Source organism: Phyllobates terribilis, unplaced genomic scaffold, assembly GCF_046119375.1.
Source record: "Phyllobates terribilis strain yellow unplaced genomic scaffold, ASM4611937v1 Scaffold_7__3_contigs__length_470593459, whole genome shotgun sequence".
Taxonomy (NCBI): Eukaryota; Metazoa; Chordata; class Amphibia; order Anura; family Dendrobatidae; genus Phyllobates; species Phyllobates terribilis.
In genome coordinates, this window is record NW_027362767.1 from 20,358,018 (window position 1) to 20,430,106 (window position 72,089).

Here is a 72,089-nt window from a genome sequence, read left to right on the forward strand (position 1 = left end):
TTTCAATATTGCTCCTGGCAAGCGCTATTATTATGGGGCGCATGCGCATTTCTACATGTCTGGCCACTGGTTCCACGCCTGCGCAGTGAGGCTGTGCCGCTGCTCATGGGCCATTGCTGTATGCTTGCCCCCTAGGCCAAAATTTGCCAGCCAGCCCCTGTATATATGTAAATGAGATCCCCTCTGAGGCGTCATTTTGTAAGCTAAACAAACTCAACTTTTTCAACCTCTCATAATATGAGAGGCCTTCCATCCCTTGTAATAATCTAGTTGCCGCCTTTGAACTGACTCTAACTTCTGAATATCCTTTCTAAAATGTGGAGCCCAAAACTGGATCCCATATTGTAGATGTGGCCTCACCAGTGATTTATAAAAGGGGTAACAGTATGTTGGGATCGCGGGATTTTATTTCTCTTTTTATACATCCTAAAATCTTGTTTGCTTCTACGGCTGCTGCCTGACATTGAGTGCTGCTGCTCAGCTTACTTGTAACCAGAATCCCCTGTCCTTCTCCTGTTCTGTAGTCCTGAGTATACTCCCATTTAATGTATATGCAGCAATAGGATTACTCCATCCTAGGTGCATTACTCTGCATTTATCTACATTAAACCTCATCTGACAAGTGTTTACCCATTCAGTCTCTTATCCAGATCGTTCTGCAATATTGTAACGTCAAAATCAGATTTTAATATCCTACATAGTTTAGTGTCGTCAGCAAAAACTGACACTTTACTCTCAATCCCATCCCCAAGGTCTTTAATAAAGAGTTTAAAAATAATCGGTCCTTGCACAGATCCCTACAGTCCCCACTGCTCCCAGTACAGATCCCTGTGGTCCCCACCACTCCCAGTACAGATCCCTGCGGTCCCCACTGCTGACTGTATCCCATTTAGAGAACATATCATTTATGACGACTCTTTGTTTCCTGCCATTTAGCCAATTCCTTAACCCAACTGCATATAGTTTGTAGTATCGGCGTCTCTGCCCCCCTGCCAGGCAGAGACGCCGTCCCACTCACAGCCACGCTCCCCGCCCGGCGTCCTCCGGCGCGCCTGCCTCTCTTGCTGCCGGTGCGCGCAGCTCCCCGGGCACTGTGCTTAGGGCGCGCTCTCCCTCCCTCTTAAAGGGGCCGCGCGCGCCGTCCTAAGGAGTCCCCGGCCAATAGTCGGAGGACCTCTCATTTAAAAGGCATCTCCTCCAAAATGGAGGTGCCCGTGCAAGGTTGTAGCTTTTTGTTTGATACTCTGCTTCAGCCCTCCTTCAATCCTCCGAACGGATGAAGAAGCATGCTGATAAGAGACTTCTGGATCCACCTCAATTCCGTCCGGGAGACAAGGTTTGGCTCTCCTCCAAGCATGTTCGTCTCAAAATACCCTCCTATAAGTTGGGTCCACGGTTCATCGGTCCGTTTGAAGTTCTCCAGCAAATCAACCCAGTAGCCTACAAGTTAAAACTCCCGGCCACCTTACGGATTCCCAACTCCTTCCACGTATCTCTCCTCAAACCAGTTGTGCTTAATTATTTTTCCGACAATCCAGGTACCTCCCCAGCTCCGGTTTCTGCTGAGGACGTCTTTGAGGTAGAGAACATTTTGGCCACCAAGATGGTAAGAGGAAAAAACTTTTTTCTGGTGGATTGGAAGGGGTTCGGCCCAGAGGAGAGAACTTGGGAACCCAGGGAGAACATCCACGCCCCGCTTCTCCTTAAAAAATTTCTTGCTGACCTGAAAAAGAGGGGGCGTAAAGGGGGGGGTACTGTAGTATCGGCGTCTCTGCCCCCTGCCAGGCAGAGACGCCGTCCCACTCACCGCCACGCTCCTTGCCCGGCATCCTCCGGCGTGCCTGCCTCTCTTGCTGCCGGCGCGTGCAGCTCCCCGGGCACTGTGCTTAGGGGAGTCCCCAGTCAATAGCCCGAGGACCTCTCATTTAAAAGGCACCTCCTCCAAAATGGAGGTGCCCGTGCAAGGTTGTAGCTTTGTGTTTGATACTCTGCTTCAGCCCTCAGGTCCCGCTGCTAGCCTGACTACTAGTCCAGCCCGCCAGCCTGACTACAAGTCCAGCCCGTCTGCTTGTCTACTCTCCAGCCTGACAGTCTGTCTACAGTCCAGTCTGCCAGTCTGTCTATGGGCTCTGTCCGCCTGCTTACCTGGAGGCTCCCATCTGTCACTTGCCGTGACCACCTGACAGCCTACCTAGGGGCTCCCACCTGTCACTTGCTGTGACCACCTGACAGCCTACCTAGAGGCTCCTGCCTGTCACTTGCCGTGACCACCTGACAGCCTACCTAGAGGCTCCTGCCTGTCACTTGCCGTGACCACCTGACTGCCTACCTAGAGGCTCCTGCTCGTTACTTGCCTTGCCTGCCTGACAGCCTACCTAGAGGCTCCCGCCTGTTACCGGCCGTGCCTACCTGGAGGCTCCTGCTTGTTCCAGCCGTGTCTGCCAGTCCGTCTGTCCGGACCACCCGTCAGCCTGCTTGCCGTGCTCATCTGCTGAACCGGTCAGTCCTTGCCATCTGACCCGTGGGAGTCACCTGCTCTCTTACAAGGTCGTCCCCAGAGTAGCACCTGGTCCCTCTGCTCGGTCCCTCCCTGGTCACGGAGTCGATTGATCCGCCGTACGACCCTGGTCAGTCTGAGTGGATACCTAGTTACGCCCCTCTGGGTCCCTCCTTGCACCGCAGCACAGAGGTTCCACCACCCTGATCCGTAACAGCTTGCACGGGCCATGGAACCCGGTGGCCCCCAGAACCCCGCGGTCTCCGAGCTGCACCAGGAGGTCTTACGTCAGAGAGTTCAACAGGAGACTGTCCTGTCCTTTCTGCGGTCTGTTAACTCTCGCCTAGGTGCATTGTCCGCCCCGTCTGTGTCCGCCTCTGGCCAAGCAGCGCCTGCTCCCGCGGCACCGCAACCCAGTCCTATTATGGCATCCGGCTATGGACCCCGGCTCTCGGCACCCCCACGTTTTGCTGGTGACCCCGCTTTAGCTCGGGGTTTCATAAACCAGTGCTCCCTGCACTTTGAACTCCTGGCACACCAGTTCATCTCCGACCGGGCCAAGGTTCATTATGTCTCATCTCACTGGAGAAGCACTGGCATGGCTAAACCCCCTGTGGGAGAGAGGGGATCCCCTGGTGTCCGATCTATTGTCTTTCCTCGCTGCTTTCCGGAAAGTCTTCGATGAACCTGGACGAAAATCCTCTACTGCCTCCTCTCTGCTACGTCTCCGCCAAGGGAGTCTCACCGTGGGCCAATATGCCATACAGTTCCATACTCTCGCTTCTGAGCTTGCCTGGAACAACGAGGCCCAGGTATCCATCTTCTGGGAGGGTCTTTCCAGTCGGATCAAGGACGAGGTAGCCGGTCGTGACATTCCTACCACCCTGGACGACCTGGTGTCACTTGCTACCCAGATTGACATCCGATTCCTGGAACGAGCTAAGGAGACTACCCGGGAGAGAGGACTCCCTCGCCTCGCTCCTGTTTTCCCGAGACCTGCCTCCCAACCAGCAATTCCCCGGGCACGCTCGCCTGAACCTTTGCAGATTGATCAAACCAAGATGGTCAAGTCTCGTCAGGAGACACGCCGAGCCGAAGGGAGCTGCTTCTACTGTGGCAGTAAGGAGCATCTGATCCATTCCTGCCCGGAGAGGTCGGGAAACTCCAGTGTCTAGGACCGCTCGGATAGGTCATCCTAGACAAAAGTAAATCCTCTCCTTCCTTGACTCTATCTGTTTCTGTTTGCAGTGGTAGGATCCGCTTCTTTGAGACCGCTCACCTGGATTCCGGAGCCGCTGGGAACCTCATTTCTCAGGCCATTGTGGAACAGTATCAGATTCCCACCAAACGTCTGGCCGAACCTTTGTCAGTCGCTTCCATGGAAGGAAGACTCCTTCCGATGACCATCTTGCTCGCTACAGAGCCTGTAACTTTTCAGGTGGGAATGCTGCACTCGGAGAGAATCTCCTTCCATGTGCTACCCGGACTCTCTCACTCCCTATTACTAGGCCTGCCCTAGCTACAGAAACATGAACCCGTCCTGAATTGGCGATCTGATGAGGTGCTCCGTTGGGGGCAGGATTGCCATGGGACCTGCCTGGCCCCGGTTCGCCAGTCTCGACCTCCGTCTACTCCGGCTAATTTACCTGGTCTTCCAGCACCTTACTGGGCCTATGCAGATGTCTTTGACAAGAAAGAAGCAGAGACACTGCCACCTCACAGGCCATATGATTGCCCTATCGATCTGGTACCCGGTACCACTCCACCCCGTGGGTGTATTTACCCGTTGTCGTCGGCCGAGACCCGGGCCATGTCGGAGTACATCGAAGAAAATCTGGCTAGGGGATTCATCCGGAAATCTACCTCCCCGGCTGGAGCCGGATTTTTCTTTGTCAAAAAGAAAGACGGTTCCCTACGTCCCTGTATCGATTATAGATGTCTCAACCAAATTACCATCAAAAACAAATTCCCCCTGCCGCTCATCTCTGAGTTGTTTGACCGCCTTAAGGGCACCAAGATCTTCACCAAGCTAGATCTACGTGGGGCGTATAACTTGGTCCAGATCCGCCAAGGGGACGAGTGGAAGACGGCATTCAATACCCGGGACGGTCACTATGAATACCGTGTGATGCCCTTCGGTCTCTGCAATGCTCCCGCCGTCTTCCAAGAATTGGTTAACGACATCTTCCGTGACCTCTTATATTCTTGCGTGGTGGTGTACCTGGACGACATCTTGGTCTTCTCTCCGGATCTTTCCTCACATCGGAGGGATGTTCGTCAGGTTCTGCTTAGGCTCAGGCAGAATCACCTGTACGCAAAATTTGAGAAGTGCCTCTTCGAGCAGTCCTCTCTTCCATTCCTGGGCTATATTATCTCTAAGACAGGTCTACGGATGGACCCCGAGAAGGTCTCTGCCATCTTAAAGTGGCCCCGTCCGGAGGTGTTGAAGGCGATTCAGCGATTCCTGAGCTTCGCCAACTATCACCGTCTCTTCATTCCACATTTCCCTTCCCGGACTGCTCCCATCTCTGCGCTCACCCGTAAGGGAGCAAATCCTAAGGAATGGTCGTCCGAAGCGGAGGAGGCCTTCCTCTCCTTAAAACAAGCTTTCTCTTCTGCCCCTGTGCTGCACCGTCCGGATAGCAACAGGCAGTTCTTTCTGGAGGTTGATGCTTCCGCTTCCGGAGCCGGAGCGGTGCTCACCCAGAAATCTCAATCCGGGAGAATGGTAACCTGCGGCTTCTTCTCCAAGCTCTTCTCGTTTGAGCGCAACTACTCCATAGGAGACTGAGAACAGCTAGCCATCAAATTGGCGCTGGAGGAGTGGCGTTACCTGCTCGAGGGGACTCTGCTCCCGGTGGTCATCTATACTGACCACAAAAACTTGGCTTATCTTCTGAACGCCCAAAGACTCAATCCGCGTCAGGCCCGGTGGTCTTTGTTCTTCGCCCGCTTTAACTTTACCCTACATTACCGCCCGGCCGACAAGAACGTTAAAGCTGACACCTTGTCCCAATCCTTTCTGTCTTCCGATCAAGAGGAGGAGCCTATGCATATCATCTATCCCTGCAAAGTGATGAATGTGGCCCCCTTGGATCTGTCTCGTCTCCCACCCGGTATGACGTTTGTAGCTTTCCGGACCGTAAGAAGGTTCATAGAATCATAGAATCATAGAATCATAGAATGGTAGAGTTGGAGGGGACCTCCTGGGTCATCTGGTCCAACCCCCTGCTCAAAGCAGGATTCACTAAATCATCTCAGACAGATGTCTGTCCAGCCTCTGTTTGAAGACGTCCATTGAAGGGGAACTCACCACCTCTCGTGGCAGCCTGTTCCACTCATTAATCACCCTAACTGTCAAAAAGTTTTTTCTAATATCTAATCTGTGTCTCCTCCCATTTAGTTTCATCCCATTGCTTCTAGTCTTTCCTTGTGCAAATGAGAATAAAGATGATCCTTCTACAATGTGACAGCCCTTGAGATATTTGTAGACAGCTATTAAGTCTCCTCTCAGTCTTCTTTTTTGCAAGCTAAACAATCCCAAATCCTGCAACCATTCCTCATAGGACATGGTTTGCAGACCAGTCACCATTCTGGTCGCTCTTCTCTGAACTTGCTCCAGTTTGTCTATGTCTTTTTTAAAATGTGGTGCCCAAAACTGTACACAGTATTCCAGATGAGGTCTGACCAAAGAGGAGTAAAGACCGATAATGACTTCACGTGATCTAGACTGTATGCTTCTGTTAATACATCCCAGAATTGTATTTGCCTTTTTTGCTGCTGCATCACACTGTTGACTCATGTTCAGTCTATGATCTATTAGTATACCTAAGTCTTTTTCACATGTACTGTTGCTTAGCTCTATTCCACCCATTCTGTATATGCTTTTTTCATTTTTATTGCCCAGATGTAGTACTTTGCATTTTTCCCTGTTAAAAACCATTCTGTTGGTTGCTGCCCACTGCTCCAGTTTATTTAGGTCTTTTTGAATCCTCTCTCTCTCTTCTCTAGTATTAGCTATCCCTCCTAGCTTTGTGTCATCAGCAAATTTAATCAGTTTACCCTCAATTCCTTCATCTAAATCATTGATAAAGATGTTGAACAATACAGGTCCCAGGACGGAGCCCTGTGGTACCCCACTTGAGACATTCATCCAGCTGGATGTGAAGCCATTTACAACCACCCTTTGAGTCCGATCACTAAGCCAGTTATGAATCCACCTAACAGTTGCCTGGTCCATTGCATACTTGGTCATTTTTTCAATAAGGATGGTGTGAGATACTTTGTCAAATGCTTTGCTGAAGTCAAGATATACTATATCTACAGCATTTCCCTGATCCACCCAGTCAGTGATTCTGTCATAGAAGGAAATTAAGTTAGTCTGACATGACTTGTTAGTTACAAACCCCAAGGTTCTTCATTGGGGTCATTCATCCAAATTAGCCGGCCATGCTGGCCACAAGAAGCCCTTCCTGCTCATTACCCGGCATTACTGGTGGCCTACTCTGCGCCAGGATGTGGGAGACTTCGTCACGGCCTGTTCGTCCTGTGCCAGCAACAAGGTTCCCAGACATCTTCCTTCCGGCCGTCTCCTGCCTCTTCCCGTACCTGCTGCCCCGTGGCAACACATTGCTATGGACTTTATTACGGATCTCCCTGTTTTTGCTGGTTGTACGGTCATTTGGGTGGTCGCTGACCGCTTTTCTAAAATGGCTCACTTTATCCCTCTGCCTGGTCTCCCGTCTGCATCTGTGCTGGCTAAGGACTTCATGCATCACATCTTTCGTCTCCACGACCTACCCCTCCACATTGTGTCTGATAGAGGGGTCCAGTTCACTTCGCGCTTCTGGAGAGCTACGTGTAAGCTGCTGGATATCACTCTGGATTTCTCCTCTGCTTATCATCCACAGTCCAATGGCCAAGTGGAGGGCATCAACCACATCCTTACCAGCTACCTCCTGCACTTTGTCAACGCTCACCATACCAATTGGGTGGAGCTCCTACCATGGGCCGAGTACTCCTACAACAACCATGAGAGCGAATCTTCTTCCAAGTCCCCGTTCTTTGTGGTCTACGGTCAACATCCCCGGATTCCGTTTCCAGTCTCCGCTTCGGTGGACAACGCCGCCGCGGAGTCTCTGGTCAGCGAATTTTCCACCATTTGGGAGGACACTAGATCCGCACTTCTTCAATCCTCCGAGCGGATGAAGAAGCATTCTGATAAGAGACGTCTGGATCCACCTCAATTCCGTCCGGGAGACAAGGTTTGGCTCTCCTCCAAGCATATTCGTCTCAAAATACCCTCCTATAAGTTGGGTCCACGGTTCATCGGTCCGTTTGAAGTTCTCAAGCAAATCAACCCAGTAGCCTACAAGTTAAAACTCCTGGCCACCTTACGGATTCCCAACTCCTTCCACGTATCTCTCCTCAAACCAGTTGTGCTTAATTCTTTTTCCGACAATCCAGGTACCTCCCCAGCTCCGGTCTCTGCTGAGGACGTCTTTGAGGTAGAGAACATTTTGGCCACCAAGAGGGTAAGAGGAAAAAACTTTTTTCTGGTGGATTGGAAGGGGTTCGGCCCAGAGGAGAGAACTTGGGAACCCAGGGGGAACATCCACGCCCCGCTTCTCCTTAAAAAATTTCTTGCTGACCTGAAAAAGAGGGGGCGTAAAGGGGGGGGTACTGTAGTATCGGCGTCTCTGCCCCCTGCCAGGCAGAGACGCCGTCCCACTCACCGCCACGCTCCTTGCCCGGCGTTCTCCGGCGCGCCTGCCTCTCTTGCTGCCGGCGCGCGCAGCTCCCCGGGCACTGTGCTTAGGGCGCGCGCGCACGCGTTCCCTCCCTCTTAAAGGGGCCCCGCGCGCCGTCCTAAGGAGTCCCCGGCCAATAGCCGGAGGACCTCTCATTTAAAAGGCACCTCCTCCAAAATGGAGGTGCCCGTGCAAGGTTGTAGCTTTGTGTTTGATACTCTGCTTCAGCCCTCAGGTCCCGCTGCTAGCCTGACTACTAGTCCAGCCCGCCAGCCTGACTTCAAGTCCAGCCCGTCTACTTGTCTACTGTCCAGCCCGACAGTCTGTTTACAGTCCAGTCCACCAGTCTGTCTATGGTCTCTGTCCGCCTGCTTACCTGGAGGCTCCCACCTGTCACTTGCCGTGACCACCTGACAGCCTACCTAGAGGCTCCCGCCTGTCACTTGCTGTGACCACCTGACAGCCTACCTAGAGGCTCCTGCTTGTCACTTGCCGTGACCACCTGACAACCTACCTAGAGGCTCCTGCCTGTCACTTGCCGTGACCACCTGACTGCCTACCTAGAGGCTCCTGCTCATTACTTGCCTTGCCTACCTAGAGGCTCCCGCCTGTTACCGGCCGTGCCTACCTGTCAGCCTACCTGGAGGCTCCTGCTTGTTCCAGCCGTGTCTGCCAGTCCGTCTGTCCGGACCACCCGTCAGCCTGCTTGCCGTGCTCATCTGCTGAACCGGTCAGTCCTTGCCATCTGACCCATGGGAGTCACCTGCTCTCTTACAAGGTCGTCCCCAGAGTAGCACCTTGTCCCTCTGCTCGGTCCCTCCCTGTTCACGGAGTCGATTGAACCGCCGTACGACCCTGGTCGGTCCGAGTGGATACCTAGTTACGCCCCTCTGGGTCCCTCCTTGCACCGCAGCACAGAGGTTCCACCACGCGGATCCGTAACATAGTTCCCCCAAGTCCTTGCTTCTGTAGCTTCAGTATAAGGCTGTTATATGGTACAGTATCAAAGTCCAAATAAATCACATCCGCCGCATTACCACCATCCAGATTTGCACTTACCTCATAGAAACCCAACATGTTGGTTAGACATGACCTATTTTTCATGAATCTGTGCTGATTATCATTTATTATATTATTATCTGCGATATAATTCTGCAAGTCATCTCTTATGATCCCCTCAAAAACTTTGCACACTACAGATGTCAGACTTACTGTACTATAGTTATCTGGAGTCACCTTCTTACCTTTCTTAAATATCGGTACCACATCAGCTATCCTCCAATCCTGTGGCACTACCACTGGTACAAGAAAGTCTAAGAATATGAGATACAGCGGTCTGTCAATTACTGAGCTCAATTCCCTCAGTATCTGTGCATGAATGTCATCTGGGCTAGGGGATTTGTCAATGTTTAATTTGCTCAGACGCAGGCGTACTTCTTTTTGTGGTGAACTTTGATTTTTGCCCTGTTGAAAGATCCCTGGAATAGACGATTCGTTGGTGAACATGGATGAAGAGTGCCTGTTTAATATCTCAGCCTTTTCTTTGTCCTCTATAATTATCTTGTTATTATCATCTTCTAAGGGGCCGATACCATCTGTTTTTTTCTTTTTGGCATTGATGTCTTTATAATTTTGGGGGGGATTTATTTTAATGTCGCTGGCAATTTGTTTCTCTGTAGATAACTTTGTTAGCTTGATTTCTTTTTTACATTTCTAATTTAGGTCTTTATACTCCTGAAATGCTATTTCTGTATTCTCGGCCTTCAAGATTTTGAATGCCCTTTGTTTTTGTCTTATTAAACTTTGTACTGTCTTATTTATCCATAATGGTTTCTTTTTATTCCTTGACATTTTATTACCAGAGGGTATAAATTTTGTAAAGGATTCTAGTAGTATTTCCTTAAACATGCCCCATTTATGTTCGGTATCCCCAGTTACCATGACATGATGCCAGTCTACACGATTAAGCTCTTCCCTTAATTTGTTGAAATCAGCTTTCCTAAAGTTCCAGGTTTTTGCATTTCCTTTTTGAAATGTTTTATTGAATATTACATTGAAACTTACCATATTATGGTCACTGCTTCCCAAATGCTCCCGGACCTATAACTCTGAAATTGTATCTGGTCTATTTGACAGAGCCAGATCCAGCAGATTACCTCCCCTGGTTGGTTCATCTACCAGCTGAGAGAGGTAATTGTCCTAGTGTAGCACTGTGGAGAGGATGATAGGGTGGTAGACAGATAAGGAGGAGATGTAGTGTAGTGCAGCACTGTAGGGAGGATAGGTAGATGGTATATAGATGAGGATGAGATGTAGAGTGGTGCAGCACTGTGTAAAGGATAAGTAGGTGGTAGACAGGGATGAGTAGGAGATGTAGGGCGGTGCAGCACTGGAGAGGATGGGTAGGTGATAGACAGATGAGGAGGAGATGTAGGGCGGTGCAGCACTGTGGAGAGGACAGGTAGATGGTAGACAGGGATGATGAGGAGATGTAGGGCGTTGCAGCACTGTGAAGAGGACGGATAGGTGGTAGATGAGGAGGAGATGTAGGATGGTGCAGCACTGCAGAGAGGATGGGTAGGTGGTAGACAGGGATGAGGAGGAAAGGTATGGCGGTGCAACACTGTGGAGAGGACGGGTTGGTGGTAGACAGGGATGAGGAGGAGATGTAGGTCAGTGCAGCACTGTGGAGAGGACAGTAGGGTGGTAGTCAGGGATGAGGAGGAGATATAGGGCAGTGCAGCACTGTGGAGAGGACAGGTAGGTGGTAGATAGAAATGAGGAGGAGATATGTAGAGCAATGCAACACTGGAGAGGACAGGTAGGGTGGTAGACAGATGAGGAGGAGATATAAGGCAGTGCAGCATTGTGGAGAGAACGGATAGGTGGTAGATAGAGAAGAGGAGGAGATATATAGAGCAATGCAACACTGGAGAGGATGGTTAGGGTGGTAGACAGATGAGTAGGAGATGTAGGGCGGTGCAGCACTGTGGAGAGGATGGGTAGGTAGACAGAGATGAGGAGGAGATGTAGGGCGGTGCACCACTGTGGAGAGGATGGGTAGGTGGTAGATATAGATGAGGATATGTATGGCGATGCAGCATTGTGGAGAAGATGGGTAGGTGGTAGACAGGGATGAGGAGGAGATGTAGGGTGTTGCAGCACTGTGGAGAGGATGGATAGGTGGTAGACAGATGAAGAGGGGATGTGGGGTGGGGCAGCACTGTGGAGAGGACAGGTAGGTGGTTGACAGAGATGAGGAGAAGATTTAGGGTGGTGCAGCACTGTAGAGATGATGGGTAGGTAGTAGATAGATGAGGAGGAGATGTAGGGCGGTGCAGCACTGTGGAGAGGATGGGTAGGTAGACAGAGATGAGGAGGAGATGTAGGGCGGTGCACCTGACGCGCCCCTGGGCCTGTGTCGCGCTGCGTTGCGCACGCGGGAGCTTACCCGGAGCCGGATCTCTTGAGGGTTGTAGTCTCGTGGCGGCGACCCGGTCCGTGCCCAGGGAGTCAAACTGAGCGGCGATGTACTAGCAGTAGATGGTTGGTGACTACGCCACCCGTTGAATGCAGCTATGGAGCTGCCGCTGCAGGGCAGACCGCTGAGGCCGGTGGAAGGATGGTGCAGCGTAGATGGTATAACCCCCAATGGGAGGGGTATGGCCTCAGGGCAGCCGACGTGGATGATGGGGGTAGCAGGAACCACTCAGAGACGGTGCGGTGTAGTTCAGGGTCTTTACTGGTGACAAAGATAGACCCTCCCGGAGTACTTGCTAGTGATAGGGGCCTGGTCAGTCCTTGAGCAGATGGGATCTCCCCTGGCCAGGCGGAGTTGTAGGCCTTCCCAACTAACTGTACTCTTCTGGCTACCTTGCTAGAGGCGGGAATAAGTAGCCCACGTCCCTGAGTGTACCGTGTGGTGCTCACCCGTATGGCCGGTGACTCGGGGCCTTCTAATGGCTTCCGCTCCACGATGGCGGTGCTGGTCCCACGCGTGTGACCGTGCCTTCGGGCTTCTGGGCCAGAGGACCTGAAATCCTCTGCCGGACGGTTTCTGCTGCTGGGTAGGAGTTAGTCCCCACAGCCTCGGACTCCGGGTCCGGTAAGAAATCTTCTCAGTCAGGGCGAGCTCTGCAGCTGCCAGCCCCTGACTCGTTGTAACACTGCTCCCCACAGAGCTCCTGATGTTTCTTGCTATGCTGCTTCTCTTCTCTACTCTTGTTCTGTCTTCTTTCTCCCTAACCCTGCCTCAGCCCCGGGTTTATATAGGGGAAGTCCTTCCCCTCCCAAGACTGGGCAGGAGGTGTGGCATGCACAGGATCCCTGACCAAAGGACCTCCCACCTGCTCTCAGACGTAATATCTCTATCACTGTGGCAACCAGACCCCTGGGGTGTCACATTCCCCCCTAGTGAAATTTAGTACTCCGGGACTAAACATATTTTTTTTTTAGAAAAACATAACAAGGTATAACAATAACAATACAATAAGAAAAACACATAAGATGGTTACGGCGTGTCCGCAACCGGGTGCAGTTTTGAAAAGCAAGGTGTCCATTTCACCAAAACAGGGAGACGTAACCAGGTAGGGGCCTGTCCTGCCCCGAGTCCTTAACAGTCTTTAGTCCATCCTGGGTTACGCTCCAACTATGTACAAGGATTCCCGGTAAATCCACCAAGGACTCCTAAAAAGAACTAGAAACACAAAATTATACACAAGCAACTATAAACAAGTAAACATTATAAGATAGCTTAAACATTTAGATCCTCCAACGTGCGGGTAGCTGGCCTCTAGTGGCCCTAGTGGACCTACGGAGCTGACTGTCTGGCCCTGAACTACAGGGTGTAGGAGCTGTCAAGGGTAAACTGGGCAGCTGTCTATGGGCCCTCTGGCTCACTAGGGGTATGGCAGGCTCACTATAAGCAGAGGGTTGATTTTCCGGGTCTGCTTGTGTAGAGTCTTCTGCCTCCTGGACCGGCTGTTCTTCCAGCTCTACCGGTTGCTCCGTAGGTTCTTGGGATGATGGTTGGAGGAAGGTGAGTACGGGTACCACAACTGCACCATTGACTTGAGTCCAAGACCGAGGGAAGTCCCCGAGCACGGTACTAACCATATCTTCCCTTTCCTCTACGGGTCGATGGTCTTCTTGTTCCTCTTCAGGGTTCCTCAGTTGTTTGGGACACTTCTTCAGGTGGTCCCGGGATACAATGGCTGTGGTTTCCCCTCCGTCTTTACTGATGGTACAGACCTTCGGGTTTTCGTGGCTTGAGGGCAGTACGGTGTACGGGTCCTTCTCCCACTGGTCGTCCAACTTGTGGAGCCGTCTCTTCCTCTTCAAGACCTGCTCTCCGGGTACCAGGGGAACAGCGGGAGCATACTGGTTGTAAGTTTTCTCTTGTCTTTCCCTAGCCTGACAGAGACTTCGCTCCACGCTCTCCTGTACTCTCCGGTACTGCTGCTGCCTCTCTGTGTCCCAGTCTGTTTCTGGTGAAGTGTCCTCGGGTGTCAGGACTCCCATTTCCAGGTCAACAGGTAACTTACCAGGTCTTGCCCTCATTAGGTAAGCCGGGGTACAGTTGGTGGAACCTACCGGGATGTGGTTGTATAGGTCCACCAGATCGGGCAACTTTTCAGGCCACAGACTGCGTTCTTCCAGGGGCAACGTTTTTAGAAGATCCATTACCACCTGGTTCATTTTTTCACAAAGTCCATTAGTCTGCGGATGGTAGGGTGTCGTCCTTATCTTCCGGCAGCCATACAGATTGCAGAATTCCTGGAAGACCTCCGCTTCAAAGGCAGGTCCCTGGTCCGTCAGCACTTGGTCCGGGTACCCGTGTGGACGGCAAAAGTGCTGCTGGAAGGCTCTAGCTGCTGTTTGAGCCGTTAAGTCCTTGACGGGGACGACAACCAGAAACCGGGAGTAATGATCCACGATGGTTAACGCGTAGACGTAGCCACTTCTGCTTGGGGTCAGTTTTACATGATCCAAGGCTACCAGTTCCAACGGTTGCCGGGTGACGATGGACTGCAGGGGAGTCTTCTGGCTGGCGCGATCCTTCCTTCTCAGGTTGCACGGGCCACAGTCTCTGCACCACTTCTCAATGGTTCCCCTCATGCCTACCCAGTGGAATCGCTCGCGCAGCAGGAACTCCAGCTTCTTCCACCCGAAGTGTCCAGCTCCGTCGTGGTATGCCTCCATCACCATGGCTGCGTCTCTTCGTGGCACCACTACTTGCCAGAGTAATTCATGCGTCCGGGAGTTAACCATTCTGCGGCACAACTTCCCTTTGTAAAGGAACAGTCGACTCTTCTCTGCCCATAGTTGTTTGGCTTCCTCCGGAGCGTCTGGTTCAAGGCGAGCCTCCGGCCGAGTCAGCATCTCCTTCACCAGTCGGACGGCAGGGTCGCTGTCTTGCGTTTCTGCCCAGTTGTAGTGAGGTAAGAGGTTCAACGTAGCAGCCTGCTTACTCCTTACCCGGTGGGAATACTGGATAGTCCCATGACGGTGGAACGCAGGGAGTTCAATCTCTTCCAGTCCCTCCGGATCTTCTCCTTCGTCCGGCAGGTTGGGCATCCTGGACAGGGCGTCCGCGTTAGTATTGGAGCGCCCTGCCCGGTATTTGATTATGAACTCGTAGTTGGACAGACGGGCCATCCACCTCTGCTCCAGGGCACCGAGTCTTGCCGTGTCCAGGTGTGTCAACGGGTTGTTATCCGTGTACACGGTGAACCGGGAAGAAGCAAGGTAATGCTTAAAGCGCTCAGTGACTGCCCATACCACGGCCAGGAACTCTAGCTTAAATGAGCTATAATTCTCGGGGTTCCTTTCAGTGGGTCGCAGTTTTCGGCTGGCGTAGGCGATTACTCGTTCTTTCCCCTGCTGGATCTGGGACAGTACGGCTCCTAGCCCGATGTTACTGGCGTCGGTGTAGAGGATGAAGGGCTGGCTATAATCCGGGTACGCCAAGATTTCATCCCCCGTGAGGGCCATCTTCAGCTGGCGGAAGGACTCTTCTTCTAGCTCTTCCCATTTGAAGGGCGGCTTCTGGTTCTTGGCCTTCCGGGACTGGCCTATCAGGAGGTCCTGCATAGGCGCTGCCTTTTTGGTGAAACCGGGAATAAACCTTCGGTAGTAGCCTACCAACCCGAGGAACTGCCGCACTTCTTTTACGCTGGAGGGGCTTGGCCATCCCTTAATTGCGGTGATCTTATCGGGGTCGGGAGCCACTCCGTCAGCGCTCACCACGTGTCCCAGGTACTGCACCTTTGGTTTCAGGAGGTGACACTTGAAGGGTTTCACCTTTAGGCCGTAACTCGCCAGAGCTTCGAACACCTCCGCCAGGTGTTTCAGGTGGTCCTCATAAGTTTTGGAGTATACGATGACATCGTCCAGGTACAACAGGACCGTCTCGAAGTTTCTGTGGCCCAGACAGCACTCCATTAATCGTTGGAAGGTTCCTGGGGCGTTGCAGAGTCCGAACGGCATGCAGGTGAACTCGCTAAGTCCCATCGGGGTGGTGAATGCGGTCTTCTCCCGGTCCGCCTCTGCTACAGGAACCTGCCAGTACCCGCTAGTGAGATCCAAGGTAGAGAAGAAGTTAGCAGACCTTAAAGCAGCCAATGACTCCTCTATCCTTGGTAAGGGGTACGCATCCTTGTGTGTGATACGGTTGATTTTCCGGTAATCTACACACATCCTCATGGTGTTGTCTTTCTTTTTGACTAAAACTAGCGGGGCTGCCCAGGGGCTACAGCTATCCCGGATTATCCCAGCCTCCTTCATGTCTCTAAGCATCCCCTTGGCGTGTTGGTAATGTGCAGGGGGTACGGGTCGATACCTCTCTTTTATGGGAGGATGATCTCCCGTGGGGATGCGGTGTTCTACCCCCTTGACTCGCCCGAAGTCTAACGGGTGTTTACTAAACACTCTCTCATACTCTTGAACCACCCGGTAGACTCCCTGTTTCTGGTGGGAGGGAGTGGAGTCAGTTCCCAAGTGTAGTTGCTGACACCAATCCTCCATTACTTTCTTAGAGCCGTTACCTTCCTCCGGGTGAGATGGAGGCAAGGGTTCCACAGACTGTATAGAGTTTTGGTTGATGGTATATAATTTTGCTAGCGTGGCATACCGGGGCAGGTACACTTCCCTCTCCCCGATATTGATTATGCGAACGGGCACCCTCCCATGGCGTACATTGACCACCCCCCGTGCTGTCAAAATGGTGGGCCTACTGTCTGAGTAAACTGGTTCTACCATTGCCTGGTAATCTCTACCTCTCAGACCAATAGCTGCCCGGCACCAAATCATCATTTCACTTTTTGGGGGCATGGCAATAGGGAAAGGGTCACACATTCTTACGCTACCAATCTCACCGCCGGAGAGTTCCACCTGTTGCCGTTGCATCAGTGCCCGGATCTCTTTCTGGAGCACTCGCTGCTCGCCGGAGCTGGCGTTCTTGGCAACCTGCTGTAAAAGGAAAATCACCTCTGCAAGACAATTTTCAATTACATTAGTTCCTAGAGTTATTTTTGGGTGGCTCTCATGTTTGTCAATGTCTACAATGATCAGTCCCTGTGCTGCCAGTTCGACTCTACCGATTTTGATGGTCACCTCTTTAAATCCGATCTGTGGCACGGGCTGGCCATTGCTGGCGATGATACTCAAGTCGTCGTCAGGGTAGCGGGTAATATCCGAGTCATTCCAGTACTGCTTAAAGAGCACGTACGGGATGGTGGTGACCTGTGACCCGGTGTCCAGTAGGGCACTCATGGGAATGCCATCCAGTACCACAGGCAAGACTGGACGTCCTCCCACATATCTGTCGCGCCAGTTCGATGGGCCTGGTGATCTTTTTCCTGGGGGTTGGCCCTCTACCCCAGGTTGTGCCCGTTTAAAGAACAGTACCTTTCCATATGTCCGGGTTGATTGCAGCGGCGGCAGATGGGTCGTCCGTCCTCGCTGTATCGGTCACTGGGTCTTCCTCTGGCCGGTGGGGTCCTCCTTGGTCGACGCCACGGGATGTCCTCCGGTCCGGATGCCAGCTGGATCTTCCCTGGGGTGGAAACCTGTAAAGACTGCACAGTTCGGGTTAGCGCAGCAACGCTCTTAGCTAGCTCTTGGACCTGATGGCGTAGGTCTGGAGCCGGGTCATTGTCCAAAGCCTGCGCATCAGCTCCCACAGGCCCTGCCGACAAGGGCGCCGCCTCCTGGTGGTAAGTGATAGCTGGGCGCCTGTGGGTCACAACGCCACCCGGTGCCGGTTCTCGGAGCACCCGGATGGCTCTGTCCTTGAACTGTGCAAAGTCCAGATGGGGATCCTGTAAGGCCATTGCCCGCAACTGGGTTCGGTGGGCATTGCAATATAAACCCTCTATAAATTGTTCAGTCAACAGCCTGTCCTCGTTTCCCACCCCATCAGGGTCGGTCTGCTTTATGGCCCTCAGGGCCTCTTGTAGGTTTAGTGCATAGTCCCTTATACTCTCATGCGCTCGCTGCTTGCACCCGTAGAATCTAAGCTTAACCTCGGCTGAGGTGCGGGTATCAAAGGTGTCCTTCAGCCGGGTTAGTATCCCTGCGACAGTCTTCCTCCCAGGTGGCCAGGATTTTACTTCCCTTTTGGCTGCCCCAGTTAGTTGGGCCACCAGGATGCTCACTTTTTGCTCTTCTGTGAGGGGGTACACCTGGAAGAGGCTATCCAGCTTTTCTCTAAAGTCATGCAGGGTATGTGACTCCCCTGAGTACTGGGGTAGCCAAGCTGCTCCCGGGATATAGGGCATGGTGAAGGGCATAACTGCAGCAGCGGTGGCGCTGGCGGGGGTTGAGGCAGTGAAGCTCTCCTCCGTATCCGACATCTTCCTCCCCCCTAGTGGACCGTGGCCTACCTTGCGATGATCCTGTTCCGTAGGCCGCGGCTCCGCAGTGGATCGTCAGGGTTGAGGACCTTCCGTCGCGCTCCGGTGACGTCGGCGTCTGCTGGGCTCCTTCCAGGACCTTACGCAACGTCCGGACGTGAGGCGGGGCTTCAGTTCTCGCGCGCTTTCGGAGTCCACGCCCCTCTTCTTCCCGCGCGGCGTCCTCAAGATGGCGTCCAATGGCGGGAAAACTCCACGGATGGCGGGAAGAAGGTCGAAGATGGCGCCGGATGGCGGGAAAACTTCGCGGATGGCGGGAAGAAGGTAGAAGATGGCGCCGGATGGCGGGAAACCTCCACGGATAGCGGGAATCTTCACCACTGGTAAGTTTGAACAGTCTTTGCTTTTCAGGCACGCAGTACCCGGTGGTTGCGGGCATGAAATCCTGCCGACTACGCCAAAGTTGACGCGCCCCTGGGCCTGTGTCGCGCTGCGTTGCGCACGCGGGAGCTTACCCGGAGCCGGATCTCTTGAGGGTTGTAGTCTCGTGGCGGCGACCCGGTCCGTGCCCAGGGAGTCAAACTGAGCGGCGATGTACTAGCAGTAGATGGTTGGTGACTACGCCACCCGTTGAATGCAGCTATGGAGCTGCCGCTGCAGGGCAGACCGCTGAGGCCGGTGGAAGGATGGTGCAGCGTAGATGGTATAACCCCCAACGGGAGGGGTATGGCCTCAGGGCAGCCGACGTGGATGATGGGGGTAGCAGGAACCACTCAGAGACGGTGCGGTGTAGTTCAGGGTCTTTACTGGTGACAAAGATAGACCCTCCCGGAGTACTTGCTAGTGATAGGGGCCTGGTCAGTCCTTGAGCAGATGGGATCTACCCTGGCCAGGCGGAGTTGTAGGCCTTCCCAACTAACTGTACTCTTCTGGCTACCTTGCTAGAGGCGGGAATAAGTAGCCCACGTCCCTGAGTGTACCGTGTGGTGCTCACCCGTATGGCCGGTGACTCGGGGCCTTCTAATGGCTTCCGCTCCACGATGGCGGTGCTGGTCCCACGCGTGTGACCGTGCCTTCGGGCTTCTGGGCCAGAGGACCTGAAATCCTCTGCCGGACGGTTTCTGCTGCTGGGTAGGAGTTAGTCCCCACAGCCTCGGACTCCGGGTCCGGTAAGAAATCTTCTCAGTCAGGGCGAGCTCTGCAGCTGCCAGCCCCTGACTCGTTGTAACACTGCTCCCCACAGAGCTCCTGATGTTTCTTGCTATGCTGCTTCTCTTCTCTACTCTTGTTCTGTCTTCTTTCTCCCTAACCCTGCCTCAGCCCCGGGTTTATATAGGGGAAGTCCTTCCCCTCCCAAGACTGGGCAGGAGGTGTGGCATGCACAGGATCCCTGACCAAAGGACCTCCCACCTGCTCTCAGACGTAATATCTCTATCACTGTGGCAACCAGACCCCTGGGGTGTCACACACCACTGTGCAGATGACGAGTAGGGTGGTAGACAGAGATGAGGGTATGAAGGGAAGTGCAACACTGTGGAGAGGACGGGTACGGTGGTAGACAGAGATGAGGAGGGGATGTAGATGTCACGGGTGTGTCAGGGTTGACAGACAGTCATACGGTGTCCGGCTGTAGAAGGTCGCTCCGTTTGGCCTTACGAACATCTCCCTGATCCTTTTATGATTCCTCTCTCTTTAGGACCCAGCGGTGATCCTCACCTTGCTTGGGGATTATACCTTTCCCTTTGGGACCCTGAGCTATTCTCACCTTTCTGCTGTTAATCAGCACTTCCTTGCTGTGTCCTTAAATACACTCAGATCTTCAGAGAGTTGTGTTATACCTATACAGTCCTGGGATTCTAGTAGTTGACTAGAATTTTTTTGGAGTTCCTTCGTGGATTGTTGCCGTGCTTTCTCCGGTGTCATCTTGGAGCTAAGTGTATTCCCCTGTTTGTTTCTCTTGTGTGTACTTTAGTTTGTAGTGGGGCTGACTTAGTGCTGACCCCTCCCCCTCCCTACCTAGGGCCTAGGGCTCGGCGATAAGTGCAGAACCTATTTAGGGTTTATAGGGGAGCCAGGGTCCCTGGTTGTAGGGCTCCCTCCCCTTTTCCCATCATTATACTCTGGGTGCTCCCCATACCTACCGTGACAGTAGGGCAGTGCAGCACTGTGAAGAGGATGGGTAGGGTGGTTGACAGAGATGAAGAGGGGATGTAGGGCAGTGCAGCACTGTGGAGAGGACGGGTAGGTGGTAGATATAGATGAGGATATGTATGGCGATGCAGCATTGTGGAGAGGATGGGTAGGTGGTAGACAGGGATGAGGAGGAGATGTAGGGTGTTGCAGCACTGTGGAGAGGATGGATAGGTGGTAGACAGATGAGGAGGAGATGTAGGGTGGTGCAGCACTGTGGAGAGGATGTGTAGGGTGGTAGACAGAGATGAGGAGGAGATGTAGAGCGGTGCAGCACTGTGGAGAGGACAGGTAGGTGGTTGACAGAGATGAGGAGAAGATGTAGGGTGGTGCAGCACTGTAGAGATGATGGGTAGGTAGTAGATAGATGAGGAGGAGAAGTAGGGTGGTGCATCACTGTAGAGAGGACAGGTAGGTGGTTGACAGAGATGAGGAGAAGATGTAGGATGGTGCAGCACTGTAGAGATGATGGGTAGGTAGTAGATAGAGGAGGAGTAGATGTAGAGCGTTGCAGCTCTGTACAGAGGACAGGTAGGTGGTAGACAGATGAGGAGGAGACGTAGGGTGGTGCAGCACGGTGGAGAAGATGGGTAGGTGGTAGACAGGGATGAGGAGGAGATGTAGGGTGTTGCAGCACTGTGGAGTGGATGGATAGGTGGTAGACAGATGAGGAAGAAATGTAGGGCAGTGCAGCACTGTGGAAAGGATGGGTTGGTTGTAGACAGAGATGAGGCAGAGATGTAGGGCGGTGCAGCATGAGATGTGAGGCGGTGCAGCACTGTGGAGAGGACAGTATGGTGGTAGTCAGGGATGAGGAGGAGATGTAGGGCAGTGCTTCACTATGGAGAGGACGGGTAGGTGGTAGACAGGGATGAGGAAGAGATGTAGAGTGATGCAGCACTGTGGAGAGGATGGTAGGGTGTAGACAGAGATTAGGAGATTGTAGGGCAGTGCAGTGCTGTGGAAAGGACAGGTAGGTGGTAGACAGAGATGAGGAGGAGATGTTGAGTGTGCAGCACTGTGGAGAGGATGGGTAGGTGATAGGCAGAGATGAGGAGGTGATGTAGGGCAGTGCAGCACTGTAGAGAGGACAGATAGGTGGTATATAGATGAGGAGATGTAAGGTGGTAGAGTACTGTGCAGAGGACAGGTAGGTGGTAGACAGATGAGGAGGAGATGTAGGGTGGTGCAGCACTGTAGAGAGAACAGGTAGGTTGTAGACAGGGATGACGAGGAGATGTAGGGCGTTGCAGCACTGTGGAAAGGATGGTTAGGTGGTAGACTGGGATGAGGAGGAGATGTAGGGTGATGCAGCACTGTGGAGACGATTTTAGGTTGGTAGACAGAGATGAGATTGTAGGTCGGTGCAGCACTCTGGAGGGGACAGGTATGTAGTAGACAGAGATGAGGAAGAGATGTAGGGAGGTGTAGCACTGTGCAGAGAACAGGTAGGTGGTAGACAGAGATGAGGAGATGTAGGGTGGTGCAGCACTATGGAGAAGATGGGTAGGTGGTAGACAGGGATGAGGAGGAGATGTAGGGCGGTACAGCTGTGTGGAAAGGACGGATTGGTGGTAGACAGGGATGAGAAGGACATGTAGGGCGGTGCAGTACTGTGCAGAGGACCGGTAGGTGGTAGACAGAGATGAGGAAGAGATGTAGAGCTGTTGTCACGGGTGTGTCAGAACTGACAGACAGTCGCCCTGTAGTTGGTTGCAGGAGATCTCTACATTTGGCATTACAGACATCTTCTTAGAGGCTGTCTCTAGGACCGAGTGACTACCTTCCTCTGGCTAATTAACACCCTGCCTGGGTGTATAAATACCTGCTGTGTTTCAGAGGGAGGTGCCGGCGATATTCATTCCTACTTGTGAAGGCTTTAGCAAGAGCAGTACTTCATCTTCTCTGGAGCTTGAGGACGTGTGCTCATTTGTCTGGAGTCGTCTAAAGCTAATCAATTTCCCCGTTTGTCTACCCTTGTTGTCTATAGTGTTTAGTGGAGATCGACTAGTGCTCATCTCCTCCCTTCCCTAGCCTTAGCCATATGCCAGGGAAAGACAGGGCGAGGCACGCGTGCAGCGATTAGTGAAGAGCCAATACAGGGACATTAGGGGAGACAGGGTGACGCTATATCAACCTAGGAGTTCTCCACTTCCCCCCTTTCCCTAGAGTCTGGGCTCCCTTCCCCTCTTCCCTTTGTGTTGCACTAAGTCTTTCCCACACCTTGTGTGACAGCAGTGCAGCACTGTGGAGGGGATGGGTAGGGTGGTAGACAGGGATGAGAAGGAGATGTAGGGCAGTGCAACAGTGTGGAAAGGACGGATTGGTGCTAGACAGGTATGAGGAGGACATGTAGGGCGGTGCAGCACTGTGCAGGGGACAGGTAGGTGTTAGATGAGGAGATGTAGAGCAGTGCAGCACTGTGCAGAGGACAGGTAGGTGGTAGATAGATGAGGAGATGTAGAGCAATGCTGCACTGTGGAGGGGACTGGTAGGGTGGTAGACAGATGAGGAGGAGATTTTGATGTTCTCAGTAGCAGACAACTAGTACAGTCATGAAGGACAGAAATGTTAGTTGCTAATAATAATGGCTGCTGCATTCATTAGTACTGAGTCTCATCAAGAAGAGATTGAATTTCTGGACTATGGTAGCATTGCACACAGACATTGAATTATCTAGTTTTGGTAGGTTAGTAGAAGCATAAAGTGTGGAGGTTATAAGATCATAAAGTAATAATAGAGTAATTCTCTTATTTCCACAAGTCTAGATCGCTAGAGAATGCACAGTTTTTCCTGATGGTAACCGGATTATATGTCAGGACACCATACAGGTAAAAAATTGAACAGAGTATTTTTGGGGTTCTCAAACATGCAAAGTTACACTCGGAAATCATAAATGCAATCCCTGCTCATTGGTTGGTGGCTGAGCTAAAATACCACATACAACCTGTGGGCACGTGTGGCGCTGTTTATCAAAAAGAAGCAGCCATGTTTTTCTAATCCTGTACAACCCCTTACTATTAAATAGGTTTCTAAGCTAGCTGGGTAACATTGCCTGCGAGTGCTATAATGGCGGCCATATCTCTTATCACCCAGCTTTTCCAGAAACAGATATAACAGCTGCACAGAATTACAGCTTCAATAGAGGGCGATTGTAGTTTTTCCTGTGCAGGCGCTTCTGAGAGATAATTTCAGCAGTGTACATGAGACAGGCGAGGATTTGTCTCCATATGAACGGCTCCTTGTGTCCGAATATCCTCCTCGATTCTTGGATAGAAGAAAGTTGAAGTCACAGCAAGGTTTTATAAATAATGCACTCACGTAGGCGTCGTGAGCAGACATCACATAATGTGCCCTTTGCCGACCTGGAAATACAGCTAAGGCCACGGCCTCACTATCAGTATTTGGTCAGTATTCAGTCAGTATTTTTTCTCAGGAGTGGGAGCCAAAACCAGGTGAGGAACAATCAGAGAAAAGGTATAATAGAAACAAGTCACCAATTCTGCATTTATCACCCACTCCTGGTTTTGGCTCCCGCTCCAGAGAAAAAAATACTGACCAAATCCTGATAATGGGGCCGTTGCCTAAATATAAGTATTTATCTGGAACCCTAAACTCCTCCTGTGCAGAGGACAGAGTTCTTCTAACACAACTCATGTTTTATTCCATTTTGTAGGTACTCCTGGATCAGAGAGTGTGACCATCAGATCATTACAGATCCCTCCAAATGTGTTTTTCAGGAGGTGCACTACTGCCCAAATAAAGAGGTAACACTTTTAGTAGTTTCTGAGCGCTAAAGATCCTACCACAATCCGAATATATTCTTACCCCATACTTACTAACTTTTTGGGTTGACTGTCTGCATTGCGTTTCATGAAGTTTTCACATGTGATCACTTCCCAATTTTTGAGGCCATGACCCCTCAAAAGGCGCAATTAAGTGCCTAGGCACCATCTAATGACAAAGCATCTCAGGTATAGGAAGCCTAGTTTGTGGAGGTTTTATGTGGTGCTGGGAGAATTACCGTCTTCTCCGGGTGTCTGGCAGTTCTCCCTTTTTCTGGGAGCCTCCCTGTTTTTCCTGGAGGGTTGGCAAGAGTCCCTCCCTATAAACTTCCCTATTAGGGACATAAGTGTTAACCAAAGTTCTCCTCTAAGGCCGTTTCAGACTAGCATAATAAAAATGATCTGATTTTTATCAAAATAAAGACAGTGATTTTTCATCCACATGGTGTTCTGTATTTACATTTTCTCATTAAAATCATTTTTTTTGTTTTAAATCCACAACAAAAAATAAATAAATAAAATGGCTAATGAAATTTCCTATGTAATCTTCACAATGGAACTGTCAAATATCGAATGTTGTGCATATGGTATTCGTTTATTTTTTTCCAGCCTTTTAGTTTATTGGACAGGTCTCATCTAAAGAATGGAAGAGTCGAGCGTGTGCAGCGTTGCTTTTCACAAAGTCATTTCGTCAACTTAAAAAAAAAAAAAAAAAACCTTATGAACTAGCCAATTCACTTACATTAGTCCATTTTGCACACTCAGGCTATGTGCCCACGTTGCGGAAATGAAGCGGAAAATTTGCGCTTCATTTCCGCATGTCCTTTCCCGGAAAAACGCATGCGGAATTTCACATGCGTTTTTCGTGCTTTTTGCACATGTGCCCACGTAGCGTTTTACAAGCGTATTTGATGCGGAATTGACGCAGCGGAAATGCTTGTAAAAAGCTTGTCAATCCGCACCCCATGGTCCCCAATGAGAATCTGCAAGTTCTATGCCGATGCTGCGCATTTTTCCGCAGCGTTTTTGATGCGCACAAAAATCCGCGGCATGTCCATTAATTTTGCGTTTCCACAAGCGGAATTGCCTTTTCAATGCAAGAAAAAACGGAAGGCAATTCCGCTTGTGCAAAACGCGCGAAATACGCATGTGAAATTCCGTATTTCTGCAGAAATCAGCGGCGTGAATATTTACATTAAATTCTAAGCAAAGTGTACTAGTGATTGTGAGCCAGAGAAATCCCATATATGCCAGACACAGTGCCCCCAGCACTACAGGCCTCCTTCACATATACCAGTCTTGTTAAGAATTTCAAGCAGATTTTTTTTTTTTTTTTAGAAGCATTTTTATTTATAAACTTAGATTTGTAAAATATTATTGGCAGGTGAGAGACATCCTCAAACGCCACTTACCACATATACATACACCTCGACCACCTTTCCTGTTATCTGTATGCAGATGTAGCAAGGCGTACAGTCCAGGAGTGGTAGAGAAAAGTGTTAGGGGCCGCGTTACATATCACAATCCCCCAACATGTACTGTAATCTTATTATATACCTATGGCATTGCAGAAATGCAGTAAAACCAGAGCTATACGTTTAATACCCTGCTCTGCTGAAATGACAGACTCAGTCCTGATACATCTCTGATCAGCATCAAGTTGTTTGTTTGTTTGGTTTTTTTGTGTCACAGCAAATATTATTTTCCACACTGCAGATTATCTTCTAATAATTTAGAAAAAGGAGAAGCGAAGAAAGTTTCAGTGTGAAATATGAGAGGAAATGTTAATATTCTGCCAGAGTGCGCAAAGATATTGTGTGGAGATTGTGCAAACCGCAGCATGAAATGCATGAAAACGTGCTGGAACGTCAGATAGGTTAGAGCTGTAAATTGTGCCCGACAGAGATAAGGAATTCTTTATAATTCATGCTGTTTTGTAACATATAGTGAAATAATTTTAATCCAGTTTCTGATGATCCAGAAGATTTTTGTTTTACGTTTCATTGGCTTAGTACTGTGACCATCTGGTCATCTGAAATATCTGATAACCTTCCACTTACTAATGTCAAATTAAAGGGGGTCATCAGATTATGATTGGTGGGGGTCTGACCCTGAACTATCCTGAAAATGAACAGGATACAACACTGAAATCATTGCATCTCCTTCTGATATTTCCCTTCAGAGTGCCCCCAGGCCACACATGACGTTACTCTGCAGGAAGCTGCAAAGTTGTCATCCTAAATTTCTGACCCCACTGATCATAATTTTTTTTGTCTGGGAGCATGGTTTTATTCACCTTTTAAAAAAATATATAGTACAGACCAAAAGTTTGGACACACCTTCTCATTTAAAGATTTTTCTGTATTTTCATGACTATGAAAATTGTACATTCACACTGAAGGCATCAAAACTATGAATTAACACATGTGGAATTATATACTTAACAAAAAAGTGTGAAACAACTGAAAATGTGTCTTATATTCTAGGTTCTTCAAAGTAGCCACCTTTTGCTTTGATGACTGCTTTGCACACTCTTGGCATTCTCTTGATGAGCTTCAAGAGGTAGTCACCGGAAATGGTCTTCCAACAATCTTGAAGGAGTTCCCAGAGATGCTTAGCACTTGTTGGCCCTTTTGCCTTCACTCTGCGGTCCAGCTCAACCCAAACCATCTCGATTGGGTTCAGGTCTGGTGACTGTGGAGGCCAGGTCATCTGGCGTAGCACCCCATCACTCTCCTTCTTGGTCAAATAGCCCTTACACAGCCTGGAGTTGTGTTTGGGGTCATTGTCCTGTTGAAAAATAAATGATGGTCCAACTAAACGCAAACCGGATGGAATAGCATGCCGCTGCAAGATTCTGTGGTAGCCATGCTGGTTCAGTATGCCTTCAATTTTGAATAAATCCCCAACAGTGTCACCAGCAAAGCACCCCCACACCACCACACCTCCTCCTCCATGCTTCACGGTGGGAACCAGGCATGTAGAGTCCATCCGTTCACCTTTTCTGCGTCGCACAAAGACACGGTGGTTGGAACCAAAGATCTCAAATTTGGACTCATCAGACCAAAGCACAGATTTCCACTGGTCTAATGTCCATTCCTTGTGTTCTTTAGCCCAAACAAGTCTCTTCTGCTTGTTGCCTGTCCTTAGCAGTGGTTTCCTAGCAGCTATTTTACCATGAAGGCCTGCTGCACAAAGTCTCCTCTTAACAGTTGTTGTAGAGATGTGTCTGCTGCTAGAACTCTGTGTGGCATTGACCTGGTCTCTAATCTGAGCTGCTGTTAACCTGCGATTTCTGAGGCTGGTGACTCGGATAAACTTATCCTCAGAAGCAGAGGTGACTCTTGGTCTTCCTTTCCTGGGGCGGTCCTCATGTGAGCCAGTTTCTTTGTAGTGCTTGATGGTTTTTGCAACTGCACTTGGGGACACTTTCAAAGTTTGCCCAATTTTTCGCACTGACTGATCTTCATTTCTTAAAGTAATGATGGCCACTTGTTTTTCTTTACTTAGCTGCTTTTTTCTTGCCATAATACAAATTCTAACGGTCTATTCAGTAGGACTATCAGCTGTGTATCCACCAGACTTCTGCACAACACAACTGATGGTCCCAACCCCATTTATAAGGCAAGAAATCCCACTTATTAAACCTGACAGGGCACACCTGTGAAGTGAAAACCATTTCCGGTGACTACCTCTTGAAGCTCATCAAGAGAATGCCAAGAGTGTGCAAAGCAGTCATCAAAGAAAAAGGGGGCTACTTTGAAGAACCTAGAATATAAGACATATTTTCAGTTGTTTCACACTTTTTTGTTAAGTATATAATTCCACATGTGTTAATTCATAGTTTTGATGCCTTCAGTGTGAATGTACAATTTTCATAGTCATGAAAATACAGAAAAATCTTTAAATGAGAAGGTGTGTCCAAACTTTTGGTCTGTACTGTATATACTGTAGCTTAGTCTTTATTAGGAATCTAGAAGAAAGCCCTGAAACTTTCACACATGGCTCAGAAACAGGAAATGTTGGCAGGTTGCCGTGTGGAGTTGTGACAGCGAGCGATATCCGTAAACCATGTTCCCTAATCTGTGAGCACCGTGATCAAACTCCTGGGGCCAGAGGCTATTGTGACAGCAAAACTAATGGAAGTTGACAAAGAAAACCTTTTATCTTCAGTTTTTTGATGGAATCCTGTAGATACACAGGTGAAGCTGGGAGAGAATACAATTGACAAATATTATACTAGAAGATTCTGAACGCAACATTGCTTCTTGTCATGTTCTGTTCATCCTGAGCCTCCCACTTCATGTAGAGAATTCTAGAGCTCCAAGGACAGAGAGCATCAGATATACCACACTGTGTGCAGAATTATTAAACAGCTTGTTTTCCTCAGGCAAAAAAAAGGTATTTACCTGATTCTGAAAAATCACAAATTGTTACATGTCTTACAGAGGATGAAGCGCTCTTAAAATTGCTCAGATATTGAGGCAATTACAGAACCTGCGAAAGTTTTGTTGCAAATAGTCACCAGAGTCGTAAAATAAAGAGTTGAGAAAAAAAAAGCCGCAGATTAACTGCCAAAGATACGAGAAGAATCAAATGTGAAGCGACTTGGAAGCTATTATCCTTCAGTGCTGACATATTCCAGAGCTGCAGCCTCCCTGGAGGCCAGAAGTACAAGGTGTTCAGTGCTCAGAGACCCGGCCGCCGAGGTGAGGATACCGAGCCCGACCACCAGCGAGCAAGACACAGAAGTACAAGGTGCTTAGTTCTCAGAGACACGGCTGAGGTGAAGAGGCTGAACCCGACCACCACTGAGCAAGACACAGAACTGGAAATGTCTGGACTGGGCCAAGAAATATCTGATACAGATTGTTCATAGGTTTTATGGACTGATAAGATGAGAGCAACTCTAGTTGGAGCATATATGGACGGCCGTGGCTGGATCAGTACTGGGCACAGACCTCCACTTCCCCCTAAGACTCCCAGCGATGTGGAGGTGGCGCTGCTATGGGTAGGATTATTACATTGAAGGTCGTTGGACCTTTTCAGGTAGAAGATGGATCACAGTCATCTCCCAAACCTCCTGCCAGTGGTTAGAAGACACTTTCTTCCAGCAATGGAGCAAGAAAAAGTCAGCGTCTCTCTAGAAAACCAGGACTGTTCTACAGGATAAGGCATCGCAGCATTGAAATCTCCACTGCACAGGGCCAGGAAAGATGGAGAATAATCACCTGACCCCGTCCTCACCAGACCTGAACCCTAATGACCATAGGCGGATTATAATGAGGGCAATCCGGGCGACCGCCCGGGGCCCCGAGCCTGCAGAGGGCCCGCGGCTCCGGGAGGGGTGTCTAATGCCGGATTGCCCTCATTATATGTGCGGGCCGCCGCCATGTATTGATGGCGCCGTGCGGCCCCCTGCTGTGTAGAGATGGCGCCGTGCGGCTCCCCGCTGTGTATAGATGGCTACGTGCGGCCTCCTGCTGTCTCTGGGGGGGGCGCCGTGCGGCCTCCCGCTGTGTATAGATGGCTACGTGCGGCCTCCCGCTGAGTATAGATTGCGCTGTGCGGCCTCCTGCTGTCTCTGGGGGGGGGTGCCGTGCGGCCTCCCGCTGTGTATAGATGGCTATGTGCGGCCTCCCGCTGAGTATAGATGGCGCTGTGCGGCCTCCTGCTGTCTCTGAGGGGGGCGCCGTGCGGCCTCCTGCTGTGTATAGATGGCTACGTGTGGTCTCCCGCTGAGTATAGATGGCGCTGTGCGGCCTCCTGCTGTCTCTGGGGGGAGCGCCGTGCGGCATCTATACTCAGCAGGAGGCCGAACGTAGCCATCTATACACGTATACTCAGCAGGAGGCCGCACGTAGCCATCTATACACAGCGGGAGGCCGCACGGCGCCATCTATACACAGCGGGAGGCCGCACGGCGCCATCTATACACAGCGGGAGTCTCAGTGCTTTGCAAGAGCAGTCAATAAATTCTGCTTGACTAATTCTGAGCACCATAAAGTCTGGTTCGCTTCTAACCTGCTGTCTTCATTTTCAGCTTGCTGAATTCTAACTCATTTACTGTCATTCGAGACGATGCCTTTGCTGGTCTCTTTCACCTTGAATACCTGTAAGTGCTCCACTTAATGTCATATTTTTGATTCTGTTCTTCTTCATCTTTTGGCATGTGCAATTGTATGAGCAAGTATTCATATGAATTTATGACCTACTTAAACCTTCGAGGACCTTAAATTTTATTCAATCAAATTTTTTTCCAGTTTAAAACTATGGGACATATATGTGCCTTGGTCCTCAAAGGGTTTTTAAAGGGGCTGCAAACATAAATACGAAAAAAATAATTCAATTAGTGCTTTTTGTGTTCATTTAATTTTTATTTGAAGTCCATATTTTTTTATATACCTTGAAATTAAGCCCTACCCCATGGAATGAAGCCCTACCTACATGACATCTGAGAGCTACATGGATCCCGCTTGTGAGGTGCCTGTCCGTCACTACTATTCAGTTTTAGTGTCCACTCACTAAGCCATATATTCTCTCATGCAAGAGAATAGGGCCAATTAGGCTAATGACACTCGGCTCAAACTCTGTCAGAGCTTCAACTGAGTGTGATCCGATTCTCTCGCAGCACAGATATGGAGAAGATGGAGAACTTACTTTCTCCATCTTCTCCATAGTCTCTGTGAGTGTTCATCGGACTGCACTTGGATGACATCCGAGTGCAGTCTAATGTTTTACGTGCACCCATAGACTTGTATGGGTGCACATGGTCCGAATATTGAATGAGATTATTTTCTCATGCCAATAATCGCACTGTCCCATAGTATAACATAGGGCCGAGTCCTATCCGATAAAACATCACATAGCATTCAGCCGTGTTATACGACAGTGTGAGCGAGCCCTTAGAGTCAAGGAATATCTACATGTAGATGATATTACTCTCCAAGTGTATATTTTTTTAGGCGAGTTCATAGTAAATGCTTTGCCTTTTTGACAAGTGATCAACTAAAGAACAAGAAAGATTTAGGACCACCCCTATTGAGAAACGGAAAATAGTTTGGAGGACTTGCATGTCCTTTTTTATTTATTATGAGAAAATCATAAAAGATCCCGTTTTTTCACCATGCTGTGACTTTCTGCTGAGGGAGAGGGAGAGAGCTGCCCTATTCAGAGTCTGTAATAAGACCTGCTGACAAAAGTGTTGAAGATACAGTCTAATGTGAATTAACAATGAAAAAAAGTTAATTTCACAAATGGCTTGTATTTTTTTTAATACAAACCTTTTTGTGTTTACAGCTCCTTTAAAGGGAATCTGTCATCAGGTTTTTGACACCTAATCTGAGAGCAGCATAATGTAGGGTTAGAGGCACTGATTCCAGTAATGTGTCACTTACTGGGCTGCTTAGTGTTGTTTTGATAAAATCATTGATTTGTCAGAAGGTAATTATCACTAGATGACTAGTAAGTTCTGTAGGACCCCACCCCCATCACTGATCAGTAGATTTCTGTGTACACTGAGCATGGGCAGAAAGCTGCCAATCAGTGGTGTGGGTGGGGCTATACAGAGCGCAGCATTCAGAGAGCTGCTAGATCTGCAGCAGATAAAACGGTGATTTTCTCAAAATGACAACAAGCAGCTGAAAAAGTGACACATCGCTGGAATCAGGGTATCTGCCCCAATATTGTGCTGCTCTCAGATGAGGCAGCACAATTAATATTGTGGCAAATTAATTTCCCGTGAACTGTCACATGATCTATCACAGGGGATCATGTGACATGTCACGTGATAAATCAGGTGTGTGTGTGTGTGTGTGTGTGGGGGGGGGGGGGGGGGGGGGGGGGGCGCCTTCTAAACTGCCCGGGGCCCTTGCTACTCTTAATCCACCCCTGCTAATGACATCTTGTGGCCCTTCTTACATGGGAGATTTACGGTCATGTCTGGTGTTGTTAATTACACTGCCCAGCACTCCAATTTCTCTGTCTTTCCTCAAATCAGTGTATTTTTCTACCCTGTTGGTCTTCCTTTGTGTCTGTCAGCAAGAAGTAGTGAGTAGTGAGTGAGTAGTCAGCAGTTCTTTCCTTTATGTAAAAAAAAAAAAGAACAGAACCCCATAAGAAGACTGGTGGATCCCATCACAAGTCAGTGTGACCTGTCAGAACAAAGCAATATTGATAATGTGAACCAGCTGCTCAGTACTCAGCTCTGTAGTTGTGTAGCACCGGTGTTCACAAATGATCAGGATAAGCTTTTTTTATGGAGTCAGTATATTATCTCTGTGCTTGCAAAGGTCCAAATGCTAATCCCAAATGTTGAGTTCTTCAGCGCCGCTCATGTTCCCCAGGACACGTGCATGATTGGCAGGTACTGTGCATGTGTCACGGATGTATCAAGTGTGATAAACAGTCGCTCTGGATCCAGCTGTAGAAGGTCACTGTGCTTGGCATTGCAGACGCCTTCTTGATCCGCTCATCTCTGTAGTGTAGTGATATCCTTCTACCTTTAGGACCCAGCAGTGACCTCCACCTTCTGCTGCTAATTGACACATCCTTGCTTGGTAGTTTAAAAACTCTCAGTGTCTCCAGAGAGTTGCCAGTCATAGTTCTATGTTCCTCTGTCCATGCCTGGAGTACTAGTAGTCAGCTAGTTTCTTCTTGGACTTCCCTTGGAGGACAGTTGGTGTCATCTCTCTGGTGTCTTCTCTACCTAAGTGTAGCTGTGGCGCCCCTGAGGGTTCGGTCGCCACAGAGTTATTGAATCTCATCCAGAGATGTGGTCCCTCACTCTCAGGTAAAGAAGGAATATGGCTCAGGACCCTAACACCTGCATTCATTACACCACATTTCCGGGGGACAGGGCGAGATTGCTCCTACGGGAAAGCACAGTCCCTGATCCCTGGCTGGAGTGGGGAGGATCCACTTAGAGAGGGGGAACTATGTAGTGGATGGGGTGGAGGACGTAGATCCTGGGAGCACTGGAGTAGGAGGTATAAAAGTAAGGAACCATCTTGGTTCAGAGGGAGTTGGTTCAGAGAGTTCAGTCAGAAGTTGGGGAGCGGAGGCTCTGTATGAGCTCTGCTCCACAGGCGGGCCAAGTCAGGAGGCCTGAGCCTGAGAGAGAGGAGAGGGATCAGGACGGCTCCAGGAATGAGGAGAGAAGGGACCCTAGGGGTATGGACTGTGCAGCAAGCCACCCGTATGCCCGCCGCTACAAGGAGGTAGGGGGGTCAGGCCAGAAGAAGGGAACCGGTCCCTCAACTAGCACAGAGCTACAAGGCCCAACTAGGAAACCGGAGGCTGCAGCATTTCAAGTATTGCAGGCCACAAGTCCACACCAGTACACTAAGAAGGTAGCCACATAGGACCCAGGGGACGGAACATACGTCGCCCGCCAAGGCCCGAGGGTACCGGAAAGAAGTGCTTTGGAAATACTTGAGAGTGGACTGAACCCCTCACTGAGTATGCACAGCACGACGGGGGAAGATTGCTTGGTACCTGTAATCTTAACTACAACAACAGTGAGTAAAGACCCTGGGACTGCACTATCTTGTTTCAGCACTAGAACGCCCTGCACAATCACCACCATCATCCAGTCACGCTGCCCTGAAGCTACACTCCTCCTGTGGGGAGTCACATCACCTTGCTGCACATACCACCAGCTTCAGCGGACTGCTCCGCAGCGGTGGTTACCAATAACCGCATTCCACAGGTGGTGTAGTCGGACATTAACATTTGTACACATAGACTACCCCCTTGGTTTGACCACCCTGGGTCACGGACCGGGTTGCCACCACGGTGACTACAACCCCCAGCATCTACAAGGCCCGGCTCCGGGTATCCCCACAGCTCAGGGGGCGCGTCAACTTTGGCGTAGTCGGCAGGATACGTAACCCACCCGTTACCATCGGGTATTGTGTGCCTAAGAGACTGTGTTTTCTACTGAATTGGCGCCCACCCCTGAAGAACGGGCACCATTATGTGCCAGCCAAACAACAACCAAAGGTCACCTCCCATCGTGGGCCAGGTCCCAGAATGGCGCCAAAAGTGGGGCCCGCCCCAAGCAGCAGTGATAATGTATGTGGATGTGTCCATCGACGTGGGGGGGCTGCCCTTGGTAGTGACCGACAACAGATTGCCCTGGAACCGCCCCCGAAAGGGGAGGGGAGGAAGGAAAACCGGGAGACAGGGTGTGGTCTGGACCAGTCCAGGCAGGCCGCACCCGGGAAAGGACATGGACCGCAGCAGCACCGGAGACCCTGCCAGTGGCATGCTGCAGGCCGAAGAGCCTTATACCCTGGAGGAGCTGGTGGTGTGGCGCCCCTGAGGGTTCGACCGCCACAGGGATGCTGCACCTCTTCAATGGGGTGTGTGTTAGAACCTTGCTGTTAGGTTTTTTTTTCCTTTGCTGGTCACATGACCTTGTTGGCCTATTTAATCCTGCTCCGCCCTTCTGGCTTTGCTGGACTTCATTGTATATCTACTTTCTAGCTAGCCTGTGCTCTGTATCTAACTCTGTTAGTTTGCTTGGTCTACGGACCTCTATGTTCTATCTATTTTGTTTGTTCGTCTGTCTGCTACTATTTCTGTTAGGAGGTGTCCCATATTCCTCCCAGTCCTTAGTACTTGTAGGGATTCCCTCCCCACATCTATAGGTCTCCGTACAGACTAGATTAGGACTTTAGCAGGTCTGATCGCAGGATCAGGTTCCCTGTTACATCGTAGGGATTCAGCTGAGTCCTATAGTAGGGACAGATCTCCTCTCTTTCCTTAGCTTTGGTAGCAGAACATAACAGTAAGTCCAGCCTGCAAATTCTCTAAGGAAAGATTTTTTTTGTTCCATCATGGTGTCGGTTCAGGATTTGGCTAAACACCTGCAGGGACTCTCTCTGGAAGTGGCCGAGCTCCGTCAGCATGTGAGTAACTGTCCTGGAGCATATTTCTTGGAGCCTAAGGTATGTTTGCCGGATTTATTTTTTGGTGAAGATCGAGAATTTTTTTCATTTAAAAATGCTTGCTTATTGTATTTTCGTTTAAGACCCAAGTCCTCTGGGGATGAATCCCAGCGCGTAGGGTTCATAATGTCACTTTTGCGCAAAGAGCCTCAGGAGTGGGCCTTTTCTTTGCAACCTAGTGATACATGCTTCAGATCAGTGGATAGTTTTTTTCTGCTTTAGGACTATTATATGATGATCCTGACCGTGTAGCATCAGCTGAGACTGAGTTGAGACGTTTAAAACAAGGATCAGGTAATGTAGAAAAATATTGTACTCATTTTCGTCGTTGGTCCACTCAAACAGGGTGGAACGATTCTGCTCTGAAAAGTCTATTTCTTGCTGGGCTCAGTGAAAGGGTTAAAGACCTGCTAATTGCTTATCCTACACCTGAGGATTTGCAACAGGCTATGCAATTAGCTATACGGGTGGATAGAAGACTGCGTGCTAGGGTTAATGAGAGCAAATCCTCTGCTATGTCAGTTTCTGGTTATGATAATGTGTGTACTAACAGGGGTGAACCGATGGAGATTGGATCGGTGGCACCTCGCTCTCAAGAAAAAGACCGTCGTTTTTCGAAAGGCTTGTGTTTCTATTGCGGAAAATCTGGTCATTTGATTAAAGGCTGTGAGCTTCGTATGAAGAAAGAAAAAAAAATGGTCAGTCACGCCCGTATTGCCTGTTTAAATTCCAAGGGTATATTTTTAGCTGCTTCCACGATTGCTCAGGAAAAATTAATGGAATTTCGGGTGTTTGTTGATTGCGGGTCTACACTGAATGTAATTGATGGGGGATTCGTGGAAAAACTCAATTTAAAACCTGAACCTTTATCATCCCCCATTGCTGTGGTTTCTGTGGATGGCTCCCCTTTGAAGAATATTACTCTCAAGGTCAGTGAATTTCCTCTCACTATTAATGGTGTTCACCATGAGAAATTGGATTTGGTAGTGTTGAATAACTTGCCTTCTCCAGTAATATTGGGTTTGCCCTGGTTAAAATTTCACAATCCTGTACTGGATTGGTCTACCAGTGAAATTAAATCCTGGAGCCATAAATGTTATGACAAGTGTTGTAACGGGCGTATTGCAGCTTTGGATAGGGGAGAATTGCCTGTTCCTATTCAGGATTTTTGGAGAGTTTTTTCTGAGAAGGAATCGCAGGTTTTGCCTCCCCATAGAGACTATGATTGTTCTATTGAATTTGTCCCTGGAGCGACTCTTCCTAAAAGTCGTTTATTTAACCTTACTATTCCTGAGAGGAAGGCTTTGGAGGAATACATACAGACAAGTTTGGCCGCCGGTCACATTAGGCCCTCTAAGTCTCCTGTGGCGGTTGGATTTTTTTTTGTAAAAAAAAAGGACGGCGGTTTACGTCCTTGTCTGGATTTTCGTGAGATTAACAAAATTACGGTACGCAATCCTTACCCACTGCCATTGATTCCTGATCTGTTTAACCAGTTATTGGGGGCCAAGTGGTTCTCTAAAATTGACCTTAAGGGGGCATACAATCTGTTGCGCATGAAGGAGGGTGATGAATGGAAGACTGCTTTTAACACTCCTGTGGGTCATTTTGAGAATCTGGTGATGCCTTTTGGTCTTACTAATGCTCCTGCATTTTTTCAGAATCTGATTAATGACATCCTTAGACCTTTGATTGGTAAAAATGTGGTTGTGTATTTGGATGACATTTTGATTTATTCGCCAGATCTGGAGTCTCATTGGCGGAGCGTGCGTGAGGTATTACAGTTATTAATGGACAATTCGCTTTTTGCTAAGCTGGAGAAATGTGAGTTCGCTGTACAGAGAATTAGTTTTTTGGGCTACATTATCTCCAGCAAAGGTTTTGAGATGGATCCGGTTAAGGTTCAGGCTGTGCAGGAATGGCCTAGGCCTATTGGTTTGAAATCGATACAGAGGTTTTTGGGTTTCGCCAATTACTATAGAAAATTCATAAAAATTTTTTCTAGTATTGTCAAACCTCTGACTGATCTCACCAGGAAAGGTGCTGATGCGGTTCAGTGGTCTTCTGAGGCCATTGAAGCTTTTGTGTATCTCAAGGAGAGGTTCACCTCTGCTCCCATCCTTATGCAGCCTGATGTTACTAGGCCGTTTTTGGTTGAGGTTGATGCTTCCTCTGTGGGGGTTGGCGCAGTATTGTCTCAGGATAACGGGGATGGATTACATCCCTGTGCCTTTTTTTCAAAAAAATTTTCGGAGACTGAATTGAATTACGATATTGGTAATCGGGAATTATTGGCTATTAAACTCGCATTTGAACACTGGCGCCACTTCTTGGAAGGTGCGGAATTTCCCGTTCAGGTTCTTACGGATCATAAAAATCTGATATATCTTGATGCTGCCAAGCGCCTGAATGCCCGTCAGGCTAGGTGGGCACTGTTTTTCTCGCGGTTTAATTTCTCCGTTACTTACATCCCTGGTACTAAGAATGTTAAGGCGGATGCCTTGTCTCGCAGTTTTTCTCCCATAGTCGGTGCTGAGAAAGAGGAAAACATTTTACAAGAAGGTGTTGTGATAGCTGCTTTAGACTCCGTTTTGGAAGATGAGATTCTTAAAGCTCAGGAGAATGCCCCATCTAACACTCCTCATGGGAGGTTGTTTGTGCCTGGGACCTTTAGGAGAGATTTGTTTGTTGAGTGTCACGAATCTCGGTTGGCAGGTCATCCCGGAATCTCTGAGACCAAGAGACTGGTGGGTCGCAGTTTTTGGTGGCCTGGATGGCAGAAGGAAGTCATTAAGTGGGTGCGCCAATGTACTATATGTGCTAGATCTAAGTCCTCACATACTCCTGCTGCGGGGTTGCTTTGTCCTTTGGAGGTCCCCAGTGCTCCTTGGACACATTTGGCTATGGACTTTATAACTGACCTTCCCCCCTCTGAGGGTTTTACTGTCATCTGGGTGGTCGTGGACCGTTTTAGCAAGATGTGTCACTTGGTTCCCTTCGTCAAACTGCCCTGCGCTAAAACTCTCGCTAAGGCCTTTGTCAAGGAAATTATCAGACTTCATGGCGTTCCTACTGACATTGTTTCTGATAGGGGTCCTCAGTTCGTGGCTCGTTTTTGGCGTGCCTTTTGTGACAGGTTGGGAATTCATTTGTCGTTTTCGTCCGGATATCATCCTGAATCTAATGGCCAGACAGAAAGGAAAAACCAGGATGTTGAGCAGTTCTTGCGTTGTTTTGTGGCAGACAATCAAGAGGGGTGGTCGGAGTTTCTGCCACTTGCCGAATTTGCTCTGAACAATCATACATCTTCTTCTGCTGGTTGTTCGCCTTTTTTTTGTTGTTCTGGGAGACATCCGTCGTTTGGGTCGTTCTCCAAGTTGGGATCTGCCGTGCCTGAGGAGGAGAATTTTTCCGGTGATTTGGAAAGAGTTTGGACGGATGTGCGTGGTAATCTTCAGGAGGCCAACAGAAAATCTAAAGACTACTTTGATAGGAAACGACAGGAGGTTTTGTTCGCTGTTGGTGACATGGTTTGGTTGTCCTCTAGGAATCTGCGGTTGAGGATTCCTTCTAAGAAATTGGGTCCCAAGTTTGTAGGGCCCTTTAAGGTGCTTCAGGTTGTCAACCAATCTGCTGTTAGGTTGGAGGTTCCTACCTCCTGGAGAATTAATCCGGTCTTTCATGTCTCTCTGTTAAAAAAAGCTGTTGTGTCGGATGGTGACGCCTCTGCCTCTGTTCCTCCGGTGGTGGAGGACGGGGAATATGAAATTTCTCGCATCCTTGACTCTAGACGGTATAGAGGTAGTTTGCAGTATCTTGTGGCCTGGAAAGGTTTCGGACCCGAGGATAACTCTTGGGTGAGGTCAGATGATGTTTCCGCGTCCAGACTTATCAGAGCGTTTCACAGGAGATTTCCTGATAAGCCTGGTCCTAGGGGATCCGGAGGATCCTCTTAGAAGGGGGGGTACTGTTAGAACCTTGCTGTTAGGTTTTTTTTCCTTTGCTGGTCACATGACCTTGTTGGCCTATTTAATCCTGCTCCGCCCTTCTGGCTTTGCTGGACTTCATTGTATATCTACTTTCTAGCTAGCCTGTGCTCTGTATCTAACTCTGTTAGTTTGCTTGGTCTACGGACCTCTATGTTCTATCTATTTTGTTTGTTCGTCTGTCTGCTACTATTTCTGTTAGGAGGTGTCCCATATTCCTCCCAGTCCTTAGTACTTGTAGGGATTCCCTCCCCACATCTATAGGTCTCCGTACAGACTAGATTAGGACTTTAGCAGGTCTGATCGCAGGATCAGGTTCCCTGTTACATCGTAGGGATTCAGCTGAGTCCTATAGTAGGGACAGATCTCCTCTCTTTCCTTAGCTTTGGTAGCAGAACATAACAGCATGAAGATCCCGAGTTGGACCTCCAGGAGAGCCACTCCAGACAGGTTTTTCTTCTGAGGTCTGAGGTTGAAATAGCCGCATTTTTTTTTTACATAAAACCAATATGGAGCACCTAAAGAGATGCAAACTATAGACAGTTAAAGAGTCTGCCTACTGCAAGTCCGCAGGGACAAATGTCTCTAGAAAAACCGGGAGAAAACATGGCAAACATTAATATAAACATAACATTGTAACTACAAACAGGTTACAGCCGCCGGGGCCGCTTAGTCCTCGGGTTCCCACCGGGGAAAAGGCTCATTCCTCCCGATGGAGGCTGACCGGTCCTCCATGGCCGAGCGCGAGGGGGCATCACTCCTGGACACCTTGTGGACTTCCAGGGCGTACCACCCCCGCACCCCGTAGTGGCGGGTGTATGAAACAAAGTCACCCGGGAAGAGGTTCCGGCCAGGGTGTCCCTTTTTCACCCGCGGCTCGACGTCCCGCCGGATGACGAAGACGTCTTGCTCATGCTGGGAACTCCGGATGAAGCCCCACCCCGCCTCATGGTGGAAGTGGACAACTTGCCCCTCCACACGGGGGCTTGGACGGGTTGCCTCCTCCTGACGGGCCCTGGACTTTGCAGCCTTGGCGCGCACCTCGAGGCGCTCGCAGCGAACTTCCCTCTGGCGTTGCTCCCGGTCGAGCTGGAGGATCTGCTGGCAACACAGCTCGCTCCTCCTACGCGCTTCAGCCCGGGTCTCCCGGGGGAAGCCCATCAGGTCCCATCCCTGGTTGTCCCAGGCCCACTCTTCAGCCGCCGGCCAGGTGACTGTAGTTGCGGGCAGCGGTGACAGCAGGGGCTGCTGCGGGTCCTCAAGAAGTGCGGACCAGTCCGGGTTGGGGTCGGTGGATACCCCAGCAGACTCAGGTTCTTCCGAGTCGGGAGTTGGGAGGCAGTGCAGGTCCTCGCCGATAGCAGAGGCTTCAAGCTCCGGGGCAAAGACCTGCTCCCAGGTGACCGCGCCGGGCAGCAGGTACTCGGTCATGAGGTCCAGGAGGGGCACGGTGGGCTCAGCAGCCGGGACAGGGGTATCACACTCACCCGCTCCTGGGCTGTACTCGACCTCTGTTGCTGCCTCATCCTGAGCTGCTGCTCCTTGGCGGCGCGCCCGGATGCGCTGCAGTATTTCTTCCCGCCACACAGCGGATGCCGCTTGCTGGGCCTCAGCCACTCTCCGAGCAAGGTCCGGGGTTTCCTGGCGGAGAAACTCCATATCTCCCGCTGTTAGAGTTATGCCACTTCGTTCACCGACGGGAGAAGAACCTGGGACGGGTTCAGAAGGCTCCGATAGACTCGCTTCAGCAGCGTCCATGTCCGCTCCTGAGGATTGCAAGTCTCCAACTTCTATGGCCGCACCTTGTTGTTTTTCCATTCCCTCCTCTTTTTGGAGCGGCTCCAGGGCGGTAGGCTGACAGGCACGCCTTCGTACATCCCATCCATTTTGACGGGCATTAACCCGCGGATAGTCTCTGATGGAAGGGGCGGTCTGCTCTTTTGGCGCCATAGTGGAGCCTGGCCCACGATAGGAGGAGCTAGGAGACTGTCTTTTTGGTGCACTATGTCGTCCGTTCTTCTTGGGCGGGCGCCATTTTAGGTGGAAACGACAGTCTAAGGTGTAAGGCGCACAGTACCCGGTAGCAATGGGCAATTTCCTTCCATTGCTGCGGGCACGCGATCCTGCCGACTACGCCTAGTTATGTGACGCTCGCAGCCCTACCCTGGGAAGATGAGGGGTTACTTGGAGCCGGGTCGGATGTTTGGTGTGGGTAGTAGCCGTAGCCTGGACCCGTTCCGTGCCTAGGGCCGTCACATTAAAAAAAGGGTGGTACGGGCTATCAGGGTTGAGTGGTTGCTATCGACTACACCACCTGTGGTACCTGGTGAAGGCCACCAGCGCTGCCGCAGTCCTCTGAGGCGGGATGTTGTGGCAGCTGACGTTGATACTACTCCCCACAGGCGGAGCAGGGCCTCGGGGCAGAGAAGAGGATGGAGGGAGTTGTAGTGTAGGAGGTCTGGTGCTTTGCGATGCGGTGCAGAAATAAAGAGTCCGGAGGCCATAGGGGTTGACTTCCAGGGTTTTTACTCATGGTAGAGAGTGCAGCTGCAAGGCTTCTCCCTGCTCCTCACGGAGTTCTGCGGTCACCAGGAACGGGGGTCCGACAACCTCCGAGTAATTCAAGTGCTTAATCAGGACCCCGCACCAGAGTGTTCCTAGACTTCAGACTGAGTCCTCTCCTGTCTGTGTGTGTAGATAGGCCGGGTCTCCCTCTGGACTACGCTCAGAAAAAGGGTACGGGTGGCAGCTCCGCTCCTTCCGTTACCCGGTGGGATCCTCTGGGCCTGCCGGGCTTCCCTGACTAGGACGTGGAGTAGCAAAGTCAGGTGTCGGGGGCCGGTACCCCTCTTGCAGCCGGAATCCCTCTGGCTAGGCCAGAATAGTGAGGACAGGTGGCGTATACCGCTCCGTCTGCATCCTCCTGGGATCCTTTTGCGGTGGAGCTACACTCCTAAGCTCCAGGCCTTCTTGGTCATGGTCCTTGACTGGGTTGAGACATACGTTAACTCCAACCTGCCCCTCGTCTCAAGGCCAGAGTACAAGGGCCGTGTCTCCATCCGCTGCAGGTTCACCCAGAAGCCACGTTCAGGGATGAAGATCACAATCAAAGAACCATGAGCCCAAGATGGCTGTTTATTAAATATGAAATATTGAGTGTAAACTAAATGTGCGTCTTCCACCCTCACCCACTACATGGTTCCCCCTATCTCTTGGTTCCCCAGTCTCCCATTTTCCCAGTAGGGACAGCACACTAGTGCCTACTAGCCCCCTCTGGTGGGAGAAGTGTGGTGTTGGATGTGGAGGTGGGGTCCTGACCAATGCACCGTTCTTACCTCGAAGGAGGAACACCACACTGTTATGTTCTGCTACCAAAGCTAAGGAAAGAGAGGAGATCTGTCCCTACTATAGGACTCAGCTGAATCCCTACGATGTAACAGGGAACCTGATCCTGCGATCAGACCTGCTAAAGTCCTAATCTAGTCTGTACGGAGACCTATAGATGTGGGGAGGGAATCCCTACAAGTACTAAGGACTGGGAGGAATATGGGACACCTCCTAACAGAAATAGTAGCAGACAGACGAACAAACAAAATAGATAGAACATAGAGGTCCGTAGACCAAGCAAACTAACAGAGTTAGATACAGAGCACAGGCTAGCTAGAAAGTAGATATACAATGAAGTCCAGCAAAGCCAGAAGGGCGGAGCAGGATTAAATAGGCCAACAAGGTCATGTGACCAGCAAAGGAAAAAAAACCTAACAGCAAGGTTCTAACAGTACCCCCCCTTCTAAGAGGATCCTCCGGATCCCCTAGGACCAGGCTTATCAGGAAATCTCCTGTGAAACGCTCTGATAAGTCTGGACGCGGAAACATCATCTGACCTCACCCAAGAGTTATCCTCGGGTCCGAAACCTTTCCAGGCCACAAGATACTGCAAACTACCTCTATACCGTCTAGAGTCAAGGATGCGAGAAATTTCATATTCCCCGTCCTCCACCACCGGAGGAACAGAGGCAGAGGCGTCACCATCCGACACAACAGCTTTTTTTAACAGAGAGACATGAAAGACCGGATTAATTCTCCAGGAGGTAGGAACCTCCAACCTAACAGCAGATTGGTTGACAACCTGAAGCACCTTAAAGGGCCCTACAAACTTGGGACCCAATTTCTTAGAAGGAATCCTCAACCGCAGATTCCTAGAGGACAACCAAACCATGTCACCAACAGCGAACAAAACCTCCTGTCGTTTCCTATCAAAGTAGTCTTTAGATTTTCTGTTGGCCTCCTGAAGATTACCACGCACATCCGTCCAAACTCTTTCCAAATCACCGGAAAAATTCTCCTCCTCAGGCACGGCAGATCCCAACTTGGAGAACGACCCAAACGACGGATGTCTCCCAGAACAACAAAAAAAAGGCGAACAACCAGCAGAAGAAGATGTATGATTGTTCAGAGCAAATTCGGCAAGTGGCAGAAACTCCGACCACCCCTCTTGATTGTCTGCCACAAAACAACGCAAGAACTGCTCAACATCCTGGTTTTTCCTTTCTGTCTGGCCATTAGATTCAGGATGATATCCGGACGAAAACGACAAATGAATTCCCAACCTGTCACAAAAGGCACGCCAAAAACGAGCCACGAACTGAGGACCCCTATCAGAAACAATGTCAGTAGGAACGCCATGAAGTCTGACAATTTCCTTGACAAAGGCCTTAGCGAGAGTTTTAGCGCAGGGCAGTTTGACGAAGGGAACCAAGTGACACATCTTGCTAAAACGGTCCACGACCACCCAGATGACAGTAAAACCCTCAGAGGGGGGAAGGTCAGTTATAAAGTCCATAGCCAAATGTGTCCAAGGAGCACTGGGGACCTCCAAAGGACAAAGCAACCCCGCAGCAGGAGTATGTGAGGACTTAGATCTAGCACATATAGTACATTGGCGCACCCACTTAATGACTTCCTTCTGCCATCCAGGCCACCAAAAACTGCGACCCACCAGTCTCTTGGTCTCAGAGATTCCGGGATGACCTGCCAACCGAGATTCGTGACACTCAACAAACAAATCTCTCCTAAAGGTCCCAGGCACAAACAACCTTCCATGAGGAGTGTTAGATGGGGCATTCTCCTGAGCTTTAAGAATCTCATCTTCCAAAACGGAGTCTAAAGCAGCTATCACAACACCTTCTTGTAAAATGTTTTCCTCTTTCTCAGCACCGACTATGGGAGAAAAACTGCGAGACAAGGCATCCGCCTTAACATTCTTAGTACCAGGGATGTAAGTAACGGAGAAATTAAACCGCGAGAAAAACAGTGCCCACCTAGCCTGACGGGCATTCAGGCGCTTGGCAGCATCAAGATATATCAGATTTTTATGATCCGTAAGAACCTGAACGGGAAATTCCGCACCTTCCAAGAAGTGGCGCCAGTGTTCAAATGCGAGTTTAATAGCCAATAATTCCCGATTACCAATATCGTAATTCAATTCAGTCTCCGAAAATTTTTTTGAAAAAAAGGCACAGGGATGTAATCCATCCCCGTTATCCTGAGACAATACTGCGCCAACCCCCACAGAGGAAGCATCAACCTCAACCAAAAACGGCCTAGTAACATCAGGCTGCATAAGGATGGGAGCAGAGGTGAACCTCTCCTTGAGATACACAAAAGCTTCAATGGCCTCAGAAGACCACTGAACCGCATCAGCACCTTTCCTGGTGAGATCAGTCAGAGGTTTGACAATACTAGAAAAATTTTTTATGAATTTTCTATAGTAATTGGCGAAACCCAAAAACCTCTGTATCGATTTCAAACCAATAGGCCTAGGCCATTCCTGCACAGCCTGAACCTTAACCGGATCCATCTCAAAACCTTTGCTGGAGATAATGTAGCCCAAAAAACTAATTCTCTGTACAGCGAACTCACATTTCTCCAGCTTAGCAAAAAGCGAATTGTCCATTAATAACTGTAATACCTCACGCACGCTCCGCCAATGAGACTCCAGATCTGGCGAATAAATCAAAATGTCATCCAAATACACAACCACATTTTTACCAATCAAAGGTCTAAGGATGTCATTAATCAGATTCTGAAAAAATGCAGGAGCATTAGTAAGACCAAAAGGCATAACCAGATTCTCAAAATGACCCACAGGAGTGTTAAAAGCAGTCTTCCATTCATCACCCTCCTTCATGCGCAACAGATTGTATGCCCCCTTAAGGTCAATTTTAGAGAACCACTTGGCCCCCAATAACTGGTTAAACAGATCAGGAATCAATGGCAGTGGGTAAGGATTGCGTACCGTAATTTTGTTAATCTCACGAAAATCCAGACAAGGACGTAAACCGCCGTCCTTTTTTTTTACAAAAAAAAATCCAACCGCCACAGGAGACTTAGAGGGCCTAATGTGACCGGCGGCCAAACTTGTCTGTATGTATTCCTCCAAAGCCTTCCTCTCAGGAATAGTAAGGTTAAATAAACGACTTTTAGGAAGAGTCGCTCCAGGGACAAATTCAATAGAACAATCATAGTCTCTATGGGGAGGCAAAACCTGCGATTCCTTCTCAGAAAAAACTCTCCAAAAATCCTGAATAGGAACAGGCAATTCTCCCCTATCCAAAGCTGCAATACGCCCGTTACAACACTTGTCATAACATTTATGGCTCCAGGATTTAATTTCACTGGTAGACCAATCCAGTACAGGATTGTGAAATTTTAACCAGGGCAAACCCAATATTACTGGAGAAGGCAAGTTATTCAACACTACCAAATCCAATTTCTCATGGTGAACACCATTAATAGTGAGAGGAAATTCACTGACCTTGAGAGTAATATTCTTCAAAGGGGAGCCATCCACAGAAACCACAGCAATGGGGGATGATAAAGGTTCAGGTTTTAAATTGAGTTTTTCCACGAATCCCCCATCAATTACATTCAGTGTAGACCCGCAATCAACAAACACCCGAAATTCCATTAATTTTTCCTGAGCAATCGTGGAAGCAGCTAAAAATATACCCTTGGAATTTAAACAGGCAATACGGGCGTGACTGACCATTTTTTTTTCTTTCTTCATACGAAGCTCACAGCCTTTAATCAAATGACCAGATTTTCCGCAATAGAAACACAAGCCTTCCGAAAAACGACGGTCTTTTTCTTGAGAGCGAGGTGCCACCGATCCAATCTCCATCGGTTCACCCCTGTTAGTACACACATTATCATAACCAGAAACTGACATAGCAGAGGATTTGCTCTCATTAACCCTAGCACGCAGTCTTCTATCCACCCGTATAGCTAATTGCATAGCCTGTTGCAAATCCTCAGGTGTAGGATAAGCAATTAGCAGGTCTTTAACCCTTTCACTGAGCCCAGCAAGAAATAGACTTTTCAGAGCAGAATCGTTCCACCCTGTTTGAGTGGACCAACGACGAAAATGAGTACAATATTTTTCTACATTACCTGATCCTTGTTTTAAACGTCTCAACTCAGTCTCAGCTGATGCCACACGGTCAGGATCATCATATAATAGTCCTAAAGCAGAAAAAAAACTATCCACTGATCTGAAGCATGTATCACTAGGTTGCAAAGAAAAGGCCCACTCCTGAGGCTCTTTGCGCAAAAGTGACATTATGAACCCTACGCGCTGGGATTCATCCCCAGAGGACTTGGGTCTTAAACGAAAATACAATAAGCAAGCATTTTTAAATGAAAAAAATTCTCGATGTTCACCAAAAAATAAATCCGGCAAACATACCTTAGGCTCCAAGAAATATGCTCCAGGACAATTACTCACATGCTAACGGAGCTCGGCCACTTCCAGAGAGAGTCCCTGCAGGTGTTTAGCCAAATCCTGAACCGACACCATGATGGAACAAAAAAAATCTTTCCTTAGAGAATTTGCAGGCTGGACTTACTGTTATGTTCTGCTACCAAAGCTAAGGAAAGAGAGGAGATCTGTCCCTACTATAGGACTCAGCTGAATCCCTACGATGTAACAGGGAACCTGATCCTGCGATCAGACCTGCTAAAGTCCTAATCTAGTCTGTACGGAGACCTATAGATGTGGGGAGGGAATCCCTACAAGTACTAAGGACTGGGAGGAATATGGGACACCTCCTAACAGAAATAGTAGCAGACAGACGAACAAACAAAATAGATAGAACATAGAGGTCCGTAGACCAAGCAAACTAACAGAGTTAGATACAGAGCACAGGCTAGCTAGAAAGTAGATATACAATGAAGTCCAGCAAAGCCAGAAGGGCGGAGCAGGATTAAATAGGCCAACAAGGTCATGTGACCAGCAAAGGAAAAAAAACCTAACAGCAAGGTTCTAACACATGCCCTGCAGCCACCCCAGGGCCTACGTTGGGGGTTTGGGACAGGTCCCTCGCGCTTCTGAACTGACTTTTCGTCCTTGCACTTTAACTCATCTGTCTATGCATAATGTCTCTGGATGATTTTATACTTTTATAATTTGTGCAGTTTATAACATTAAAGGAGAAGTGCCTCCCATATTCTGAAGATTATTTACTGTTATCAAAAATATAAAAAGACTGCACCAGGTTTTGCTCTCTTTGCAGCCCGCGGACGTGCTGTGTTTCACCAGGGGGGAATGTGGCGCCCCTGAGGGTTCGACCGCCACAGGGATGCTGCACCTCTTCAATGCGGTGTGGTGTTCCTCCTTTGAGGTAAGAACGGTGCATTGGCCAGGACCCCACCTCCACATCCAACACCACACTTCTCCCACCAGAGGGGGCTAGTAGGCACTAGTGTGCTGCCCCTACTGGGAAAATGGGAGACTGGGGAACCAAGAGATAGGGGGAACCATGTAGTGGGTGAGGGTGGAGGACGCACATTTAGTTTGCACTCAATATTTCATATTTAATAAACAGCCATCTTGGGCTCATGGTTCTTTGATTGTGATCTTCATCCCTGAACGTGGCTTCTGGGTGAACCTGCAGCGGATGGAGACACGGCCCTCGTACTCTGGCCTTGAGACGAGGGGCAGGTTGGAGTTAATGTATGTCTCAACCCAGTCAAGGACCATACCCAAGAAGGCCTGGAGCTTAGGAGTCTAGCTCCACCGCAAAAGGATCCCAAGAGGATGCAGACGGAGCGGTATACGCCACCTGTCCTCACTATTCTGGCCTAGCCAGAGGGATTCCGGCTGCAAGAGGGGTACCGGCCCCCGACACCTGACTTTGCTACTCCACGTCCTAGTCAGGGAAGCCCGGCAGGCCCAGAGGATCCCACCGGGTAACGGAAGGAGCGGAGCTGCCACCCATACCCTTTTTCTGAGCGTAGTCCAGAGGGAGACCCGGCCTATCTACACACACAGACAGGAGAGGACTCAGTCTGAAGTCTAGGAACACTCTGGTGCGGGGTCCTGATTAAGCACTTGAATTACTCGGTGGTTGTCGGACCCCCGTTCCTGGTGACCGCAGAACTCCGTGAGGAGCAGGGAGAAGCCTTTCAGCTGCACTCTCTACCGCGAGTAAAAACCCTGGAAGTCAACCCCTATGGCCTCCGGACTCTTTATTTCTGCACCGCACCACGCAGCACCAGACCTCCTACACTACAACTCCCTCCATCCTCTTCTCTGCCCTGAGGCCCTGCTCCACCTGTGGGGAGTAGTATCAACGTCGGCTGCCACAAAATCCCGCCTCAGAGGACTGCGGCAGCGCTGGTGGCCTTCACCAGGTACCACAGGTGGCGTAGTCGATAGTAACTACTCAACCCTGATAGCCCGTACCACCTTTTTTTAATGTGACGGCCCTGGGCACGGAACGGGTCCAGGCCACGGCTACTACCCACACACTGGGAAGACCCGGCTCCGAGTAACCCCTCATCTTCCCAGGGTAGGGCTGCGAGCGTCACAGTGGCCAAGCTCCCCCGGGAGGACGCCGAATTCCTCGGCGCCGGTATGGAAGATCTGGGCCGGAGGATGGCAAGGGCCCAACGGGACATCATGGAGGAGTGGAACCGGGAGATGGAGCAACGGATGGCGGCACGACAGCCAGCAACGCTGCCAGGCACCGGCAGTGCCCCAGCCTCCGAGAACCGAGAGCAGAGTCGGTAGGTCGCGAGTGACGCAGGAGCAACCGCGGGAGCAGGTATGGGAAGTCTCCCTGTCCCGGGCGCTGCAAGCGTCGACCTGTTCCTGGGTCCCCTGATGGAACCGCTAATCCTGGGCGTCACTGAAGCCACCCCGCTCCCAATGCCCGAGCCTGGCCCTTTAACCCTGGGTGACGCTGCTGCATGCTCGCTTCACTCCTACCAGAGTGCGCCCGTCCTAAGCGCCCTCCAGGCCCCAGTGCCACCTTCGGGCGCCAGCGGCGTCGGCCCGCTCCTAGGCCCTCTCCAAGAACCGCCCCCTCCAACATCCGCATGGATGTACGGGCATCACCAATGGGACTGGTCCGCGGAAGTAGAGGACCAGCAGCTTTCGCTCCTGCCCGCTCCGCAGCCCACCACCGCCGTCTCTCAGTTGCTGGAAGACGAGGCCCAGTTCGAGTGGGATTGCTCTGGGGAGGACCTGATGGGTTTCTCCCAGGAGACAAGAGCAGCCGCAGCCCGCCGCAAAAAGTTCTGCCGCCAGCAGCTGGTCCAGTTTGAAAAGGAGCGCAGCGTACGGCGTGTGCGGTGGGAGCAGCTCGAGGCCAAGAACATGGAGGAGAAGGCCAGGATCCGCAGAAATCAGCAGACCACCAGCGGTCCCCGAATCACCGGGACCGAAGTTAAATTTAATTTGGATGCAGGATGGGGATTCATCCAGGACCCGCTGTCAGACGCGGACCTTTTCGTGAACAGAAGAGACGCGGAGGCCCGCCTGCCAGAAGGACACCCAGATCGGGACCTGTATCCCGGGGACACCGTGTCTTACACCCGTCACAGAGGAGTAAGGGGCTGGTATGCCCTCAATGTCCACCGGGTGGAGACAACACCCTACCGTGCTGAAGACCCGGCTGGGTCAGCCTGCGGTAGATCAGAGCCTCCCCGGAGGGAGCCCCACTACTGAGCACAGTAGCTGGAACTTTAACATTGCATATAAGTTACCCGTCAGGGTATGCACAATGGACACTGTAGTACAAAGTTTGTGTGTCGTTACCCGTTTACCTAGTTACCAGTAATGGGTCCAAAGACTGACCGGCTGAGGACTGGGAGCAGCCACTTTTTGTAAATAGTTGCACCTCTTAAGGTGCCCCTTATTGGTTTTATAAATCTACTACGAGTGACCTCAGAACAAAAACCTGTTGGAGGTGGCCGAAGACGAGGTCCAGCATCTGGATCTTCTAAACCCTGCAGCCACCCCAGGGCCTCTGTTGAGGGTTTGGGACGGGTCCCTCATATTAGTGTTCGCAAGTTGCACCTTATTGAAAAATGGACACCTGGTTGCAAATTGCACTGTGACCGGTTGACAAAAGTTTTACATGAAGAATGTTTATGAGAAAAATGTTTTATATGTGACAGATGTGTTTATAAAAGTGAAAAGAGTTTTATAATGTAATACTTGAGGGTGGACTGAACCCCTCACTGAGTACGCACAGCACGACGGGGGAAGATTGCTTGGTACCTGTAATCTGAACTACAACGACAGTGAGTAAAGACCCTGGGACTGCACTATCTTGTTTCTGTGTTCCTTGCGGTGCCAGCACTCACAGCACTAGAACGCCCTGCACAATCACCACCATCATCCAGTCACGCTGCCCTGAAGCTACACTCCTCCTGTGGGGAGTTACATCACCTTGCTGCACATACCACCAGCTTCAGCGGACTGCTCCGCAGCGGCGGTTACCAATAACCGCATTCCACAGGTGGCGTAGTCGGACATTAACATTTGTACACATAGACTAGCCCCTTGGTTTGACTGCCCTGGGTCATGGACTGGGTCGCCGCCACGGTGACTACAACCCCCAGCATCTACAAGGCCCGGCTCCGGGTATCCCCACGGCTCAGGGGGCGCGTCATTTCCCCTTTGCTTGTTTACCTTGTTGTTTTTAGTTACAGTGGGGCCTGACTAGTGTTCACCCCGTCCCCTCCCTACCTAGGGCCTAGCTCTAGGGACATTCAGGGATTAGGTTTCCTGCTCGGCGATAGGTGCGGAACCTATATAGGGATGATAGGATAGTCAGGGTGATATTAGATCTGCCTAGGGGTCTCCACTCCCCCATTCCCTAGTGTTTGGGCTCCTTTCCCCCTCTTCCCGTCGTTGTACACTTGTTCCTTCCCTTACCTTGCATGACTGCATGTGTCCTGTTTCGATCACATGACAGTAATGCTTACCTTCCGATGCAGAAATGAACAGCCCTGGAAACTGCTGTAATTTGGATTTATTCACACATAATGGTCTTGTTACATTATTTGCTTCAAGTTTTCGAATGCGGCAGCTTTGCTGGAGTTTTGAAAACGAAAAAAAAGACAGCAAAACACAAACAACATGACTGCTACATGCAAATAAACCTTTGTCTTCATAGGAGCTGGAAGACTGATGTGCGTTAGGACAGCCTGCCCAGCTCTGTGGAACGCGTCAGCGTGCAATGATGTGATTGCGATTTTATAATCACGAAACAAGATGCTTACACCAGCAGAACTAATGTTAATTTACCACAGTGGGATACGCTGGTGCTTTTTGCATTGTGTGGTTTAATTGGCATAACCTAGTTTTAGGAAACGATCTGCGCTCGTTATTGATCTGTCCCCAGCCCTCATGCAGACTTTGTGTAGACGAGACACTGGTGCAGACGGCTGCACAGTTAATAATACAAGAGTGTCCTTATTTCCTTTGACCTGATTTCCAGTGTGTTCAGACTCATTCGCCAGGACTTACCATCTCCTTCAATGCTGTTCTCGCCTGTGTGCTTAGGGAAAGCAGCGACTTGTTTTTTGGGTCAAGCATTTTAATGAATTCATCAAACATTAGTGGATAGGGAATTAATTGTTTGCAAAATTCCAATAATCTGATAGGGGCATAAGACTTTAAGGGCTTTTTACAATCCAACAGATGTATTCATAATATATTTGTGACCAGTGGTCAGAAACAAAAACTACCTTGACTGTCAGAAGATACAGGTTGTTTTAGGGCAGCCTGCACCTGACGCAGGCTGCCGTATACAGGCGCTGCACTGATGTGATAGGCAACAATGGTAAATTTGATACCTACAGCCATGAAAGCGTAGAAGTGACCACTCCAGCCTGTAAATGTCGGCTGCTAAGAAGGACGCCTTATGGAATTGCTATTTATACCATTTTCTTACATATTTTCAAATATTGGTATAAATTATTTGCACAATAAAAAGGTAGCAATACTATGTTTAAAAAAATTATTTTGTATTGTAATTGCTTTTGGGTTATCATATGTATATTTTTTTTACTGCCTCTTCCTCACAAAATTGACTTAATTGTGACATGCAGAAAAGTAGTGCTGTTGCAGAGTGTGACATGCAGAAGTAGTGCTGTTGCTTTAAAAGCATTCAGCAACTATTAGAAGTAACACAAGCACATGAGACAGGAAGTGTTGTGCTCCAGAAGCATCCAGCAACTAGAGGGGTTAATACAGTCACAAGAGAAGGGGAGTGTTTTAGCAGAGCCCCAGGGGGATTGTGGGGAAGTTGTTTACTGTCTGGCTGGAGCCGAAGAGAAAGGTGGTGTGTGTGTTCTGTATCTCACAGACGCGCCCCTTCAAGTGAAAAGGATTCAAGTCAGGAGTGAAGCTAAGCACAGGACAGGTAGAGTTCCTGAACTAATAGTGCAGAGTATTGTCAGGCACAAAGATAAGGACTGGAAGAAATGGTGTCACAGGGATCATCTCCCTCAGCAAACCCTTTCCCCCCTCCTCCATCTCACTGTGCTGTAAGGAATGCCGTGTTCATTAATGTGCCTTTACATTAGAACTGTGCTGTCCTGTACTACTGGGAAGACTGTGAACTGCTGTGCTGCTAAGGAAATTGTACTGTTTGTCACTGGAGCCTGTTGCTCATTAGTCTTAACTTGCACTTGCTGTACGGCTTCTTATTAAATGCTACTGTTTTACAGTTTATGAGGACTCTTGTCAAGTCTATCTGGTCAGCAAGTGAAACAACCTACAGTACAGACCGAAAGTTTGGACACACCTTCTCATTTAAAGATTTTTCTGTATTTTCATGACTTTGAAAATTATACATTCTCACTGAAGGCATCAAAACTATGAATTAACACATGTGGAATTATACACTTAGCAAAAAAGTGTGAAACAACTGAAAATATGTCTTATATTCTAGGTTCTTCAAAGTAGCCACCTTTTGCTTTGATGACTGCTTTGCACACTCTTGGCATTCTCTTGATGAGCTTCAAGAGGTAGTCACCGGAAATGGTTTTCACTTCACAGGTGTGCCCTGTCAGGTTTAATAAGTGGGATTTCTTGCCTTATAAATGGGGTCGGGACCATCAGTTGTGTTGTGCAGAAGTCTGGTGGATACACAGCTGATAGTCCTACTGAATAGACTGTTAGAATTTGTATTATGGCAACAAAAAAAGCAGCTAAGTAAAGAAAAACGAGTGGCCATCATTACATTAAGAAATGAAGGTCAGTCAGTCCGAAAAATTGGGCAAACTTTGAAAGTGTCCCCAAGTGCAGTTGCAAAAACCATCAAGCGCTACAAAGAAACTGGCTCACATGAGGACCGCCCCAGGAAAGGAAGACCAAGAGTCACCTCTGCTTCTGAGGATAAGTTTATCCAAGTCACCAGCCTCAGAAATCGCAGGTTAACAGCAGCTCAGATTAGAGACCAGGTCAATGCCACACAGAGTTCTAGCAGCAGACACATCTCTACAACTGTTAAGAGGAGACTTTGTGCAGCAGGTCTTCATGGTAAAATAGCTGCTAGGAAACCACTGCTAAGGACAGGCAACAAGCAGAAGAGACTTGTTTGGGCTAAAGAACACAAGGAATGGACATTAGACCAGTGGAAATCTGTGCTTTGGTCTGATGAGTCCAAATTTGAGATCTTGTGTTCCAACCACCGGGTCTTTGTGCGACGCAGAAAAGGTGAATGGATGGACTCTACATGCCTGGTTCCCACCGTGAAGCATGGAGGAGGAGGTGTGATGGTGTGGGGGGGCTTTGCTGGTGACACTGTTGGGGATTTATTCAAAATTGAAGGCATACTGAACCAGCATGGCTACCACAGCATCTTGCAGCGGCATACTATTCCATCCGGTTTGCGTTTAGTTGGACCATCATTTATTTTTCAACAGGACAATTACCCCAAACACACCTCCAGGCTGTGTAAGGGCTATTTGACCAAGAAGGGGAGTGATGGGGGGCTACGCCAGATGACCTGGCCTCCACAGTCACCAGACCTGAACCCATTCGAGATGGTTTGGGGTGAGCTGGACCGCAGAGTTAAATCAAAAGCACCAACAAGTGCTAAGCATCTCTGGGAACTCCTTCAAGATTTTTGGAAGACCATTTCCGGTGACTACCTCTTGAAGCTCATCAAGAGAATGCCAAGAGTGTGCAAAGCAGTCATCAAAGCAAAAGGTGGCTACTCTGAAGAACCTAGAATATAAGACATATTTTCAGTTGTTTCACACTTTTTTGTTAAGTATATAATTCCACATGTGGTAATTCATAGTTTTGATGCCTTCAGTGTGAATGTACAATTTTCATAGTCAAGAAAATACAGAAAAATCTTTAAATGAGAAGGTGTGTCCAAACTTTTGGTCTGTACTGTACGTGTCTGTGCCTGAGGGTCAATACCCCTGTGTGCCTGAGAGAAGCTGCAGCATATGGTCTATGGTCGCCCTGAGTAACGGTTCCCCCAGGATTCCAAAGAGTTCACGTAACCTGTCTCGCCCCTATCCGAAACTAGCGGCGTGCGTGTAACATAATACATAAAAAAATTACATTTTCAAAAATTGGGGAACATTCATGAAGGTCCCTGTGCAGATTTCCTGATGGAAAAAGGTTGCATAATTTTGTCCAAGCCATACTTGCCCCAAAACATGCAACTTTTTGCAGCTGTCCCTTCCATCACTTCATTTGTTGAAAAAAAAGTGGATGTTGCTTAGCGGGTGAAGGAGGCACCCACAGACTGATGGATTTACTATAAAATTATAGCAGAAATCTACACCAGCTCATAGATGCATTGATTTTGGTTTGTGGTGCCCGTGTTGAAGTGTAAATTCGGTATCACCCCAGCACTGATTTGCTTAGCAACAATATACGAACACTAGTTTTAAAATACCCTTAATAGTTATTTTTTATTAATATTAGATGCGTGTAAAAAAAAAAAAAAATTGTCTTTGCTTTCTTTTTCTTTTAGATACATTTTCAATGCAATTTTTTTAGTTTGTCACCATTATGCTTCATTTTCTGCCATTGTTTAATTCCTATAAAATAGCCATTTAGAAAAACGCTTGAAAAAATAACGCATAGTCATATCAATGGCAACACAAAAACACTATTAATAAAAAAAAAGCTTTTTTACTTAATGCATTTAATAATGCGCTATACATCTGCCCACATAGGAATCATGATTTCTTCATGCTGTATTTTGAGAGATCTGTGCAGTTCGCTATCTGTGAAGTCCGGTAGTGAATGCGGCTCGTGTTTTGAGGAAGCATTTAAGGTCTTATCTACTGATGTTTTATTTTTCTCAGTTATGACCAAATATAACTGTAACTAAGGTTGGAATTACACATGGAGCTAGAACCATTTTGACTTCTTATTGCAGAGCTCCCGGCGTCTTATATTATAACAATAATTATGAGGATCTGAATAAAACTGCTGGGTTTCCATCTCATCGCTCTGCAGCCTGCGGTGAGTCTAGACATTAATACGGATTTATTGTGTTATACAGTCCTGCTCATCGTTATTGACACCCATGAAGTTTAAGTACTGTAAGGTGGCTAATGGTCGCATAGTTGATGGGAGGTATGTGTCACCGAGATGGCTGGTCTCTATGATGTAACCCGGAGTGTTTTTCTCTAGTGCATGTAAGCACCAAGAGGATCGTTTGTTGCACCTAGGATAGGGTTATGGGTAGCTGTGAGAGTTGGGCTGGTCTAGCTACCCATATACCTCACCTCTGGGTGTGGTTAGCAGACTATAATAATGGAGGCTGTTGTTTGCCACATAGTCTGTGTGTCTGGAGGGAGAAGGCCTCCTGTGTGTGTTTGTCTCCAGACTGGACCGTGTACTGGATGTCTACCAGCCTGTGTGACCACAGCGCTGGCTAACCAGAAGACTTTGCTAAAAAGGACTGTTTTCTTTGTTTTTGCCTGCACTAAAGGCTGTTTGTTTTGCATTTTGCTTTTGACCAGTTTATGAAGCCAATAAACCGATATGAACATTTAAAGGAACATGCCTCCTGTTTGCCTCTCATCGCACCTGAGTGAGTAAAACCCCGACAATTGGTGTTAGACGTGCGGACAGCATTCCCAGCAGAGACGTGTGACTGCTATAGGAAGGACTGTATGTCCTGGGTTAAGTCTGTCGCATGCCAGCAAGCATTGCTAGACAAAATAGAGGACCTGCTGAAACACCTGGTCCAGTCGCAGCAGCAGGAGACCAACAGGCTGTTGTTACAGCAGGTCCAGCAGCACCAGCAGGAACAACGGCAGCAGATGTATCTTCTGGCAACCGCCATCCAGGGCAGGACGAGCGCCCCAACTCCAAGTCCGGCTGATGACGCCCACGTCCGGAAGGTGGTAAGATGGGCTTTGCAGAAAATATCCCCGGGGATGACGTTGAGGCCTTCCTGACAGTGTTTGAAAGGGTCACTGAGAGGGAGAAACTGCCGTCAGAGCAGTGGACAGATGTACTGGTGCCATACTTGACGGGAGAGCCCCAGATGGTGTACTATGATTTAGCTTTGCTGGACGCTAAAGAGTATGGCAAGCTAAAAACTGAGATTCTCGTGCACTTGGGGGTGACAATGACTATCAGGGTGCAGCGGTTTCACCGCTGGGCGTATCACCGGGACAAACCACCTCGATCCCAAATGTTTGATCTTTTGCACCTGGTCCAGAAGTGGCTGCAGCCGGAGTACTCTACCCCTGCGCAGATGGTAGAGCGAGTGGTAATGGACAGGTTTGTGCACTCCCTGCCAAGGCCAATACAGCCATGTGTTGCCCAGGGTGATCCCCGGAATGCCAATGAAATGATTGAGAGATATCAGAGGGTTGAAGGTTCCTTGGGAAGGCAGCCCACTCCATACTGGGGGTCCCAACAGGGGGCAGAGTCCCAAAGGGGAGTGGGGCGTCCAAGGTCCAAAGGGGCGGGGGTGGTGGTGCCCAAGGTCCCTATGGGTGATGTTGTTTGCTGGAGGTGCCACGGCCCAGGCCATATAGCCGCTCATTGTCCCCTGACCCCCAAGCAGATGGATTGCAACATAGGCCCTGTTGTTCATATTATGCGTAACCGGCCTGCAGTGTGAACTGTCCACCCAGCAAGGGGCCTCAAGCATGTCCCGTGAAGGTGAACAGATTTGAGGTAACGGCACTGCTAGACTCCGGGAGTCTGGTGACCCTTGTGAGGGCCACACTTTCTCTCCAATTGATCCCGGGGAAAAAAGTCGGCATACGGTGCATTCATGGTGATGCTAAGGACTATCCTATGTCCAGAGTGGACATTGAAACGGCCCACGATACTGAGTCCCACGAGGTTGGCGTCTTTCAGGACTTATTGCATCCCATCATTATAGGCCGGGACTTTTGTTTATTTTGGGATCTCTAGGGGAACTGTAGCGCCCCGAGGGTTCGGTTGCTACAGGGTTATTGCACCTCAACCAGAGGTGTGGTATTCCACTCCCGGGTAAGGATGGAGTATGGACCAGGGCTCAGTTAGCTACATACACCACACACACCCCATTTCCGGGGGACAGCTCTACGGTGCTCCCATTTATATATGCAGGCACAACTGACCATGTCCCTGGCTGGAGTGGGGAGGGGGGAGAGAACCCAGTGATGTAGGAGCAGAAGGGGACGGTTTCTGGAGCACAGGAAGGAGCTCATTGGTTGCAGGTCACCTGAGCTCAGACACAGTAAAGTAGATAAATGTGGGAGCCATCTTTAGTCAGAGTGTTGAGAGAAGTAGTTCAGCCAGAGAGAGCTAACAGGGAGCTGTGGCTCAGCCTGAGCTCAGCTCCATGAGGCAGGCCTAGGGTGAAGGCCGGGGCCAGAGAGGAGGAAGGAAGGAGAAGTAGGCCTAGAGAAGAGGCCGAGGGAAGGGGGAGAAGAAGGAACAGGAAAGAAGGAGAAGAGACAGAGAAGTAGAGAGGCTCAGAAACAAGAAGGTAGAAGGGACCCTAAGAGCCCATGAGATATCGGGTGAAGGGTCAGGCAGAATAAGGGTACCGGATCCCAAGTTGGTGGAGGTAAATAATCCCTCAGCCAAAGACCAGAGGTCGTGATCATCTATTGGTGCGACCCCCCCGCCAAACCTGCTAGGAAGGCACCATATAGGATAGCGGGAAACGGGGCACACGTTTGCCCGTATAGATCCGCGGCAGCTGGACAGAAGTTTGGTCACTGGTGGGGCATGAGCCAGAGAAAGGACAGAAGGGAGTCCTGTGCCATACTCCTGAATTGCCTGAGGGTTGACCGAGCCCCTCACCTGGTGGACGCAGCATGGCTTGGGCAGTCATTACCGGCGGAAGTGACTTGGATATCAACTGTGAGTAAAAGACCCTGGACTGCAGCACGTTGTCTCTGTGTTTCTTACCGCGCCAGCACTAACGGTACTGGGTCGCCCTGCACCACAACCCCCACCATCTACGCTCACTGCCCTGAGACTACACTCCTCCCGTGGAGAGTTATACTATTCTCTGCTGCACCCACAACACCAGCCTCAGCGGTCTGCCCAGGAGCGGCGGTTCACTCTGACCGCAATCCACGGGTGGCGTAGTCGGACATTCATAACTATACTAATAGACTGCCACAGCATTTGGTCTGACCACCCTGAGCCACGGGACCGGGTTGCCACTACTACCCCCATCAGCACCGTACACTAGAAGGCCCGGTTCCGAGTACCCCACGGCCCAGGGGGCGAGTCAGAAGTGTACGGGGTTCGCTGGCGCGGTGAAGAAACCAGGTAACCCTAAAGAGGTATCACTACACCCAGAGTCAGACGGGTTTCCCTTTTGTGTTCTTGTGGGGGATGAGGAGGTAGTGTCCCCTGAGTCTGATATTCCTGAGTTAGGGGTGACCAGCGAGAATTTTGGGTCTGCCCAAATAGGTACCCAACTCTGAAGGAAGCCTTCAATAATGTCACAGTCGTAAATGGGGTTGCACAGGAACCAGGTGCTGACACAAGGTTTCCCTATTTTATGATAAGTGGGGAATTTTTGTACCGGGTCACGAAAGTGAGGGAAGAGCTGGTGGAACAGTCATTTGTGCCAGGTCCCTATAGACGGAAGGTGTTGGACATGGCCCATTCGCATATCTTGGGGGTACATCTAGGGGTGGAAATAAACAGGGCTGTGGAGTCGGTAAGCCAAACCTCTGACTCTGACTCCAACTACGACTCCTCAATTTCCATGACACCGACTCCAACTCCGACACCACGATTCCGACTTCCGACTGATAAATTTACTGTAGCACAGATTCATCTCAGCTAAAAGTCTAGACCCTTAGATCAGGAATAGGACAGACATTTATAGGACATTTCATAACTTTCCCAAATTCTTATGAAAAAAAAATTCCCCACAAACTGCACTGAACTACTATACCCAATTTATTATATATTTTAGGAGTTGGAGTCGGTCCATTTTATACCGACTCTGACTCCACCAAAATGGACACCGACTCCACAGCCCTGGAAAAAACGCAGGAACGGATTATGCAGAGGTTCTATTGGCCCGGGTGTGACCTGGAAATATTAAGGTATTGTAGGTCCTGCCCTACGTGCCAGTTAACCGCTCCCACCATTCACTTTCGAAGTCCCCTCATGCCATTGCCCACTATTGAAGTGTCATTCGAGAGAATTGCCTTGGACTTGGTCGGTCTCCTGGTTAAATTTGCTCGTGGGCATCAATATATCTTGGTCATCCTGGACTATACCACACGCTATCCAGAAGCAATTCCCCTGAGAAACTCCTCCGCAAAGAGTATAGCCCGCGAATTGCTTCACTTTTTTTCCCGGACAGGTTTACCAAAGGAGATCCTGACCGAGCAGGGAACACCTTTTATGAGTAAGGTAATGAGGGAGTTATGCAAGGTCCTGCAAATCTCCCAACTGAGGACTTCAGTGTACAGTCATGGCCAAAAGTATTGAGAATGAGACAAATAGTAATTTTTCCAAAGTTTACTGCTTCATTTTTTGTAATGGCAATTTGCATATACTCCTGAATGTCAAAGAGTGATCAGCTTAACAGCAATTACTGTACTTGCAAAGTCAATATTTGCCCAGAAAATGAACTTTAACCCCCAAAACACATTTCAACATCATTGCAGTCCTGCCTTAAAAGGAGCAGCTAACATCGTTTTAGTGATTGATCCATTAACACAGGTGTGGGTGTTGATGAGGACAGGGCTGGCGATCAATCAGTCATGATTAAGTAAGAATGACATCACTGGACACTTTAAAAGGAGGCTGGTTCTTGGTATCATTGTTTCTCTTCAGTTAACCATGGTTATCTCTAAAGAAACACGTGCAGCTATCATTGCACTGCACAAAAATGGCCTAACAGGGAAGAGTATCGCAGCTACAAAGATTGCACCTCAGTCAACAATCTATCGCATCATCAAGAACTTCAAGGAGAGAGCTTCCATTGTTGTCTAAAAGGTTCCAGGGCGCCCAAGAAAGACCAGCAAGCGCCAGGACCGTATCTTAAAACTGTTTCAGCTGCGGGATTGGACAACCAGCAGTGCCGAGCTTGCTCAGGAATGGCAGCAGGCTGGTGTGAGTGCTTCTGCACGCACTGTGAGGCGGAGACTCTTTGAGCAAGGGCTGGTTTCAAGGAGGGCAGCAAAGAAGCCACGTCTCTCCAGAAAAAACATCAGGGACCGACTGATATTCTGCAAAAGGTACAGGGAGTGGACTGCTGAGGACTGGGGCAAAGTCATTTTCTCTGATGAATCCCCTTTTCGATTGTTTGGGACATCTGGAAAACAGCTTATTCGGAGAAGAAGAGGTGAGCGCTACCACCAGTCTTGTCTCATGCCAACTGTAAAGCATCCTGAAACCATTCATGTGTGGGGTTGCTTCTCAGCCAAGGGAATCGGCTCACTCACAGTCTTGCCTAAAAACACAGCCATGAATAAAGAATGGTACCAGAATGTCCTCCAAGAGCAACTTCTCCCAACCGTCCAAGAGCAGTTTGGCGCCCAACAATGCCTTTTTCAGCATGATGGAGCACCTTGCCATAAAGCAAAGGTGATAACTAAATGGCTCATGGAACAAAACATAGAGATTTTGGGTCCATGGCCTGGAAACTCCCCAGATCTTAATCCCATTGAGAACTTGTGGTCAATCATCAAGAGACGGGTGGACAAACAAAAACCAACAAATTCTGGCAAAATGCAAGCATTGATTATGCAAGAATGGACTGCTATCAGTCAGGATTTGGTCCAAAAGTTGATTGAGAGCATGCCAGGGAGAATTACAGAGGTCTTGAAGAAGAAGGGGCAACACTGCAAATATTGACTTGCTGCATTAACTCATTCTAACTGTCAATATAACCTATTGGTACTCATAATATGATTGCAATTATATTTCTGTATGTGATATAAACATCAGACAAACACTAATAAAAACCAGAGGCCAGCAGATCATGTGAAAATATAATTTTGGTGTCATTCTCAAAACTTTTGGCCATGACTGTACCACCCTCAGACAGATGGCCTTGTGGAAAGGTTTAATAAAACGCTAAAGAGTATGCTGAGGAATGCCATAGAAAAGGACGGTAGAGACTGGGACTGTCTCCTACAGTATCTGTTGTTCTCCATCCGAGAGGTTCCACAGGCCTCTACGGGGTTCTCGCCATTCGAACTTCTGTATGGCCGACATCTGCGAGGTCTCCTGGATATAGCCAAGGAAACCTGGGAAGCCGAAGTCACAGAAGCGTCATGGCACGTGGCACTGATGCAGCAGAGGATTGTGAAGGTGATGCCCATCATAAAAGGACATCTCCTCCAGATGTCCAAGAAGCTCAGCGCAGGTTCTACAACTGAGCAGCCAGAGTGAGGCAGTTCAATCCGGGCGCCCGAGTCCTTGTGTTAATTCCTATTGTGGAGATCAAATTTTTGGCCAAATGGCAAGGGCCGTATGAGGTGGTGGAGAAGCTTGGTGATCTGAACTATAAGATTCATCAACCAGGAAGATGGAAACCATAACAGATTTACCATGTCTATCTCATCAAGCCATGGTAAGACAGAGAGCCGGCTAAAACTCCGTGCTTGTCGGCAAGCCAGAAGGCGAGGTTAGAGGTGTCGCCATAGCGGAGACGCTGTCGAAGACCCAAAAACAGCAGTGCCGGGAGTTGCTCCAGAAGAACAGGGACCTGTTCTCGGATTTGCTGGGGTGCACGAAGGTCGTAGAACACAAAGTTCTGACGGAGCCACATGTGCGCGTAAACATGAAGCCCTATCGAATTCCGGAGGCCTGATGAGAAGTGATCTCCAAGGAGGTGGAGCATATGTTGAAACTCGGGGTCATTGAGGAATCCAAGAGCGGCTGGTCGAGCCTGATTGTCTTGATCCCAAAGCCCAATGGTGAATGGAGGTTCTGCAACGACTATCGGAAGTTGAATGAGGTTTCCAAGTTCGACGCATATCCCATGCCACGCATCGATGAGCTGATCGAGAGACTTGGGCCAGCAAGGTACATAACCACCTTGGATTTGACGAAGGGATATTTGCAGATCCCCATGGCACAGGGAGCCAAGGGGAAGACTGCGTTTTCTACGCCGGATGGATGCTTCCAGCATGTCCGGATGCCGTTTGGACTGCAGGGGACTCCTGCAACCTTCCAGAGAGCAATTGATCGAATCCTTGCTCCCCATAAGCAATACGCCGCGGCATACCTGAACAATATTTTTATCTTCAGCCCAGACTGGGAGAGTCATCTGGAAAAGGTCCAGGCGCTGTTTGATGCTCTAAGGAAGGTGGGGTTTTCAATAAACCCGAAGAACTGTGCCATGGGGAAAGAAGAAGCCAAATACCTGGGTAGTGGGTAGAGGTGATATCAAACCCCAAATCAGTAAAATGGAGGCAATCCAAACCTGGCTGAAACCGCTGTCAAAAAAGCAGGTTAGAACTTCCCTGGGGATCATGGGATACTACAGTAGGTTCATCCCAAACTTCGCCATGATGGCTGCACCCCTGACTGACCTCCTTAAGGGGACAAAATCAGCAATGGCCAAATGGTCTGTAGAGGCAGAGACCACCTTTCAAAAAATGAAAGGGTCTCTGTGTAAGGAACCGGTCCTGGTGGTCCTCGACTTTAAGAAAGAGTTTATACTCCAAACGGATGCCTCAGATGTCGGTTTAGGAGCAGTCCTTTCCCAGGAGATACACGGGGAGGAGAGCCCTGTTCTTTACCTGAGTAGAAAGCTGTCCTCATGTGAGAGGAATTATTCGGTCCTAGAGAAGGAGTGCTTGGCCATAAAGTGGGCAGTGGACACATTACGGTACTATCTGGTAGGACGTAAGTTTAGATTGGTATCCGACCATGCCCTACTCAGATGGTTGAGGGAAACAAAGGGTAAAAATGCTAGGGTCACCCGCTGGTTCTTAGCCCTACAAGATTTCAACTTCCATGTAGAGGGAAGGGAAGCTACATAGTAATGCCGATGCCCTATCGAGAATCCCCTGTCTGGTAGTATAAAGTGCCAAGCCCCACGGCTTTAGGGAGAGGGGGAAGGTATGTAAGGTGGCTAATGGTCGCGTAGTCGATGGGAGGTATGTGTCACAGAAAGGGCTGGCCTCTGTGATGTAAACCGGAGTGTTTTCTCTAGTGCATGTAAGCACTAAGAGGATTGTTTGTTGCACCTGTGACCGGGTTATGGGTAGCTGTGAGAGTTGGGCGGGTCTAGCTACCAATATGCCTCACCTCTGGGTGTGGTTAGCAGCCTATATAATGGAGGCTGTTGTTTGGCACATGGTCTGTGTGTCTGGAGGGAGAAGGCCTCCTGTGTGTGGTTGACTTAAGACTCCAGAGCGTGTACTGGATTCCTACCAGCCTGTGTGACCACAGCGCTGGCTAACCAGAAGACTTTGCTAAAAGGACTGTTTTCTTGTTTTTGTCTCCACTAAAGGCTGTTTGTTTTGCATTTTGCTTTTGACCGGTTTATGAAGCCAATAAACCGCTAAGATCATTTAAAGGAACATGCCTCCTGTTTGTCTCTCATCGCACCTGAGTGAGTAAAACCCCTACAGTACATAATGTGGAATATCCCCTGAAAAAAGTGAATCAAGTGAAACAGTTTTTTGTATAGAGCACTCGTGTTAAATTCAAAAGAGCAAATGATAAACAATAATTTAAAATAAAAAGCAATGGGAGGGAAAACTAGAAAAACCTAAAGCTTGGTGAGTCACTGATATTGGCACCCTTTACAATAGTTTAGTATGGAAACACATTGTAACATCCCTGGTGGCGTGCTTGCATAGTGCACCACCTCCCACCATGCAAGACCGCAATCTTACCCATCAGTCCAGCCTGCAAACCTTGCTCCAGTTCATGCTGTGTGCATGTCTCTTGTCTGATTGCTTAGGGCGGCGGCCCGGTTACTTCCTGATTCTTATAGCTGCAGTGGGCGCACTCCTAATGCGTCTCCAGCCAATTGCTGTGAGTCACTGGATATTTAAACCCCCTCCACCCAGAAGGAGGTGCCTGAGCAACGCTAGCTATCAGTGTGCTCTCTGCCTCTGAGTTGCCGGGTCCTGTTCTGCATCTTGTCTGTTTCTGCCCTCCTGGGGGCCGCATACCCAGGCCTGTTACCTGTATCTGTGACTTCTAGTCTGTTTCCGCCACTCTGGGGGCTGTATACCCAGGCCTGTTACCTGTGACTTCTAGTCTGTCTCTGCCTTCCTGGGGGCTGAGTACCCAGGCTCGTTCCTGTATCTCGTTGCAGTGTCAGTTCCTGTCTGAACTGTCTCCTAGCCTGTTACCTGTTTGTCTCTATGTCTGTTCCTTCCGTTTTCCTTCACTCTGCTTTGCCTTGTCCACCGCTCCGGCGGTTCTTCTCTGCTCTGCCTTGTCCACCGAACCTGTGGTTTCGCTCTGCTCTGCTTGCTCACCGCACCAGCGGTTTCGCTCTGCTCTGCCTTGTCCACCGCTCCGGCGGTTCCTCTCTGCTCTGCCTTGTCCACCGCACCTGCGGTTTCCCTCTGCTCTGCTTGCTCACCGCACCAGCGGTTCCTCTCTGCCCTGCCTTGTCCACCGCTCCGGCGGTTCCTCTCTGCTCTACCTTGTCCACCGCACCTGCGGTTTCGCTCTGCTCTACTTGCTCACCACACCAGCGGTTTCGCTCTGCCTTGTCCACCGCTCCGGCGGTTTCGCTCTGCTCTGCCTTGTCTTCCGCTCCGGCGGTTTCGCTTTACTCTGCTTGTCTACCGCATCTGCGGCTTTGTTCCTGTATCCCAGTCTGTACTGGACCCTATCCAGCCTGCTCTCCAACCTGCTAGTACCTCCCTGTCTGCACGCCAGCCGTGCCTGCCACTATCTCCCTGTCTGCACTCCAGCCGTGCCTGCCAGTACCTCCCTGTCTGCACTCCAGCCGTGCTTGCCAGTACCCACCTGTCTGCATACCAGCCGTGCTTGCCAGTACCCACCTGTCTGCATACCAGCCGTGCTTGCCAGTACCCACCTGTCTGCATACCAGCCGTGCTTACCAGTACCCACTTGTCTGCATACCATCCGTGCCTGCCAATACCCACCTGTCTGTATGCCAGCCTAACCTGCCTGTTCCTGCATTCCCCGGTGTGGGTCAACAGCCGTGTCCGGGGCCTGACCTGGAGTAGCACCTGGTCCCTCTGCTCGGTACCTCCCTGGTGCATGAAGTCGACTGAGCCGCCGTGCGACCTTGGTCGGATTGGGTTGATACTTAGTTACGCCCCTCCAGGCACTCCTCGGTTCATGGTACAGTGGGATCACTTATCACGCACACGCCAGTCAGTCCAGGCGTGTGCATAACACACATTTTGACTCAACTGTGGTAAATCACAAAAGAGATTCACCTGTGATTAATTGTCGGTGCCCATGTGACATGAATTAGCCAATGAATGATGACTTCAGTGTTTTAAAAAGCCACATGGTAGGCCCTGTTCCTTTCTCTCAATGGTGAAGACAAAGGAGCTGTCTGAGGACATCAGAACTGCTATTATTAGCAAACACAAGACTTCCAAAGTGTATAAGCCATCTCCAAAGACCTTGGTATCCCAGTTTCAACAGTGCGCTGTTACGCTCACACCCGGACTGACTGGCGTGAGCGTGGCGCTCACACCTGGACTGACTGGCGTAAGCGTGGTTAGTGGTCCCACTGGGCCACGAACCGAGGAGTGCATGGAGGGGCGAGAATAGGGGCCTCGCCAGATCCGACCACGAACACACGACGGCTTAATCGACTCCGAGGGACGTGGGAGGTGGCCCAGGTGCTACTCCAGGTCAGACCCCGGTCACAGATGTTGACCCACACCGGGGAATGCAGAAACGGGCAGGTTAGGCTGGTATGCAGACAGGTGGGTACTGGCAGGCGCGGCTGGTATGCAGACAGGTGGGTACTGGCAGTCACGGCTGGTATGCAGACAGGTGGGTACTGGCAGGCACGGCAGGTTTGCAGACAGGCAGGTACTGGCAGGCACAGCAGGTATACAGACAGGTCGATACTGGCAGGTAGGAAAGCAGGCTGGATAGGGATCAGTACAGACTGGGATACAGGTACAGAGCCGCAGGTGAGATGGACAAGCAGAGCAGAGCCGCAGGCGCGGAGGACAAGCAGAGCAGAACTTCAGGCGCGGAGGATGAGCAGAGCAGAGTGGAACTACAGGCTCGGAGGACAAGCGAAGCATAGCAGAGCGGAACTGCAGGCTCGGAGGACAAGCAGAGCAGAGCGGAACGGTGCAATGAAGCTTATAAGGAAAAGAACACCTTACCAACAATTAAGCATGGTGGAAAATCCATAATGCTGTGGGGTTGCTATGCTGCGTCTGGTACTGGAGGTCTTGACCGTATCACAGGAATCATGAAATCAGAGAACTATCAAGAGATTTTAGAGCGAAATGTTCTACCCAGTGTAAGAAAACTTGGTTTGAGTTGAAGATCATGGGTCCCCCAGCAAGACAATGATCCAAAGCACACATTCAAAACTACACAGGAATGGTTGAAAAAGAAAAAATAACTGTTTTAAAATGTTCAGCAATGAGTCCTGACCTCAATCCCAATGAAAATCTTTGGGGTGAGCTGAAATCTGCCATTGGGAAAAAGAACCCTGCAAACATTCAAGAGTTTGAACAAACTGCAAAGGAAGATTGGGGGAAACTACAGCGGAGAAGTGCAAGAAGCTTATAGATAGCTTAAGCTTAAAGAAACGTTTGCAGGCTGTCAGCAATGCCAAAGGGTGTGCAACCAAGTGTTAATTAGGGGTGCATTTATTGCTGCACATGCTGTTTATTCTTTTTCTCCTTTGAAATTGCAACATGGAAGTTGAAAAACAATGTTTTACTGTTGTATTACTTTGGACTGCTAATTAAAAAATCCTGAGGACATAACTTTGGTACATTTCCATTTCCATTTCTTTCTGAAGATATTGTACAGTCTCTGAAAAAAATTAAGGGGTGCCAATAATGGTGACCATCACTGTATACAGTGCATGTGCATACGCTTATATCTAGAAGTCTGGCACCAGGAACAAGGGTCAAAAATAGAAATATTCAGTGCTATGCCTAGAGAAGATCACAACTACTGGGCAACAGTTTATCGGATGTTTTATCTATGTCCCTATACAAAAGAGCGAATAAAAATAGTTATACAGATTGAGTGATAATTTATGAGGACAGCTAATTTGCATATTTTTTTCCCAGTACGCAATCCCAGCACCAGCTGGATCTCTGCATCTCATCTTGCCAACCAGTACCCTGCACTCTTAGGCTAAGTGCCCACATAGCGTTTTTCAAGCGTACACTGTGTGCAGAATTATTAGGCAAGCTGTATTTTAGAGGATTATTTTCATTATTGATCAACAACTATGTTCTCAATCAACCCAAAAGACTCATAAATATCCAAGCTTAATATTTTTGGAAGTTGAAGTGGGCTTTTTTTCAATTTGGCTATCTTAGGAGGATATCTGTTTGTGCAGGTAACTATTACTGTGCAGAATTATTAGGCAACTTAATAAAAACCAAATATAATCCCATCTCACTTGTTTATTTTCACCAGGTAAACCAATATCAGTGCACAAAATTAAGAAATAAACATTTCTGACATGCAAAAACAAAAACAAAAAAAAAATAGTGATGAATATAGCCCCCTTTCTTTACAATGACACTCAACAGCCTTCCATCCATAGATTCTGTCAGTTGCTTGATCTGTTTTCAATCAACATTGCGTGCAGCAGCCACCACAGCCTCCCAGACACTGCTCCGAGAGGTGTACTGTTTTCCCTCCCTGTAGATCTCATATTTTATGATGGACCACAGGTTCTCTATGGGGTTCAGATCAGGTGAACAAGGGGGCCATGTCATTATTTTTTCTTCTGTTAGACCTTTACTGGCCAGCCACGCTGTAGAGTAGTTGGATGCATGTGATGGAGCATTGTTCTGCATGAAAATCATGTTTTTCTTGAACGATACCGACTTCTCCCTGTACCACTACTTGAAGAAGTTGTCTTCCAGAAACTGGCAGTAGGTCTGGGAGTTGAGCTTCACTCCATCCGCAACCCGAAAAGGTCCCACAAGTCCATCTTTGATGATACCAGCCCATACCAGTACCCCACCTCCACCTTGCTGGCGTCTGAGTCGGAGTGGAGCTCTCTGCCCTTTACTGATCCAGCCTCTGGCCCATCCATCTGGCCCATCAAGAGTCACTCTCATTTCATCAGTCCATAAAACCTTTGAAAAATCAGTCTTAAGATATTTCTTGGCCCATTCTTGACGTTTTATCTTATGTTTCTTATTCAAAGGTGGTCGTTTTTCAGCCTTCCTTACCTTGGCCATGTCCCTGAGTATCGCACACCTTGTACTTTTTGATACTCCAGTAACGTTGCAGCTCTGAAATATGGCAAAACTGGTGGCGAATGGCATCTTGGCAGCTTCACGCTTGATTTTCCTCAATTCATGGACAGTTATTTTGCGCCTTTTTTGGCCAACACGCTTCTTGCGACCCTGTTTTCTATTTGCCATGAAACGCTTGATTGTTCTGTGATCACGCTTCAAAAGTTTGGAAATTTCAAGACTACTGCATCCCTCTGCAAGACATCTCACAATTTTGGACTTTTCAGAGCCCGTCAAATCTCTCTTCTGACCCATTTTGCCAAAGGAAAGGAAGTTGCCTAATAATTAAGCCCACCTTATATAGGGTGTTGATGTCATTAGTCAACACCCCTCCTCATTACAGAGATGCACATCGCCAGATTTACTTAATTAGTAGTTGGCTCTCAAGCCTATGCAGCTTGGAGTAGGACACCATGTATAAAAAGTATCATGTGATCAAAATACTCATTTGCCTAATAATTCTGCACGCGGTGTATATGCTGCGGAATTTCCGCAGCGTAAACACTTGTTAAACGCTAGGTAATCCGCCCCCCATGGTCCCAAGGGGATTCCGCAAGTTCTATGCCCATGCTGCGTATTTTTCCGCAGCGTTTATGCTGCGCTCAAAAATCCGCAGCATGTCCATTAATTTTGAGACGCACATAATCCGTGTCAGTACATTTGTACTCACGGATTATATGCGTTTCAATGTGCAGATGGTACCCAGTTCTGGAGGAGAGGAGACTCTCATCCAGACCTGGGTACCATTGTACCTGTAAAAAAAAAGAATAAAATAAAAAATAACGTTTATATTCACCTTCCGACGGCCCCCGGTCTCCTTCCCTTTGCTTGCGGGCAGGACTGAAGGACCTGCGGTGACGTCACAGTCATGTGACCGCAGGCCCTTCAGTGCAGTGTCCCGCGATCAGCTGGCAGACAGGAGCGAGCGCAGCTACACACGACGGGCCATCGGAGGGTAAGTATAGGTTTATTTTTTTATTTTTAAACATTCTTACGGTCACACTATATAAATCCATGCTGTTTGAATGGATTTATATAGTGTGACCTAGTTGTCAAGCACTTTCCAATTGATGCTAAAATCGCCTGGAAAGCTCTTGTCAATCCGCATGCAGAAACGCATGTGAAAACGCTTCAAATCCGCATGTATTTGGCAGGAAAAATGCATGTACAATCTGCATGCGTTTTTTCTGCCAGGGAGATGCAGAAATAAGGCTGTGTGCCCACGTAGCGTTTTTCAAGCGTTTATGCTGCGGAATTTCCGCAGCGGAAACGCTTGTGAAACGCTAGGTAATCCGCACCCCATGGTCCCCAAGGGGATTCCGCATGTTCTATGCACATGCTGCGGATTTTTCCGCAGAGTTTATGCTGCGTACAAAAATCCGCAGCATGTCATTTAATTTTGCGGAAGTGCAGCGGAACTCCCGCCATTGACTTGCATTGAGACGCACAGAAACCGCGACTGTACATTTTTACAAGCGGCTTCTATGCGTCTCTATGTGCGGATGGTACCCAGTTCTGGAGGAGAGAAGACTCTCATCCAGACCTGGGCACCATTGTACCTGTAAAAAAAGAATAAAATAACAAATAAAGTTTATACTCACCTGTCCGGCGTCTTCTCTCTGAATGCCAGCAGCGCTGAAGGACCTTCGGTGACGTCACAGTCATGTGACCGCAGGCCCTTCACCGCTCTGTCTCGCGATATGCCGGCAGCCGGGAACCAGACAGGAACGAGCGCTGCTGCACACACCGGGGCCTCTGGGGTGAGTATAGCTTTATTTGTTTTAATTTTTACGGTTCACACTGTATAAATCCATGCTGTTTGCATGGATTTATACAGTGTGACCTAGTTGTCAAGCACTTTCCAAGTGATGCTATCGCCTGGAAAGTGCTTGTCAATCTGCATGCGGAAACGCATGTGAACCCGCATGTGGATCCGCATGTATTCTGCTGGAAAAACGCATGCACAATCTGCATGCTTTTTTTTCTGCCAGGGAGATGCAGAAATGCTGCAGAAATTTTCTGCTTCATTTCTGCATCGTGGGCACATAGCCTGATGCAGACATTTTCTGCTTCATTTCTGCATCGTGGGCACATAGCCTTAGGATGAAGGACAAAAATCCTGAAAATTCAGAAGTTTTCCGCTCCCATCTTAACTTTCGATACTTTGATATTTTCAGCATGATGTTGATGAAAGGCTGCAAACTTGACCATTCCCAGTCCGCTCTGTTACCTGTTTTTTTTTGTGGTGTAAAGTGTTTGAAGGCGTCCCTTAGAAAAAATACAAAAGTCAGAAGTTTTGCTGTGTCATGACGATACTGTGTCACCCTGGCCTGGATGCCACAAATATAATAAAGCTGTGTCTGAGAGCAAGAGGGAGGTCCTCTAGTCAAGGACCATTAGCATGCAGCACCTCCTGTCCCAGACCAGTAGGGGGAACAGGCTGCCCCTATAAAAGCTGGAGCTGGGGGCAGGGTTAGAGAGAACTGGACAACCTGTCTCTGGATAGAGAAGTGTCCCAGAGCAGGGACAGACAGTTGTGTTGCAGCCTAAGAGGACGTGTGGCAGTAGGAGAGCCACGAGCCAGGGACAAGAGGCGAAGTGCGCCTGTCCTGGCAGACGAAGAGACTAATCTACCAGACTTTGGTGTCTGAGGCTGTGAGGATTCCACGTCCTACAGCAGATAACCAGTCCGCAGGGGACTGTATGTTCCTTGGCCTAAGAAGCCCGAAGGGACCAGCAAAGCCGTACCAGGCAGGGAGTAGAAAGGGACCCAAGTTGCAAGCCATACGGGCGAGAGGACACGGTGAGCTCGGGAACGTGGGCTGTTACACTACAAGGAGGGATGTAGCCAGAAGGAGCACAGAGAGCACAGTAGGCCTACACCCTGACCTGGGC